The sequence below is a fragment of the Dermacentor variabilis genome, chromosome 6 (assembly GCF_050947875.1).
Source record: "Dermacentor variabilis isolate Ectoservices chromosome 6, ASM5094787v1, whole genome shotgun sequence".
In the NCBI taxonomy this organism is placed as follows: domain Eukaryota; kingdom Metazoa; phylum Arthropoda; class Arachnida; order Ixodida; family Ixodidae; genus Dermacentor; species Dermacentor variabilis.
This window is the reverse complement of record NC_134573.1, coordinates 128,994,760-129,066,580: the sequence shown is the minus strand read 5'-3', so window position 1 is coordinate 129,066,580 and position 71,821 is coordinate 128,994,760. Positions and strand designations below refer to the sequence as shown.

Sequence of the window (71,821 nt, the reverse complement as noted above, 5' to 3'; positions counted from 1 at the left end):
CGTGGGCCGATCCTGAATACAGTGCAATGCGGGGCTGACATATGGTGGAGGTGCAGTTCGCCATTAAGGGGCCCACATACACAGCTTCGCTGGTCATGTTTCTTCACAGAGTGGAAGGGCACTGAGATTTCTTAGTTATCCGCGTTTATCCTGCATGCGTCTGCGATGAAAACAAGAAGCAGGTATGCCTGGAAAATCTAAGGTGGTGGAAGCAGGTGGTAGTAGAGAAGTTAGCATACCCAGCCCCTGCACGTACTTATATCTGCATTGACATGAGTTCGTGGTAGTGATTGCGACCAAAGCTCTACTTTTTCTGCGTACTCTAGTCGTTGTGAAACTAAGGATGTGGTTAGCATGCCCAGCCACTGAATGCAAATTGCAGCAGTTACGAGTGGCAGAATCCCGCTGTGGCTGATTGTGAAGAAAGCTTCCTTTCTCTGTCCACTCTCGCGATGGTGAAGCTAAAAATGAGGAGGAGGCCTGACGGACACAACTTTGATCGTCACCATAACAGAATGCATGGACGACCTGTGGAAAGGACAAGGCACACCAAGTTTTTAGCACTTAACTTGTCCTACAGTAAAGCGCTACAACGGCTAGTATGCCCTCATGGGAATGGTAGACCGAACTGCTTCTCACTGCTAACACTGGACTGATACTAAGAAAATACTCCGTCCGCAGGCACCACGCTACACTGAAATTAGCAAAAGAATGTCAGTTTTTAAACTGATTTTGCCAATTATCTGGTGTCCTTCTTGTGTGTGTGGAGGGCATAAAGGTTCTGGCAATGAAATGATAGTATCTTCGTTTTTGCTGCAGTTGCACACAAACAAAATTCTTTGAAGTGATCGGACAGCGATCTACCAGCGGAGAAGACCAACCCGCTAATTAAAAGTAATTGCTGGTTTCAGATGTTCCAATGTACTTTGCACTTAGCTACTATCTGTAATATTTTTTTTCTTTTTGTGCTCTTATAATGAAGAAAACTCCACATTACTACAATATCAACAACCGTACACAAAATAGACTGGCTTTTAAGCTCTGACCACGCACCGCACTTTTGTACATTTAGCACATGTAGTATTGGGGCAACACGTTTGAGCAAAATGATTAGGTTTTTGGTCAAAGCACTGTGACAGGCGGGAAAAACTCGTTGTCATGCCCGGTCGAAACAATACCATCTGAAATCTTATTTACTTATATTCATTTTTGAAAAATCACTATAACCGTTTATACACTTGCTTCGTATGAGTTCTATACTAGCTTGCCTCGTCAGTCTCAAAAATGTATTCTCCTTTTGGGAGACGGCCTTCGTGAAAAACGACGCAACATGACAGTAAAACATCCAGCAAGGTTCTATCCGATGATGGGCGAAATTGTGCACTCAGAGCATGTCGACTAGCGTGCGTGTGAAAGTTGAATTATGAACGTTGTAAGCTTGAGTTGCCTCTAGCACGAGCGAGTAGTGTTAGCGATGACATTGGTGTGAAAATGGTCAGCTCGGTCTGCGATTTGTTCTTGTGATCTCCACATTGAACGTCGCAGTTGTCACGATGAGAGTACTTCCAGTATACGCACCCCTAAATTTAGGTTGGCCTACCCCCATATCGACCACAAGTTCAGATTGGCCGACCCCGAGATTGCCCCCACATTTAGGTAGGACCAACCCCATATCACCCCCAAATACAGATTGGCCCGCCTCCACAACACCACCAAATTTATATTGGCCCACTCCAATAACACCTGCAAATCGAGGTTGACCCACCCCCATATCAGCCCCAAACTAACGCGGGCCCACCCCTCGATCACCTCAAATTTAGGATGGCCCACCGCAAATCATCCCCCAATATAGGTTAGTCCACCCATCACCCACCCCCAATTCAGCTTGGCCCAGCCAAACATCACTCCCATGGTTAGGTTAGCCCGTCCCCATGTTATCTCCAAATTTAGGATGGCCCACCCCCATATCAGCCCCAAACTTAGCCTGGTCCACCCCTCTATCACCTCAAATTTAGGATGGCACACCGCAAATCACTCCCAAATTTAGGTTAGCCCCCCCCCCCCCCCGATTCAGCTTGGCCCAGCCCCATATCATGCCCATGGTTAGGGTGGCGCACCCCCCATATCATCCCCAAATCCAGGCTGGCCCACCCCCCATATTCCCCCAAACTTAGACTTACCCACCCCTATATCACCTCAAATTTAGGTTGGGCCACCCCCATATCAGCCTCAAGTTCAGGTTGGCTCACTACCATTTCACCCCAAATTTAGGTAGGGCCACTCCCATATCACTACCAAATTCAGCTTGACTCATCTCTGTATCACGCCCAAATTAGTGCTGATGCCACTTCCAATTTTAAGATGGCCACCCCAACCCTTTTTATGAAGACCTATATATTTATATGGGAAATGCGTCAAGCTTTTGGCGTTACAGACACGATTTTGCACGATTTTGCTATTAAACTGCTGGGGAACTCGCCAAAGAATGCTGCGCATTAAAAGCAAATGCACCCAACGAAGGACACCATATGTTGATCCTAAATGCTGAGGGCTAGCCAAGCTAGCTTCTCTGTAGAGCGACAGGGGCAGACACAGCACGGGACTTTTATTCAAATGGTTTTTTTACAGCCACACGTACGGATTGATACCACTTGGCTGTAGGGAACACATTAAGAGTAGCTATTAATCCAGACGCTGCACATCTTCTCCTAGTTGGTGCATTTCTTATTTGGATGAATATTTCGAAATAATTAACGTTCGGGCAGCGACTCAGCCTAGCAGACCCTTTGTTCCACACGAATGTTGCATAGGAATGGCACTGGCCACCGGGTGGCATTGTGGCACAGGTGGACGTGATTCGCTCGGAGTGTGTGCCATTAAGGACAGCCGAAAGTCGAAGAAAACGGACCCTCCAGAAGAACGCAATAAGAATAGCTATTTTGTTCTCCCAGGTTCCACGCTACAAAGCACGAAAGTTTTTTCTTCATAACACAAAGCCATGCGCAAGCTCCTAGTTATGATGTCCAATGAATGAAATCTTCATAAAAGCGATGACTTAACAAATGAACACGATACTGCTACGTTTTATGAAGGAAAAATAGAAAGCATAATATTTCAAGAGCACCACTGGTAAACCAGAACCGAAAGCAAATCTTGAGTTTTGTGATTCTGCCATCTAGTGAGAGACTACAAAACTAGGTCCTATGCGGTTTTAAAAAAAAGTGCGAAGCGGGAATTGAACCGCGGCCACCGTGATGCGGGACTAAAGGTGCTCGCTATTCTACCACTGGGCCATGGTTACCGAGGCTTTGCCAGGCGGTACGCTCATGTTTTTATACATACCACGTGAATTTTCACGACAGTGTTACAAAAATCGCTTTCGGGAACAGTCTTACGCCATATGTGGAGAGTCGAGATAGGCATCAATCGAAAGCTGAGTCTCCGGACTACATACGCTGCACTGGGTATTACGATAGACGGGATAGTTTTATTACAGTCATCGTTCTTGCCTCAAAAGTGGAGCACAAATTTTCGTCGTTTCCATAGGCTTCCATTGCTAAAACTTTAACCACTGTGGGAACAAAATTCTTACGTGCCATAGAGTGATCACTGCATTTGGATCGTGTGGATTGTCTTCCAGAACACGTGTGTCACCTGCCTTTTTCAATAATCGGCCTGCAGCTTTTGTTATTCGCGAAAAACCCGCTCGTTCCATTGAAAACGCGCTAGCTTCGGGCCGGGGCCGCTTGGGGCGCTAGTTGGTACGTGTCCGGAAAAGCTGGATATGATACTCTTTTAAGTCGCGAAATTGTCGAAGCAGTAGGCGTTAGGAATTAATTAATTAATGAGTCAATCAAATAAACAATCGGCTGGAGTATGATAATTTCTAAAGTGACTTATGAAGAGTTGCGTCTGGAAGCAGCACTTAGAAGGCGAGGTGCGTCTTAGTCGAGAGAGCAATACTTGGCTTATCTATACGATGAGTCACGCAGGGCAATCCAAAGAGACTTCAAAGATACTCCGAAGATAATCCAAAGGGACTATATACTCTCTGTACACTCTCGCAACGGTGGAGGCGCCGTAGTGGTTTTCGATAACTTTCAGTGCTCAGCAACAGCCTGAACACGAGAAGATGCTTCGACATACGTGACGTCACGCTGACATACCGGCGCTGGGGTTCCGACGCGAAATTAAAAAATGAAGTGCGACATTAGTTTTTTGTTCTAGCTATCAACCTCTTACACCGAAATGAACGAAAGTATAGTTTTCATGATTATTAGTCTAAACTGATCTAGTGTTCCTATTTAATGTCACTTCAACCGTTTTCTGCTGACCATATATTTGACCTTTGTTGTCCTGTTGCACAAGTTCTTTTGAGGTGCATAGTGGTAGTCAACTCGTGTTAACACGTCGAAGTTTTTGTGTTATATAGTGCACTCATATTAGCTACACCTTTTAGTCTCGTTCCACATATGTTGCTCTATAATCAAGTCAAACGTATTTGCAAAATTGTCTCTGCTAAGTAAAACCTATGTCGGACGAACATTCTTAATTGTAGGTTCTTCCTTCGGCGGAGCTTCTTGCCACTGGCATACGTGCATGTCAATCTGAATATCGTTCCGCACAAGTTTCACTAAAGTGAACGAAACATCATCTTGTTCCACACAGGTTCCATAAACCAAGTTAAACGTAATTGCAAGAATGCTCCACTTGGATGAACTTATGTGGAACGAGTTTAAAGCTACACTTGGCTGGTCGCTTTCGAGCGCCCTCGAGCACTCTCGCGGTGCGGTGTACATTCGGTTTATCGAAATGGAGCACTGGGAACACATCCGCACGGTTCATTAAGAGTGTCACCCTCCATCTCAGAAAGATCTGAGGCGCTCTTGCCTTCGAGCTGGGAGCGCAACCGAGATCCGGCAGAAACTCCGTCACGTGACTACTACTGCGATTGCTATGAGCAGCTAGCCCGTTCGGCTATGCCAGCTTTCTACGGTCAGTATCTTAAAGGGCTCCGCCTCGCTGCAAACCGGCCTGGAGTGTGTTAGAAACCAGTCGAATCATACCATAAGAGGGTGCGATTTGATAGCAGACGTCACGTGGCATGGTGGAGAGAGAGCGAAGCGTACACTTGTTTTCCGTTGCGTTAAACCGCTTCTTGCGAAACACGTATTTCTCCATATAGCGTAGCACCGTTCTCGCATAACTAAACGTTGCTTTCTTTTTCTAATAGATGCTAACATGAAAACTAGAGAAAGAATTCGGTGCCTTATTTTATAAATTATACTTTGCTTTTCATCTCTATCTGTACCTATACACAGAAAAGTAAGTAGAACATTTGGGCTAGCCTTGCTACTTTCTTCTGCGTTTCGCGATTTTTTTTCTGAATCACGCGGCGCTCTATTCACCAGCAAATGCACAAAATATCTATACGGTATTCATTACCTCCAATAACCTCGGAGCAGTTGCTTAAGGGCTATTGTGCACAAGTCACCATCCATCCACACTCCAAGAACTTTCAGCTTGCTACCCGTTTCTCTATTTTCCCTGTCTTCAATGCGCGAATTAGATACCTTAGTTTTCTGAAGTGCGCAAACCACCTGTATAACGCTGTACATGGATGTGCGCCTTTTACCGATGACTGCCGGGTACGGCCCGACAAGTTCCCCTTTTGACTCGATCGGCGCCGACCCACGAATACGATGTATACATTTTAAGGCAAAATCAAGTTCATATTCTTCTTGTTCTTGTTACCATTATTATAAGTTCGCATGTACATCAGCCATAACCTCCTTCCTATTATCACCAAAATTGATCTCGGTGGCCATTATAGCTATACCGGGACAGCAGGGTAAATCTTACGCGGTTCGCAAAGCACACTTATAGCGCTCCGGAGCGCTTGCGTAAGTAAATTACTAGAAAGCCCGTAATTCCACATACTTAAAATTTTGCCTACACATATCTCATAACGTACGCCATGTTTCTACTGAATATAAAAAAATTAAGGCACCTCGTTTACTTCACCGAAGACAACACGGATGCCTGCTATAACGCATGAAAATAGCGAGAGAACGAGTATTCGGTAATTATTTACAAAGTTCATAATTAAGCCAGAAATATTAAAATTTTCGCCACACATTTCCACGATTTCGACGATTTTTAATTAAATTCTGGGGTTTTATGTGCCAAAACCACGATTTATATATAAGGCACGCCGTAGTGGGGATCTCCGGATAAATTTTGACGACCTGGGGATCAACCTGCACCCAATGCGCGGAAAACGGGCGTTTTGAATGCGTTAGCATTCTCAGGGTACTTCACGCACTTTCCGGGGGGTAAGTATGTTTGAATGTATCTAACCGTTTTCCCGCCAATCTGGGCCACATTTGAGTAGACCATAAGTATGTTCGCTTGGCGCAAACAAGGGAGGACGGCGCTCCCTTTGTTCCTTTCCGGCCTTCCTTGTTTGCGCCAAGCGATCATATTTATGGTCTACTCAGCAATATGAACCGACTAGCCCAGCAACATGTACTTCAAGGTCACTGTGTAGTATGGCCATAGAACATCGGGGCTGGCTGTGCTGCGGGAACAGGGTTCGAAACCAACCTTCGGATCAATTCGAGTCACTGAGTATGTGTCAATGTGTACACATGTGCTGCTCTTCAGCAAATCTCTTTCACGCTGACATGGGTTACAGCAGATGCGGGACTGGGTATATTCCGCTCTTCAATGAACCTCTTTGATGCTTCACTGGGTACGTGCCATTTCGTGTGTGCCGCTCTAGAATGACAAAAGAGAAGATCCTTTAAGTTTGTCCAATGCTAAGCGAAATTGAACTCGCGTCGCACGGTTTCCCGAAGCACAGCAACTCGAAGCTTTAGGAGGCGGAGCCAAAGTGCACTGAGCACAGGCCGCTTTTCAGTGAACGCCTTTCACGCCAACGCTTTCGCAAGCTGCGCCATGAATGCACTGGATACGCGCCGCTCTTCAATGAACGTCTCGCAAACTTGTGTCACTGAGTATGTGCCACAGGGTCCACTGCAAGGGAGCGCACAATTTTCAGCGTTTGCACGTGCCAGCGTTCCGCGGTTCTCGTTTCCAAAGCCACGCGCGGACTTCTCAGCCGCGCCACTAGATGGCGCAGCGTGTCCGGAAAGAAGCGCGAGACAGGAGCCCGGCTGCCGCATGGCGCGTTTCTCGGTGTTCGCATCCACCGGCGCGCCGTGCGTCTCGGAGACCGCGCGCAAGCTTCGCGGCGGCGCCGCTAGGTGAGCGTGAAAGAGGAGTCTCGCTGCAGTACACGCCTCACACACAACTCGTTTCGACGGTGACAGCGATACAATGCTAAGCCTATTACCGCCGACAGTCGTCGTGAGCTGGGTTCTGCCGTATTTTTTTTCTCTCCATCAAGTGACGATGTAAAGTTTCTCCGTTCGCAATAATTACGAACGCGAGTCTTGATCTACACATATTGGATTACAGAATTCAGTATTTCACTGCCGCTTGAAACTCTTCAAGCTGCAGTTTACTTAAAGAGGTTACATATTAGGGCAACGCTCGTGTGTGTAAATATTGTGCATGGATAAATATATTCTTATTGCATTATTAATCTTCATTTTATTTTTACATTCGCAGTCAGAAAATTATGTGTACGTGTTCATTATGCCGATAATTTTTTTTCTGTGAAACTGTTCTTTTACCGCGTGGTTTGGTAAGTAGACTGCTTGGACAATGTGGACAGTGCAGTTTCCTTTACTTCGCCTCCATCGAAATGCCACCGCCGCGGCCGGAATTCGATCCCGCGACCTTGTGCTTAGCAGCACAACGACTTATTGCCTTTAAGCCATCACGGCGGGTTCCTTTTTCCTCCGAATGTGAACTGGACGTGAGGTAAAATTCTTCCGGGGCGCTGGTAAACATTGCCGATAACCGCCACATAGCGCTTTTTAACACCTGCTCAAGGCATTTGTTGCAAGTCATTCCCCATGACGTTAACTTTATGGCACGTTTAGCTCTTTCAGGACATTGGGCAAGCTTCATACGCGATTAGTCAAATGTGGTTTTAACGCTGTGGGTAACTTGTGCGAGTGATCTTTTACGAACACTGTGATTAACCTACGCAGTTTATACTTCGATCGTGCGGCACCCACAGCATGCCTTACCGCACACCCTCTCTGTACAAATGAAATATTGATGCCACGTTCAGTTCTTTCTGAACACGGCGAAAACAAGCTGCCCGCTGCGCCTCTAAAGAGCAAGGAAATCAGGTTTAAGTAACTATGTTCAGAGTTACCATTTAGCTTACACACTTCAAATTTTCGGTGCACATCAACGATAAAAATGACCCTAAACGGCTGCAACCTTCGGTCCTAATTGCTAGTGGAATGCCTAGAAATTTTTTAAACCCCCAAATAATCTGTGCAGTTCAAAATTTGCCCGCACATCAACCCTAGCGTGCCCGTGCCCCCCGCACCCTCGCTCCACTCCCTAAAGATATGTACAGTGCTCAGCGATTAAAACGTGATACTGGGACAACATGGCGGCCGGTACTTTCTTGCGCCACCGGTGGGCGCTCGTGACACAGAGATGATGCATTTTTGTGTCACATGAAAGGGAGAATCTTTTTGATGCCTCGTAACTGCATTCGGCCTCTACAGCGATCACCGGACTATCACCGGTGGCGCAAAAAGCGCCGGCCGTCATGCTGTCTGAGTATCGCGGTTCAACCTCTGAGCACTGTATTCGGCGAATCATCCGGAATTTCTACCAGAACACTGTGAAAACACGTATGTAACATTTTATAGCGCACAGTTTCGCTGTAAAAGTATATCGTGTTTGTCAGGGAACCATATGTTGGTTTTGTTTGGGGGTGTAGCAGCAGAAGCGGGGGAGGGGCTGGTTAGCACCAATACGCGGAAAGGTGCGAAAGTGAGCTTTTCCACAAGTCCATTGCTAAGGCGGCGAAGAGAACTGTCAGTGGTACCTCGGAATCTCTTTCAAGGGTAATACATTCCGAAAAAAAAAATGCAAATGGGCCATTTGAACGTTGCAAATCTAGTCAAATAGTGAGCTACAAATGAAAAATAATATTTAGAATGTGCATTTTTTTGTTCAGACTAGTGATGATTGTAAACCGACTAGAAGAGTGAGATGGGTACTAGTTATTGGCAAGAATTCGCGTAAGAGATTCAGCGCTGAAGTAGACAATAAACCTGCCATGTTCTCTTTCTGAAATTTATGTGCTCTGCCGCGCTGAATTTTGACATTATTTACAAAAGATTTTATGGTTCAAATATTCTGCTCGTTTCGCGTTATGTTTGTTCATGTTACGCCACTTAATTTCATTTTTTTAAATAACTGAGTATCTTCTTGTTTTTACGACTTCGTATGATCACCCTGGCCGCGGCACCAACAAAGCAGATGTGTGAGCGTAGAGTCATCACACGGTTTTGTGTCCATACAAGTCGCAATTGTTTTTGAAAGTAAACGTTTACTATAGCTAGTACCATGGCAATAGTATTGTGGCGTTCTAATTAGCATAACTGATCAAGTATGTACTTTGCGCAGGTATAGGTGGCTCTGGTTAACCTTCATAGCATTTGTTCTTCTGATAATTGGCTTTCTTGTGTTGTTCTTCTTCACCAACACCACACCAGGTGAGTCTGTCTTCTGACGAAAAAAAAATAAAGTTTTGCGAAACTTCCGAAAGCATTAGGCACTAAAATTAAGCTTTTTGTATTAAAGGTCGCGACGGCAACACATCCTGCCGGGAAATGTTTTTCGCAAAGCCACTGTGTCAATACGCTACCCAATAACAAGCATTTAAAACCGATAGACACTCTGGCCATAGAGAGAATAGGCGAAAAGAACACGTTAAAGAAAAAAAAAGAACTGTTAGATAACAGTGATAATGATTTTGAAAGACGGCGTCAACTTTTTTAAAGCACTCTGTAATTTTGTTGAGTTGTAGCTTCAGGAGCCAATTTTCCCTCATTCCTCTCACCGCTCACCCCATCACCTATAATTCCTTTACATGGGACCGGTGCTTAATTTATTTATGCCGTCGTCAGCACCCTTTCGGACCAACGGTACATTGATTCAAGGATGGGATCGTCGCCAAGAAACTAAAGCTTAAAAATATTCATTTTGCTCAATGAGTGCCGATTACATCAACTTCTATTAAAAACCAAATTAGTCTTCTCTATCCTTAGCGTTTTCCTTACATGGTTGTCACTTGTTCCTTTATTGAGCCTCTCGGTATACGCGGTTGTTGCATAAAACAGCGACCAAGATTCCTTAAACGGAATGAAATTGGCTCTAATGTGAAAGCACTATTCACAATTATTCCGAACATGCAAGGAAAAGATGCTTCGGCGCATTTTAGTACACTTAAGCTTATAAAGTAAGCAAAATAATAATGTTAATCTGTGGAAGTGTCCCGTCACTTGCCCCAAGTTCTTGCGTATACGAAATATATCTGAGGGACAGAACTATCCGGGTGACTCAGTAATTCTCTATGCTTACACAGTGCTTATTTGTCAGCGGAGGCTTCCTACGCAGCCTGACAAGAGTGTCGCCGATAGGTGACTTGCGAAAAAAATTGTAGATGCGCCTTTATATTTTAATGTGGGCGCACTCCCTGCGAGAAAAGAAAGATCTGAAATCTCTTGCGGTTAGCCGTACCGCTTTATTAACAGCGCAGTGTTAGTGAGAACGCGGCTTCGTGTGGTAACCGAAAGGCTAACTTAATCGTGTATTGAGAACTGGTAGGAATTTTCAGCTTTTCATTTCTTGCTTTAAATGAAGGTCCTCGACCTCGAAGCTTAAAGAACACTGACAGGCTCAAAACGTCCTAACTAGTTTACTAATTCGTTTCCGTTTAGTTTCCCAGGAACTGTATGTATTGTGACGTCATGACGCAGAAGCTGGTCACGTGAGAGCGGAACATGGCGACGATTGGGCACTTGCTCCGGCTTGCTCGGTGCAAAGCGTAGCAGACGACCGAGCGAGCCGGAGCGAGTGCCGGGACGTCGCGTGATGTTCCGCTAGCACGTGACCAGCTTCTGCGTCTTGGCGTCATAACACACACACAGATTCCTGGGAAACAAAGCTTAAATGTATTCTTGGAAAAGCTATCGTGGTAAATCATTTAGGGCACTCTGAGGCCTCCCAGTGTATTTTCTGGAGTTTTGGGGTCGAGGGCTTTCGTGCGAAGCAATAAATGGTCAGTCGAAAGCGTCACGCCAGCACTGCATCACGAAGACATCTTTAACTTCTTGCGAAAGTTAAAAAAAAAATCGTCGTGATGCAGTGCTAGTTTGGTATTGTCGACAACTATATTTCATGTGAAAACTGCCACAACTAATCACGTAGTGCCGGTGTCTTTTTAAATAACTAGCGGGTGGTCGACGTCCATAATTACACTTTGTGAAAGCAGCATCACTCAGCATCTTCAACCATAGGTATGAAAGTTTGTTGTTGCAAACCGGCTCCAATGGCACTCTGTCCGTCCACTTCTCCGTCATGCACATTTCAGTTACCTTAGCAGTTAAGTTAATTTTAATAATTTATTGCACAATAGGAATGCTAATTATTGTAAGCGCAAGGTGCCCATAATGTTTTAGATTATGAACAAGGCGGTATATAAATTTCTACAACTGTAATAATTTTGCAAAATTTTGAGCTGCTGACCACATTAACGCAAGTTTCCAGAAATTATAAGGGGTCTAACAGAGGCAACCTTTTTAGACAAATAAATGACACCGTTGTGGTCTCACTAAAGTAATAAGATGAATGAATATATTCTATGATGTCAGAGCACTGACTGAGAGCAGCTACTGTTGGATCAACGGGAGGACTTGGGGACTCATGTTAGACTGCCTTCTCCCTGACTTGCCGAAGTTTTCATCCGCTTCTACTATATTCATACAAATAAAATAAATCAGCGCTGGAGGATATAGCGCTGCCTAAATTTGTCCCAATTTCTCATATTATGCAGAAAAATACGGTAAGTATGCTGAACACTTATTGGTCTGCATTTCACGTAGTAACATATACAGATGGGCTATGTCGGCTGAGATCTGACGGACAACAAAGTATTTCTTGAAGTATACGCTACAATAAATAAATAAATAAATAAATAAATAAATAAATAAATAAATAAATAAATAAATAAATAAATAAATAAATAAATAAATAAATAAAACACTAGCTTGTACAGTACCTTCCTGAAAATCAAACTGGGCGCGAAATAGTAAAAGCCGATTGTAAGGAATCAGAAATCTATTTGACAGCTCGCTTAAACACTTCACAATTTCGAGACTACGCTTGCTAGCGCTTTCCCCGTTTATCCCTTTCTGGTCCGAATTTTTAGATGAAATGGAAAATGTTATATGACGTGCATCTGAATGACCAAAGCCAGGAAAAAATTAAGCGAAACTTCCCATTGGATATTTCTGACATTAATCGTAGGTTCTTCTCACGAACTGCCAAAAACTCATGGGTTGTGAGCAGCCTGTGATTCTTCAGACTTCTTAATTCACAGCCTTAATATTGGCCACGTATTATTTGAAGACTGCTTTTGTGCCACCCAAGCCAAGTTATATGCAGTAGACATCAGGCTCCAAAAATAAACTTCATGCTGATATGACACATGTACATCTCAGAGAGAGCCATGCTCATCTGTGGCACAAAGTCGATAAATTATGTAATTATCACGTATAACACTCGCATTTATGTAAACGGTTCTGGTTGTTTTTCTCGATGCCAGATATTCAACAAAATTATGATTCCAAGAGGAATCATTGGGCCAGAAAAGTTCAAGAACATGGAGAATGGGTAGGGTACAGCCTTGTAGGGAGCCGAGGAGCAACGTAAGGTTGGCACGTGACTGAAAGCGCATTGAGCCGATACACTGGAGTTTAACATCCAAAAGTAGCACCTGGACAGTGAGGGACATCATATAGTCGAGTGGCGAGCGTTAATTCTTTTCATTTAGGTCTTTTGAAGGTGTATACCAACCTGGATACACGAAAGTATTTGCACTCGACCTACATCATAATAGAACCGTCGCCTCCGCCGGGAGTCAATACTACGATCTCGCGCTTAGCAGCAGAATCTCAAAGCTGGTAATCCTTCCACCGCCACCATAACAGGAATGTATTACCGTGAAAAAAAATTGCGCATTGAAAAATTTTGCAGTGATAGCTGGTATGGATACTTCATCCAGTTTTCATAGTGCTGTCGCAGGAATCGTCACCACGGTAACTGCTATAACGTTTTTTAAAGAAAAAGGAATCGCCGTGAAAGAAAATGCTACTTGTTCCCAGCCATTCCAGAATTATGAATCTTCAACGTGTGAGCTGTCGTGTCGTTGCCACTATTATCGTCACCATCGACATTGACGTCATTGTCACGAGATCAATTTTTCCGGTTAACGGCATTCTATTCCTTTGAGTGGCTCTTTACTGTTTTTTGAAGACAAGGTCTTAGTTGACTTCACAAGGGTTTGGCGTAGCTGGAATCTGGAAATCTTGTAATCACTTTCAGAAAAAAAAAACAGCCGTTTCGCGTCTCCAAAGCGTCGCAGTGAGTCGCAAAATCTATGAAAATGTAGATCTCAGCGAGACAAGAAGCGATAGTCTTGGTATAGCTAAAATTAACGGTACGGGATTAAGTAGCGCCGATGTAGTCGGAAAAGAACCACACTGCACTAATCCCTGTGAAGAGTGTACCGCCGTGCATGTAGACATTTTGAGGCAAAGCCGCCGTACGGCAAACTTTGGGAAATGGAGCGAGTTAGCTTTTATTAAGCAGGGTTCGCAAGAAGCAATGGAGTCTGGAAGGCGGCTTCGGTGACGTCCACAAGAAGTGATAGTCTTAGTGTAGTTAAAATTAACGGTACAGGAGTAAGTAGTGTTCATCCCGTAGCAGTATAATCGAAAAAAAAAGATTGCGCTATATTCCAGCAAAGGGTGCACCGCCGTACATATAGACACCTTGAGGCAAAGCCGCTGTACGGCCACTTTGGGAAATGGAGCGAGTTTGTTTGGACTAAGCAGGGTTCGCAAGAAGAAATGATTTCTGGAAGGCGATTTCGGTGACGTCTACAAGAAGGGATAGTCTTAGTATACTTAAAATAACGGTACGGGAGTAAGCAGCGCGGATATAGTCGAAAAATAACCACATAGCACTATATTCCTGTAAAGGGTGCACCGCCGTAGATATAGACATGGTGTGGCAAAGCCACAGTATGGCAAGCTTTGGGAAATGGAGCGAGTTTGTTTGGACTGAGCACGGTTCGCAAGAAGAAATGATGTCTGGAAGGCGATTTCTGTGACGTCTACAAGAAGGGATAGTCTTAGTATACTTAAAATAACGGTACGGGAGTAAGCAGCGCGGATATAGTCGAAAAATAACCACATAGCACTATATTCCTGTAAAGGGTGCACCGCCGTAGATATAGACATGGTGTGGCAAAGCCACAGTATGGCAAGCTTTGGGAAATGGAGCGAGTTTGTTTGGACTGAGCACGGTTCGCAAGAAGAAATGATGTCTGGAAGGCGATTTCGGTGACGTCTACAAGAAGGGATAGTCTTAGTATACTTAAAATAACGGTACGGGAGTAAGCAGCGCGGATATAGTCGAAAAATAACCACATAGCACTATATTCCTGTAAAGGGTGCACCGCCGTAGATATAGACATGGTGTGGCAAAGCCACAGTATGGCAAGCTTTGGGAAATGGAGCGAGTTTGTTTGGACTAAGCAGGGTTCGCAAGAAGAAATGATGTCTGGAAGGCGATTTCGGTGACGTCTACAAGAAGGGATAGTCTTAGTATACTTAAAATAACGGTACGGGAGTAAGCAGCGCGGATATAGTCGAAAAATAACCACATAGCACTATATTCCTGTAAAGGGTGCACCGCCGTAGATATAGACATGGTGTGGCAAAGCCACAGTATGGCAAGCTTTGGGAAATGGAGCGAGTTTGTTTGGACTGAGCACGGTTCGCAAGAAGAAATGATGTCTGGAAGGCGATTTCGGTGACGTCTACAAGAAGGGATAGTCTTAGTATACTTAAAATAACGGTACGGGAGTAAGCAGCGCGGATATAGTCGAAAAATAACCACATAGCACTATATTCCTGTAAAGGGTGCACCGCCGTAGATATAGACATGGTGTGGCAAAGCCACAGTATGGCAAGCTTTGGGAAATGGAGCGAGTTTGTTTGGACTAAGCAGGGTTCGCAAGAAGAAATGATGTCTGGAAGGCGATTTCGGTGACGTCTACAAGAAGGGATAGTCTTAGTATACTTAAAATAACGGTACGGGAGTAAGCAGCGCGGATATAGTCGAAAAATAACCACATAGCACTATATTCCTGTAAAGGGTGCACCGCCGTAGATATAGACATGGTGTGGCAAAGCCACAGTATGGCAAGCTTTGGGAAATGGAGCGAGTTTGTTTTGACTAAGCAGGGTTCGCAAGAAGCAATGATGTCTAGACGGCGGCTTCAGCGACGTCTACAAGAAGGGATAGTCTTAGTATACTTAAAGTAACCGTGCGGGAGTAAGTAGCGCCCCCCGATATAGTCGAAAAATAACCACATTGAACTATACTCCTGTAAAGGGTGCACTGCCGCACATGTAGACATGTTGAGGCAAAGCCGCCGTACGGCTACTTTGAGAATTGGAGCGAGTTCTCTTTGACTAAGCGGGGTTCGCAAAAGCAATGGTGTCGGGAAGGTGGCTTCGGCGACGTCCACAAAAAGCGATAGTCTTAGTATACGTAAAATTAACGGTACGGGAGTAAGGAGCGCCGACATAGTATGAATGTAACCACATTTCTAAATATCACTGTAAAGGGTGCACCGCCGTAGATAAGGACATGTTGAGGCAAAGCCGCCCTACGGCGAACTTTGGGAAATGGAGCGAGTTCACTTGGACTAAGCAGGGTTCGCAAGAAGCAATGGTGCTTGGAAGGCGGCTTCAGCGACGTCCACAAGAAGCGATAGTCCTAGTATAGGTAAAATTAACGGTATGTGACTAGGTAGAGCCGATATAGTCGGAAAATAACCGCATTGCACTATATGCCTTTAAAAGGTGCACCACCGTAGATAAAGACATGTTGACGTAAAGTCTCCGTGCTCTGCGCACGATTAAGCTGGTGCGCAGAGTACGCTAGCGGAACTCGAAGTGTGTAGGGTTTAGGAGAGCGAGCTACGGTACAAAACCGGGGCTAAATCGATTGCTTTCCTGACGAAGACCTTCCTTGAAACGTTGGCTCTTGCGACGCTATTTATTTACCGCTGTTTTATGTATAAAATTAACCGCCGAGGAATTTTTGAGCTTAGTTCAAAACCGATCACTTGAACTTGTTTCCTGAAACGGTTGTAGAAAGGGCAAGCTCGTGAGAAATAAGGACGTACAACTTTTAGATTACCTCGTATCAGTTGTCGACACGTGATCCTTGCGCTAACTACGCTGTTTTCGCAGTTCCCACCGCCGCCGTCATTTCATCTGCTTCATAGAGGGCGCTTCTCTCTAACAAATTCTCGTCTGCCGCAACCTCCCATCTCTTCTTGCGCAGAGGTTTACCGCGAACAAATCATCGTCAACGCGTCGAAGCCGCAGGCGCCAGCGCCACAGATTCCCGTAGGACCGACGGTGCGGCCGGACGACAATAAAAGCAGCGAAACCGCCGAAACCGCCGTAACCGCCGAAACAATAACTGAGGAGTACCCGTCTACTGACGGTGAGAGAACCGGATCGTAGCCTTTTCGCTGCTAATCTTAGTAAGTGATTGATCGATTGTGTTTAAAGTTACAGTAATGGTAAAAATATATTTGAGCAATAGTAGTTAATTACCCTACTACAATGCCCAATAAGCCGCTCTTACCGCGCTGTGAGGTAAGCCAGAAAAGGCACAAACGCGAAAAACGTGTGTGGTGACGCTGCCTTGAAGTTCCCGCACTAGCTCACCGTGACGTCACGGCCTTTGACGGCGTCTGCTCCGGCCTAGTTAATTTATTATCGGTAAAGCGGAACTACGTTGCATTCTAAAATAGCCAGATACTAATTATGTAGTTCTGGTAATTTTTGATGCGTCATACAGCGGCCCAAGTACAAAAAAAGGTAATTTGAAATCACTTGAAGTTCCCGCACTAGCTCACCGTGAGGTCAGGGCCTTTGATGGCGTCTGCTCCGGCCTAGTTAATTTATTATCGGTAAAGCGGAACTACGTTGCATTCTAAAATAGCCAGGTACTAATTATGTAGTTCTGGTAATTTTTGATGCGTCATACAGCGACCCAAGTACAAAAAAAAGTAATTTGAAATCCACGATGCCACACGGGACTAATCGGCACTGGTGTTATCGCGCGAAATTCCGGTAATCGCGAACTTTGATCTTCATTTTGTCTTCCAATAATCAACCTATGCAATATCATTTTGAAAGACCACGTCATTCATCTAAACTGATTTCGTGTTTCATTTTGGTGTCCCTTTGACGGTGCCACTGAAGCTCGTAACTTATGAAAGACGCTGTAGGCGAGAGCTCCGCGTGTTAATTTTCACCTTAATACGAGAAGATATGAAGCTGAGTCGGATTATTAATCTAGAAGTATGTCATAGTTTTCTGTGTGTCAGTATATGCCTTTGTTGCGTTTTATGCGAATATGCGCATCTGTTGTAGGGTGCACAGGCCCAGCCAAGCCATTTATATTATTGCTTTTTGTCCGTGCTCTTGACATTGTACACACGATGTCGAATGAAGATTTGATTTGATTTGAAAATTGCCGCCGAAGGTGCCGCTGCTGCTCCTCTATTAATTACCCGCTCCAAACCGCTTCGACGCGACTTCCCCCTATGCCGCCATGGAGTTACAGAATAAACAAGGAGAGAGCATTACGTAAATGCAGACAGCCTTGGCAAGCGACACCTCCGTGAACCCATTCTCCTTGCTTTTCACCTCGCAGTATAGGCCCAACGTGTGTGCTGTTAGACCCGGCGTATTGGTAGAGAACACTTAGTTTTCGGTAGCTTTTAATCGATGCGCACTTGTTCGGCAACACTGCCGTAGTTCTGCTAGCCACCCTAGCTCTGCCTACAGAGCGGGAGCACTAAATCTTGCCGCGCGCTCCGACGTGACGATCACGTATTGGGACGACACGTTTTGGCTTCAATCGTGTTGCGCAACGTCATCTCCTAGTTCTTTCCGTCCTCCATGTATGCCGCTTTCTGTGAATAAGCCATTGATGACGTCACACGAGAGGTATGCATAGTCCACAACAGGGGATGCGACTCCAATTCTTGAACTTTCTAATTTTCTCGCTTAAAGGAAATCTCTGTTCTCGCTACGAATTACGATTTACTCATTACAGAAGACTAATCTTTCAATCTAGCTCGACTTGATGTCTTCCTTTAGCGCCCTTGGTGAGAGACGCCAGAGTGGGGAGCTCCTGGTTGATTTTTATCTCATCTGGGATTTTTCAACGCGCACTTGGGTCAGAGCATGGTGCACAAAGGTTTGTGCATTCTGCGCACATAGAAATCCGCCGCCGCAGTCGCAAATCGAACCCGCGATCTTGTACTCACAAGCAGAGCGCCATAATGACTAGGTTTTTATCTTCTATTTTGGTGCAGCACAGGCCCAACGACTGGGCACAATGAAAGGTACACAAGACAACACTAGCGCTTTGTGTTGTATTATGTGCCTTCTGTGCGTCCGGTCGTTCTGCATGTGCTACAGAAAAGTGGAAGGTCATACCAACAAGCCCATATAGCCACCCTCACCGGATTTACATATTGAAGTCGCCTGTTCATGACAGCTTACAATCGAAATTCAATGTGAAATGCATTGCGAACAATTACGCCTACTTAGACTCCTACGATTTCGCCTATTGTGGTCACTGTCGGAAGGATAGTGAAGTATATTCCTGTTTGATGTAAAGTATATATATTCCCTGTTGCTTTTACTGGAATATGTCGCGTATTCTGCTATTGCTTTTGTGGGATATTTTTAGTGTCTTACAACCGCAGGATGAAGAATAGACTTATGTACGTTGAGATACATAACGTGGGATCCTAGCATAACCGATCAACTTGACGGGAGAACATGGTATGCACAGTGCGTCATTAAGTTACTTTACGTGTGTTGGGCTTTGTACAAAATTTACCGTCCTCCCTTCCTCTTTGATATTTGCGACGGAATGTGCAATTTTAGTAGAAATGAACTTGACGCTTGGGTAGACCGACCGGCGGAGGTTAGGTTAGGTTAGGTTGAGGTGGGGTTGGATAAGGTTAGGTTATGTTTAGGTGGGGTTGGATTGGGTTAGGTTAGGTTTGGTTGCGAGTTCTTTGCCATTTCTTTGCAAATTTTTTTACACGTGTACCAGCAATGTCAAATAAAGATTTGTGTGATTGGTCAGTGTGCCGTTCCGCGCACTATTCTAACCTGGAGATAAATTAAACGAAAAAAAAAACGAGGAGCTTGGGTTCAAATAATTTTCTTAATCAAATTTTCTCCTTGGTCATTGGTACGAACACCACCTTGCCGCGTTTATCGCTGGAATCGCTTACTATTCTCGACGGATGACAAGAAAACCGCCACGGTTGCAAAGGGGCTCTCGAGTTCCTAGCGGGTAGCGTTGGCCCAGCGGTCAGGAGTTCAGGGTCAGACAGCGGTAGATGGGGCCCCGTGCACAGACTAGCTGGGGTAACGAATAATAAAATGTTTTAATTACATCGCTGCGTAAGTGCGGCCGGCCAGCTCGACGTGCTAATCGATGAAGAGCGAGCTAAGGCCTAATGCTAAACATAGAATGGAGGTAAAAGTATCGTTACACTGCTAGAATTTCACGATGCCGACGCTGCGCCATGCAGTCACCACACCTGGAAGGTCAACGGGGGCCAGGAGGCGCACGAGCGCGTCATCGTCGGCGGCTGTGACAACCACAACGGAGGCGGCTGTCATTGATGGGGAACATTCGTCGACTGCCCCTGATTTGGGTCGTCACAATGAGCGTACGACTATACGTTACATGCCGACTTTTGTACACTTTATATGCAGAGAAGTTTGCTTTCGTGTGAGAGATGCGAATATTGGGGGAGCAAGTGATAAAAATAGAGCGCCTGTCTTCGCGCCATACCTAAAAGACTTTATAGGTGGCGCCAGTGGGCGTTATGCAACTATACGCGCATACAACGCCATATACTCGCCTCCAGGCAATAACGACGCACAGTTCGTGACGCATGGTGTGAAGTGGGCAAGAAAGCGCCCGGCTTTTCGTTCTTCTAGGCTCGCTCTCGCACACCTTATACACGCGTGGAATATTCGAGACTAGCCAAATATTTCGCAACAACCAAACATTAACGTCCGGTTACATTCCTCATTCATCTAAACGAAGTCTTGCAAATAATCGGAAGTGAGCGAATTGCAAAAGTTTTAGCAGCACTGCAGAAACAAAATGGGTAAAGCAAGCTTTTGCTTTCGGTTTCGCGACCTACATGACAAACTGTGATAGTTGCTTTGCAGTCGCTCATTTAGTGTTTCTGACAGTCTATTCATTTAGCATTCTTATTGTTTAAGTTAGGACTTGTGATGTTTTGTTTGCAACGAGCTCTTTAACATGTGCCTACGGCACAGAAGTCTTTCTGTAGTGTTTTTTTTTCTTTTTCCACAATTTCTTATGTTCTTTCGGCAACCATTTATTTAACGTTTTTGGGAAGCTAGTCATATAGCAGCCCCGGAGCAGTCTTGGAGAACTTGTTTGCCACCAGGCTCGAAAGTTGTTGAAAGACTGTTCGTGTTGATTTTTTAAAGACAAATTAATTATCTTCTGTTAAAAACTGACAATTTTTGCTTCATACAGCTTTCCTTTTTGCTTTAGTTGCTACAGGTGCGCTGCCTATAATTATGCCAAGATATACCCGGTGTCACATCGAATACTTTAAAAAAAATTTAGAAATTGCCTGTGGCAAATAGCGCAATTCTAGTCCATGAGCTGTTATACTCGAAGAGGCGGATATTACTTACACAAAAAATTAAAATTCATAATCGACTAATTAACAAAAGTTCACCAAATATGTTTTTGATAATTACCTTATGGCACGTATTGCAATTTACAACTTCTAGCCGGGGAGTTCGCAAGGTGGATCCACTTGGAACGAATTCACAGGATGACATCGGTTTCGAGATCTAGATATTAATTCCCGAACTTTTCCGAGAAATGTATTGGCGTTCCAATTACTTTTGTGCTTCAATGCATAGATGAACGTTTTGCTGAGAAATTAAGCGGAACGACAGTGTATTTTACCGCAAGTTTGACGGTGCATATCTAGTAAATGGTGTCATCCACACAATTTTTTTTTCAAGAGGATATGCCTTGCAGTGTCGCCTGCTAGAATGCGTAAATGTAAATATGTGCCATACGGCAATTAGTTAGAAACACAATTAGTTAATTGTGCCTTTTAATTTTTTTTTGTGCCAGTAATGTTCACCTTTTCGAGTAGACCAGCGGGGAGGGGGCATTCTTGAAGTGTCCACCTAGTGGACATGTCCATTTCGTCTGCTGCTGAAGTTCTGATTGGCTGGGTTGGGGTACATGTCAGAAGGAGACAGGCGCTCCCAGCCAGTCAGCACTTCAGCAGCTGACGAAATGGACATGTCCACAAAGTCGACACTTACGGAATACCCCTGTAGCTCATGGACTAGAATTGTGCTATCTGCCAGAGGTAATCTAAAAATAAATAAATAAATAAATTGAAAGTGTTTGGTGAAGCACACTGTATTCCCCCTGTAAACATATGTGTCCGCATTCGATTATTTGTTATTCGATTCGATATTTGTTACATACCATGCTTATTCGATGCATATCCGAAAAAGTTGTTATTCGCCCAACTCTATATTAGCAAAAGTAAATCGCAAGGTTTGATATCGGTGAGGCAGAACCCGGTATCCAAAAGACGTCGTGGTAAAGGGCTGTGTAATTAATTTTGTAACATGCCCCTTTCCCGCTGGACGTTTATCCTCATGGAATACTCCTATATTCGACATAAATGCCCAGTTGTTAGGGCATTTTGACTGCAGATTTAGCCTTTATTACTGTGATATTGCTAACGAGGTTAGGTTCGAACTGAAATTTTTATACCCGATGTCTTAAGGTACGTTCTAAGTATGACAATTTGAATAAATAGGCTTGCCTCGGATAACGGTGGCCTTCAACTATAATATATTTTGCGAAATATGTACTTATAAGCCCAGTGAACGAATTTCTGGTAACTTATTAGGTCGTTGCAATATTAGCGCGCCTAAACACCCCGGTTGTACCCTTCTGGCCAAATAATACATATGCATTAGTAGGTACAGTTTGTATGCCTACTGTTGCTTTTCATGAACATATTGAGAGTGTGCAAACTACACACGTACACCGACTCTTGCTCTGTTCCATTTCACTGATAGGCCTACTCTGCGTTTTCTCGGGTGGACGGAAGACTAGGCTTGTTCTTCCCGCCGACGGCGTCTGCAAGTACGTCGCCTTTCACAGCGTCGTGCCAGCGAAACAGTCAAAAGACTTCACGTCTCCGAACAACGGTAGGTGTGCGTGCACCGCTCATGTTGCTTCGAGCTTGCCGAAAAGCCACCTCCTCGACAGCCGTGCGCTAGCCGAGGAGTTCATCACCAGGCAAAAGGCACGGGAGGACGACGGCACAGAAGCGACATTGCCGCTATCACTGAAAGCTGGGCGAGTTGGTTACGAGCATTATATGGTTCATAATCATTTGTTGCAGTGCTAGAAAAGACGAAACGCAAATTTACGTCAAATGCAAAGGGCGAGCGCTGGAAAATACGGGACGCAGTATTTTGGTGCTTACACTTGAATACGCGAAACGGATACGCCGAAGTTACCATATCAGCGCTCATAAGGCTTCGTACTAAAATTTTATTGCCATACTACTTAAACGACGCTCAAGCCGAATTTCTGCCGTCGCGGTCATGGTCGTCGTCGTCGTCGTCGGCTTCGCCGTAATGTTCCGCATAAAGTCCCAAATGCGATAACATGGCGTCCGCGCGCCGTATGCTGTAGGTGCGATCGAAAGCTTGCGACGGTGAGCCAAGAAGGATGGTGGCTCGATCCGGCGGTGGTGTTTTCTCGCACTCCCAAGGGAGGTAGGCGGGAGAGGGGGCGTAGGGTTAGTGCGCATCTCCTCTTCTGCTCCAGATGCGCCGCCTGAGCGCGGCCGCGCGCGTCCTATTTAGGAGGCAATCTCCGCTGGCTTCGAAGGCTAGCCGACTGGATATAGCTGATGGCTTCGCGTGCACTGTGCTCGCGCGCGCCTGTCGTTCGCATTGAAGCGAGAGGCTGCACGAAGGTGATTTCGATCGCCGCTGCTGCCGCTCTTCATCACGCCAGCGTTGGGACAGCCAGTTGCCGCGGTGATCGAGTGAGATGTGTACGTGTTTGCCTTTTCTCGTGTGACAACGTGCTTGTTAATTTAGTTAGCGAGCTATTATCTGCGGCAGTTTATGCAGCTGATAAAACGAATAACCTTACTTCGTATAGGTGTCTCATGATTTGCTATCGCAATCAATGCGTCGCCCGTCGGGCGAAGCTGTGACCTTTTTTACTTGTATATCGCAATGGAGAATCATAATTTTTCATTAACTTCGGATGGCGTAGTTGAGAAATCACACTAATGTATTTCTTTCTAAACAGTTGAATGCGGTTAAGTTGTGGCGGAACAGTTTTCGTTAATTGGGGTTCCAAACAGTCGAATGCAGCTAAATGCGGCTAATGCCTAAAACTTGGAAGGCTGACACGAAAAACCAGAAGGACTAAACTAAAACAAATATGCGTGCCGTCAGAAGCAAAAAACCTTGTGAACCTAGGTCTAGAACAGAAATGTTCTATCCCTGCCAAGGCCCACGTACACAGGTAGTGATCAGTTCACTCCATTTCTTGCACGTCTGTAGCTTCGGGTTTAGTTTTGAACTTAAGTTTCTTTTTTTCTCTTTTTGTCATTTCTTTCTTTCTCCAATGAGGGCCTACATATTTCTTTCCCCCTACTCTACTGCTCACCGTTCAGTTGATGGCTTCTCCACAATACTAGCTGCACACGAGGGCATTACCGCCTCAACTATTTTTAGCGATGTTAGTTTGGTGGTTTGCGAAGGTGCCCAATTGAACGGCACTGGACGCTTGGATTTCTCGCGCGCACAGGGGAAGCTTTCGATGCGTTCATGGTCGAGGCAGGGAAGTTCAAGTGCACCGTGCCGTTGCTCTCCATCGCCAAACACGCATGGGACGAGATGGCTTCCAAGGGGGAACGCGTCGCCAACGCCACCTGGGCGCTGGAAGTGTACGCAGACCGGGGCATCCGTGGGTTCGGTTGCTCCCTCTACTACCACACGCCACGCTACGCGTCCGACAGCAGGACTCACCTGGCTCTACTCAGTGAGGTGCGCCCCGATAAGTATTGATAAAGTGAGTGACTGACAACTTGACTGATTGACTGTGAGTGGTCGCGTTGCGTTGATGAACACACACACAGGGGTAGACACGTATGCACGAAACGGACAGAGACCTTGCTCTTCACGACATTTTACACACCTCGTGCTTGCGTGCCACTGTCTCTTTGTGGGCCACTACCGAGTAGCGCAAATTACACCATAAAGTCAAGCCGTACCAACCAGAGCCTGTCGAAGCACTCCTAAGCGATTCATTAGGTTCAACGCACCAAACTAACACTTGCGCCTGCAGGGACAGCGTGGTGCATTGATGGCTGCAGATTAGTTTTTATTAGCCTACAATCCCTTACCGCTTACCTAAATCTAAGTAAACGAATGCTTTTGCATTGTTTGAATCGCACCGCTGGTACGAGTTGGTGTGGTCGTACCCGCTGGTACGATTTGTCGGGAACTCGGCGCTGACGCCCGTGGTTGTACCTGGGTCGCAAGCCCCAAGGGTAGCGTTGGCCTGGCGGCCTGGGGTACAACTGGAAGCATCCGAAGGTCCCGGCAAAGCATGAGTCGACTGGTAACAACAAAACAACTTGTTTATTTTAACATCGCAAAGAGTTGGCGGTCAGGTTGACCGAAGTAGAGAGACGGAAGAGCACTTTACTCAACAGAAGAAATCGGAGCCCTCCTTTTTGGCGTCCGGGGGCAGCTGTTTTTATACTCTCGCAGTTGAGGGCAAGAAGGAACCCCTCAATAGACGAGCACGTGATTGTACAATGGGCTAAGGTGACGCACACTGTCGTAGCGCCGCCGGTCGGGCACAAAGACTGGGAGGAGAAGGTAACTTCGGCTCTCGTAGCGCCTCTGGTCGGGCACAATGACTGGAAGGAGAAGGTAACCTCGGCTCTCGTAGCGCCTCTGGTCAGGCACAATGACTGGAAGGAGAAGGTAACTTCTGCTCTCGTAGCGCCTCTGGTCGGGCACAATGACACATACACTCACACACGCACATGAAGACACGTGGCATCGGAACATGCCTGGAAACGCCTGGAAACGCCTGGAAACGCCTGGCGGGGAGCGTAGCGGCGACGCCGAACGGGCCAAAATGTCTGCCGCTTTGTTGCAATCGCGCCGGCTAAACCGCGCGTCGTAGGTGAAACGTAACAGACCGCCCCGCCGGGGGAAGGAGATCCCGATGGACAGGGGACTGCATCCGCTGTCCGGAGGGATGTCGCTCGATGATGCTCATAACCGAAGTCGGGCGTCCCTCGACGTTTCTTGAGCGCAGCGCACAGAGAAGGCCTCGTTCTCTCGTTCAGGTTCGCACAGGACACTGCAAAGTGACTTCGGGAGAGTTCACATTTTTGTTCTCGTTCCCGGCAAGCGTTAGAACTACGCTGAAACTCAACCGCTCAGTCAGCAAGCACGGCACAACCCTCACTAAGCCCTGCCAGGCTCTTTCCCCTTTTATACCACTGCCTAGTTCCTTACAGTAGTCTAGCATCACTCAGAACGCGTCCACAAATTGGAAAATTGCACTAGAAAGCATATCATCACTTTGAAACACTAAACAAAAGCAATATGTTAAAAAAAATCCTGCCTCAGGAAGAAAAACATCAGTAACAAACAATTTTGAGGCTGATTCCTACGTTAGGGGCTTCGACTTAAGCCATCGGCGTTACCGTTGAGACTCCCCTTTTTGTAACGCACCTCAAAGGAATATTGTTGCAAAGCGAGGCTCCAGCGCAGGAGGCGGCCATTTTTGGGAGAGATGGTCTGCAGCCATTGGAGAGGGCAGTGATCCGCCTCAATGATAAACCTCGAGCCGGCTAGATAGCATGACAATTTCTGAACGGCCCACACGAGACATGCACACTCTTTCTCGGTGGCGCTATACGCCGGCTCACGACTGGTCAGCTTACGACTAGCATACAGGACGGGGTGTTCTACTTCTCCATTTTCCCGTTGGCACAGTACAACGCCCATGCCTCGCTCACTAGCATCGCACTGAACAACGAACCCTTTTGTATAGTCTGGCGATCGTAGCACAGGCTGGCTTGTTAGGGCACTCTTTAGGGCGCTAAAAGCTCTTTCCTTTGTCTCGTCCCAGACGACTGTTTGAGGCTCTGTCTTTCTTAGAGCATCCGTCAGGGGAGCCGCGATATCAGAGTACCTGGGGATGTACCTCTGATAGTAGCCGGCGACACCTAAGAACGACCGAATATCGGTCTTCGTGCGCGGTTGCGGAAAGTCTCGCACAGCGGCCACTTTTATTTCAGAGGGGCGGCGACGACCCTGACCAATCACGTGACCGAGGTAGACAACCTCGGCCTGTGCTAACTGGCACTTAGGAGCCTTGACTGTCAAGCCCGCTTCGCGCAGGCGGGTTAGCACTGCCCGCAAGTGTGCCATATGCTCAGACCAGGATGCGGAGAATATCGCTACGTCGTCTAGATACGGTAAAGCGAATTCTTGCTGTCCCCGCAACACTTTATCCATGAGGCTTGAAAAGCAGTATGGCGCGTTCTTCAAACCAAAACTCAACACTTTAGGACGGAATGTTCCCATTGGTGAAATGAACGCCGCATACCTACTAGCCTCTTCTGTAAGTGGAACCTGCCAATAACCCCTGACAAGATCTAGGGTGGAAATAAACTGAGCGCTACTAACTTTCTCAAGGCGCTCCTCGATGTTAGGGATCGGATAAATTTGATCCTTAGTGATGGAATTAAGCCTGCGGTAGTCGACGCAAGGACGAGGTTCCTTGCCCGGTACCTCAACTAAAATCAAAGGGGAGGTATAATCACTCTCACCTGCCTCAATAACACCGAGCTGTAGCATTTTCTTTACCTCAGCCTCCATAATATCGTTCTGGCGGGGTGACACCCGATACGCCTTGGATCGTACTGGCTCTGGGGAGGTAAGTTCTATATCATGAGTAAGTACAGAAGTCCTACCAGGCCTCTCAGAGAACAGACCTTGAAACTCTTGTAAAAGCTGGTGTAATTCGGTTTTCTGCTCAGGCGACAGCGATGCTCCACTGACTAAGTTACTAATGACTTGACCGGTGTCTTCCCTGTTCGTCACTGAGCCTAGTCCCGGAAGCTCGACCGGAAGCTCTTCAGGAACGTTTACCATCATGCACACCACTGCTTCCCTTTGTCTATAAGGTTTGAGCAGATTACAGTGGTAAACTTGCTGTGCTTTCCGCTTTCCTGGCAGACTTACCACGTAGTTAACGTCCGACAGTTTCTGAACAATTCGTGCTGGGCCCTCCCACTGCACGTCTAGTTTGTTGTTTAGCGATGTGCGCAATATCATGACCTCATCGCCCACCTCAAAACGACGGGCCCTGGCTGTCCGATCATAATAAACCTTGGCCCTCTGCTGGGCCTTTGTCATTGCTTCACCTGGCAACTCCTGTGCCCTTCTTAAGCGTTCGAGGAGCTTAAGCACGTACTCCACCACGACTGGGTCGTCGCCCCTGCCTTCCCACGATTCTCGAAGCATGCGAAGCGGAGACCGAAGCGAGCGACCGTACACCAACTCAGCTGGCGAAAACCCCGTAGCTGCATGCGGCGCGGTCCTTAATGCAAACATCACCCCAGGCAGACACAGCTCCCAGTCAGTTCGATGTTCAAAACACAATGCTCTCAACACGCGCTTCATGACGGAGTGGAGCTTCTCAACGGAATTCGACTGTGGGTGGTACACTGAGCTGTGTAGCAGCTTTACCCCACACCTTTCGAGAAAAGTTGTCGTCAAAGCGCTAGTAAACACTGTGCCCTGATCTGATTGGATTTCCGCAGGAAAACCAACTCGCGCAAATATGGACAGTAGTGCATTAACTATCTCAACTGAGCTGAGTTCTTTAAGCGGCACTGCTTCAGGGAACTTTGTCGCTGGGCAGATCACAGTCAAAATGTGTCTGTACCCCGTGGCTGTTACCGGCAGAGGTCCCACTGTATCAATAACGAGCCGTCTAAAAGGCTCCGTAATGATAGGTACCAATTTCAACGGCGCCCTCGATTTGTCCCCTGGTTTGCCCCCCCGCTGACAGGTGTCACATGACCTTACGAAATGGTCTGCGTCCCGAAAACACCCTGGCCAATAGTACTCTTGCAAGAGACGGTCCTTAGTTTTCTTAACTCCTAGGTGTCCGGACCACGAACCCCCGTGTGACAAGCGCAACAGATCCTGACGATAGCATTGAGGAACGATCAGCTGATCGAACTCCACTCCTCTGCGGTCTAGATACTTCCGGTACAGGACTCCACCTCTTTCCACAAAACGCGCATTTTTCCTGGCGATACCTTCCTTGACATTGCAGCGTATGTTTTCTAGGCTACCATCCTTCTTTTGCTCGGCTATCAAAGCCGACCGGCTGACTTTTAGCAACCTATCAAGTCCGTCTGACGTAGGCGCGATGAGCAAATCTGTAGATAGCTCTTCTAACTTTCCCGTGTCGGGCATTTCCTCTCCAGTATCTGGCGCCTTCAACGTTACAGACTCAATTTTATTCAGTTCGGGCGTGCTCTGAATATCGGCTTGCTGCGCCTCTGACCCTTTCTCATTGTTCGCCAATGTCGGCCCCGCAACTACCGCCTTTGCAGCGAGCTCCCGAACCTTCGACCTGGTTAAGGCCTGAACACTAGCTTCACCAAACAAAAGCCCCTTCTCGCGCAGGAGGTGATCGGACCTGTTTGAAAATAGGTACGGGTACTGAGGTGGCAGCATAGATGACACTGCGGCCTCCGTCTCAAGCGCTCCGAAAGGTCCTTCAATAAGCACTTTTGCTACCGGCAGACACACGCTATGAGCTTCCACGGCTTGCTTGATCCATGCGCACTCGCCCGTGAACATATGGGGTTCTACATAAGACGGGTGAACTACATCCATTGTAGCTGCGGAATCGCGAAGCACTCGGCACTCTTTCCCGTTCACGAGGAGGTCTCGCATGTAAGGCTCGAGAAGCTTCATGTTCTCGTCAGTGCTGCCTATTGAAAAAAACACAACTTTTGGTGTTGTTTCCGGACACTGCGCCGAAAAGTGACCCGGCTTCTGGCACGTATAACAAACGCGCGCTTGCCTCATCTCGAACCGCTTTCTGCGTTCGGCTTCGGCTGCCGCCGTCTCCTTAGGTTCGGTCGCACTGCTTCCACTCGCATCCGCACTACGCGTGTTCCCCTTTGCTCTCATGGGTGTGAACTTCGGCCTCTCAAACTTCGAGCCAAATTCACCCTTTTGACCGTCCTTAGCTCCGCGAGCCCGACGCGTCACAAACTCCTCGGCTAGCTCAGCGGCTTTAGCCACCGTACAAACGTCTGGCCTATCCAAGACCCAGTACCGCACGTTCTCCGGTAACCGACTATAAAACTGTTCTAGCCCGAAACACTGCAGAACTTTCTCGTGGTCACCAAACGCTTTCTCTTCTTTGAGCCACTCCTGCATGTTTGACATAAGCCTGTACGCAAACTCCGTATATGACTCACTTCTGCCTTTCTCATTTTCCCGAAACTTCCGACGGAACGCCTCCGCAGACAGCCGGTACTTTTTTAGCAGACTCGATTTCACTTTGTCGAAATCCTCTGCCTCCTCTCTATCCAAGCGAGCGACTACGTCGGCCGCCTCGCCGGGTAACAAAGTGAGCAAGCGCTGTGGCCACGTTTCCCGAGAGAACCCCTGCTTCTCGCATGTTCGCTCAAAGTTAACCAGGAACAAACCAATGTCCTCTCCAAGCTTAAACGGCCGCATCAGGTCAGTCATTTTGAACAATACGCGTTCTCCTGCACCGTGTGCCTGACTTCCATTACGAGCGCGTTCCATCTCTACCTCAAGACGCTTCATTTCCAAAGCGTGTTGACGGTCACGCTCTTGTTGCTCTCGCTCTTTCTGTTCTTTACGTTTACGCTCTTCTTTTTCTTTTTGCTCTTTAAGTTCGCGCTCCTGTCTTTTTGCAGTCTCCCTCTCTTCAATGGTCTCAAGGCATTCCGACAGCTCGTCATCCTCAGCCTCTAACTCCAGAATAGCCTTTAGCAGTTCAGGTTTTCTTAGTTTGTCTGAGACATCCAGACCCAACTCTCTTGCAAGCTCCAACAATTTCGGTTTGCGCAACGACTTCAAATCCATGGCTGCTCTGAATGCTGCTTTCTCTACTGCTTACTATTGTCTTGCCGCAAACTAACCCGGCAGCAACGACAACCACAATTACCAGCTCTGTTTCTGACACTAACAAAAGCCTGGCAAAGCTCAGAAGAAGAAAGTCCCGCACTCACCAAACCTCGCAGCCAAGAGTTCAGCGCAGTCGTTCCGCTGCAGGCAACCAGTCATCACACAGGGCTCGTTGCACTGCTCCCGGATCGTCGTTGAGCTGCTCAGCATACAGTCAACTGCATCTCTTCGCTGCTGGCCTCCGTTGTCGCGATCCCACCGCTGCCACCAGTTGTTTGAATCGCACCGCTGGTACGAGTTGGTGTGGTCGTACCCGCTGGTACGATTTGTTGGGAACTCGGCGCTGACGCCCGTGGTTGTACCTGGGTCGCAAGCCCCAAGGGTAGCGTTGGCCTGGCGGCCTGGGGTACAACTGGAAGCATCCGAAGGTCCCGGCAAAGCATGAGTCGACTGGTAACAACAAAACAACTTGTTTATTTTAACATCGCAAAGAGTTGGCGGTCAGGTTGACCGAAGTAGAGAGACGGAAGAGCACTTTACTCAACAGAAGAAATCGGAGCCCTCCTTTTTGGCGTCCGGGGGCAGCTGTTTTTATACTCTCGCAGTTGAGGGCAAGAAGGAACCCCTCAATAGACGAGCACGTGATTGTACAATGGGCTAAGGTGACGCACACTGTCGTAGCGCCGCCGGTCGGGCACAAAGACTGGGAGGAGAAGGTAACTTCGGCTCTCGTAGCGCCTCTGGTCGGGCACAATGACTGGAAGGAGAAGGTAACCTCGGCTCTCGTAGCGCCTCTGGTCAGGCACAATGACTGGAAGGAGAAGGTAACTTCTGCTCTCGTAGCGCCTCTGGTCGGGCACAATGACACATACACTCACACACGCACATGAAGACACGTGGCATCGGAACATGCCTGGAAACGCCTGGAAACGCCTGGAAACGCCTGGCGGGGAGCGTAGCGGCGACGCCGAACGGGCCAAAATGTCTGCCGCTTTGTTGCAATCGCGCCGGCTAAACCGCGCGTCGTAGGTGAAACGTAACAGCATTCCGACCTCATCAGATCGCATCACACGAGGCCGTGACGACGTGCCTACCAGCAGAACTCTCACAACCTCTGAGCCCCGGCCGTAGCTCATGGAGCCATAGAGTATCCAATGTGCTATATACCACTGCTCTCGTGTGCGAATACGCCTATAATTCAATCTCGATCTTTGAGCTCTCAACATTGCCAATAAATATTCAGTAATATTGACTTGACTTTTTAAAAAGCTACAGGGCTAGCGACATAAAAGATTTCAGCTTTCGCGTAATTTCTCTTTAGGATGGCAAAAATTGTCACGGTCACTTGCAAGGGACAGCGTGGGACAGCAATCCCTGAGCCCCTTCTGGAATGTCTTGTTTATTTTCAAGCTTTTCTTATGCTCCACAGTTTTTCTGTCCAGGCAACATGCGTTAAGTGTGACGTCGCAAGCCAGTAGTGGCACGTGTTGAGTCGCCTTCGAACTACCATTACTGCGTAGGCCCAGGCACGTACCCAGGTTTTTTTTTCGGGGGGGGGGGGGGGCAACCCAAGGTAACTTTTCTATGCAAATGAGGGGGGGTACCTTTACTAGTACAAATGTGAATAACGCCCACCATTCGCCATAAAAACGCGTAAACCCACAAAAAAGAAATGAAATAAGGTGTATTTTACAGGTACGCCTGTGCGATACGCCTCTCCTTTACTTGGCAAACAAAGAACCACGCCAAATGGACTTGCGCAGGAAAGAAGCGCAGGAACAATACTGCCAAGAACAAGTAAAGAAGAGAAACTGTAAAATAAAGATTACTTTAGAAGAATAGAACTTTAAAAACAGTAGTTGGAAACAAAGGCACACGGACCGCGCGGAGCTGTGTTACTCCGCCAGCCAATGACAGAAGCAAAAAAGTCGTCGTCATGCGGCCTTTTCAACATGACGTCGTACTTGATACCTCCGGAGCGTCTGCTGTTCTTCAAAAATCTTTTCATCGGCGGAAACAATGAGGTGTGCAACAGACATGGACAAAATGTATCGACTCTGAGCATTTCACTATTCAAAAATCTGCTGTGCAGTTCATGTCACTGCTGAACCCGTTTTACTCATGAAACTTCACTGCCAACTGAAGTGAAACTTCACAACAAATAGTTGTAGCGAAGCAAGCATGTTATTTCAGTTCAATAATGAATTAGGCATTCGCCATTCAACTATAATAGGCGAGGAGAAAGGTATAAAATTACACGCTAATAATTTTATTTTTGTAGTTACCGCTTTATTTGGGTAACAGAAGAGGTTTGAAGCACGAATTATTTGCAGCCTCGCGGAGGAACTGTGGCTGGCGGCTATGAGGGCGCGGGCAGGGCCGGTATTTTGTAGCGATGCCTTTTCCGATTCTATGCTTTTTCAGGGTTTTCGCGCTTGGCCAGTGGTCAGTGCGACGGTCTACCCACATTATCAACGGGATCAGGCGGCCGTGTGTGGTAAATGATAAGAATAGCATAGAACAAGGCATAAGGCATCCCTACAAAATAGCGGCCCAGAGCTTCATTGCAGACTTAAGAGGAAGCTTTAGCTTGGGTGCTCCTATCTAAATACATGTAAAAGGAGAATTCGTTTTTCTCAGCAACAACTGCACCAAATGTGACGAGGTTTGTTGCATTTAAAAGAAAAACTTAAACTCTAGTGACTGTTGGTTTCGAATTTCCGCTTTATTGTCAATTTTCATAAAAAATTATCAAAATCGAAAATTTTTAGAAAACGAGGCTATCAAGTTTACAACTCTGTCTTTCGGCAACGAAAAAGGATATTGCAATTCTGTGAATTGCATCTAGTGGTACATTTAAAGCGGACAAAAGTGATATGTTACATATGAATCTCAAAAAATTTAGCAATATGGAAATACACCTTTTGCAGAACCCTTGTAAACAACGTAACAAATTCACATAATATGTAAAACGATATATCGAATTTGTCCGCTTTGAATGGTCCAATCGATGCTGTTTACAGAACCGCGACATCTGTTCTTGACGCAGAGCTATGGATTTGTAAACTTCGTGCTTCTATTTTTTTCAAACTGTCGAATATTTGAAAATCTTTTTTTAACAATATTCAGGCACTAATTCGAAATTCCTTTTCAAGCAGTCACTTGAATTTAACTGTGTCTCTCAAATGCAACAAATTTCATTAAAATCGGTCCAGGGGTTATCTCAGAAAAACGTTTTTCCGTTTTACGTGTATTTGAATAGGCCGCCTCAGAGTTGGGCCCGAGCTAAAGCTTCCTCTTAAATTGTACCCCACCATAGCAGCGTTTTATGAATTATCTCTGGAAGCAATATACAAAAATATATATTTGCAGAACAGTCAGTTCTTTTCGATCCCTCGTTTACTGCTCTGATAAGTTAAGAGCCACAACCGACTCTTATGGTTATTTGGGAAGTTACGTAACGATGCGTGGCCGCCAGTCGCGTACAACCGCGTATGGCACAGGGAGCTGCGACTCTGCACGTACTGCGCCCACCGCCGAAGGTTGGAAAAGCAAGCGCAGCAGAGAAGTGGCAACGTTAAGCGGCTCGAATGATAACTGTAGAAGCATCATTCAAAACACACGGAATTGTCATCCACTTCCGGCGGTGTTTTCTCTACTCCCTTTTTACATAAAAAGATGCTGATCCATGAATATTTTCATAAAGAACGGTTGCATTTGTTAATTTTCGCTTCTCCTTCCTGTTTGGCTGTTGCTTGGCTATCTCCCTTAGTACATAACTTAATTTCTCAAGTCCTTGCGACTCTTGTTTCCAGTTGGCAATTTTGCACGAAAAGAGCTGTAGAACTAGGGAAAAACCAGACGAGTTAACAGGTGACAGTCATATTAATTTGCCCATAAGTTTCAAGATTATTACAGGGCTTGATGATGAATGCTATCCCGCATTATTTTATTTTCCACCTTATCTAACCCATATCACGGGTATATGGTTCCGAGAATCTGTCAGCGTCGCGGCGAGCCGTCACTCGAGGAAATATTGAAACAAAAAGAAAAGTTAAACGCAATTGGCGTTTTCTCTGGCCGCAACTCGTTCCACGTGCATACAGACCAGCTGACCACGAACTGAATCCCTTTCCTAGTCCTTGGATCAGTCTACACGAAGAAGGTTGAACTTACGAAGCAACAACGATGGGCGTGACCGTTGAATAGACGGTAACAACTGAATGCATCTCGAGTTAATCGCGCAGGCACCGAATTGATGAGGAAACTGGCCATCACATCCCAGGAGACGCCGATAACTACCGCCATCCAAAAGGAGCGAAAAAGGCAGCAAAATGTTGACCGCCGAATAACTGTCAAGTCGCAACATTGATTTGGCGGCGCCTTAGGAATGTGTGTGAGAAATGGTGGCGTGAGCGGGGAGTGGGGAGGGGGGGGGGTATGCGTCTGAATTTCGGGGGGGGGGCCCCCCGGGGCCCCCCCTTGGGTACGTGCCTGCGTAGGCCACAGGCTGAGCTACATTACATAGTTTAGAATGGATTCTGTATGGTTAGCGCGTGTTATGGTTAACGCGTCTCTGTCCGGCTGCTTCCTGCCAGCTCCTTACCAACAAAGCTATTTATTGCAACAAATCAAACTGCTGCAGCAACCGTCACATATAACAATACCACGATTGGTGGTGTGTTCTCCCACAATGCCGACTAAATAACGAGCACTGTCTGCGCCATAATAAGTTTAATGCAATAGCATTATACAGTACCTTCACCGGTCTTCGTTGTTGGTTTCGACGCAAAATGAAGCTTGCTGATCATGGAGGAAGTGTAATCGAAGGCATTGGTGGATTGGTCCTAATTCACAGGCACAGCTGTGCAAAGGCGTCACGGGAAGGCAAGTTAGACAATATTGTACGAAGAAGTATAAGTATCAGTATGTCCCATGCGCTTCTTATGTCGTGTACAGAATTCCTTTAGGCTGCGATCGGGTTTAGTTGGGACAAGCGGGCCGTGCAGTGCCTGAACGACAGGCTGTGAGAGCACTTTAGGAGTTTGACATCAAAAGAAGGCTTGAATCTTGCTTCCCATTGCATAAGTTGCGGTCGCTATCCAAGGTTGAAAAATGTGGACGTTGTCAGCCGTGGAAAAAACGAAATTAGAACGGGAGCTTTTGGGAGAGGCGTCAATTAAAAATTCTGGATCCGAGATATGTGTTTATGTGGCTTCGGTTGCGCATTTAAACAAAAAAAGTACGATTCCTGGGTAGTTACAGTTTTTATGCCTTTTGCACCATTTGTGGCGCTGCATACGGGGCACAAATGCATCCCGATTATCACGTTTCGTGACGAGATTGTGCGTGCGGTGTATGCACGTTTTGTCGTCTGCTCTTTTTTTTTTGTTACTGGTTTCAGAGTGTCTTGGGCGCATGCGCGCATTGCCCTGCTGTAGCAACAAAAAAAGTTTCCAATAAACATTCACAGTTGCTAGTAGCACTTGTCCTGTCTGTCCGACCTACCTTTGGTCCCGTCTATTGCGCCTCACCGTAGTCAAGTACGCATCAGCCCCCCACTGGCCGAAAATTCCACTCTTCTAAAGTTGACGGGCCGATCACGGAGGCTGTGCTGTAAACGATGTGGGACAATACTAGTAATGCTATCGCGTTGTATACTCCTGGTGTTAACAACGCAAAACGTAGACGGGACAGGAGACGAGAAGACGACATCAGAGCGCTTGTTGTGTCCTTTTCTCGTCTCGTGTCCCTTCTTCGTTTTGCGCGTTAACGCCACGGGATGGAAAACCAACAGGCCCAAGCTGCTATTGTATAGTCGCTCAGGTGTAGCGTGAGGACTTTGTGTTTACAAGTATCTTTATTTCTGCGTCGTGCTGCACACGCACGAAGCACCCACATTGTGTTGTTAATTGCCATTTATATATTTTACAGTAATTCCCTGTGCTGTAGCTGCGTTTGTAGCTACCAGCAAAGGGAGCTGTGCGCGAACAATCACTAAAGTGCAAATCGTTATAGAAGCCTTTAGGAAAGCCTGGAGGAACTACTGTTTTTATGTTCTCCGGTAACTTGATGTAGCCAAGACGTTTAGGTGGAGAGACCGCGAATAGACGAAGATAAGTAGTACGGTTATTTATTTCATATCAGTAGACGGTATACATACTTTATATTTACAAAACGACAAGTCTGTGCGAACATGAGCCTACCTATGAGGATTCCCTCACATAATGCCTATTACCTTTCTTTAGCTTTTTCTTTATCACTTAGTTTTACCCACTTTCTATTAACTTTATTGACGTGCTATTTACATTTACAGTCTAGCAATGCTTCTTCCTACAATGTCTCAGGAAATCCTACGTTACTTTTCTAAAGATAAATAACTTCTAAATAAGTTATTTAGAAGTTGGAGTTACTCTTTCCAAGGACACTGTTCAATATAGTTTCTTTAGAAAATGATAATGCTTTTTAAATTTTTATACAGACAGTTCTCAGTATATCTTTAGAGATGAAGTTACAAGACAACTTTCATTACAATTTATTTTTAAAATTAACAACTGACTTTTTTTTTCACTGAAGGCAATTTGTGGTACGAAGTAAATAATATATGTTTTCTAGAAACGTTTTTCAATAAAATGAGATTAGACACTGTAGTACTTTTTCTCTAATCAAAAGATTTAATTCAGCGCAGTTAGACAAACATTCCTTTCTTAAGGTTGCTTCTATAAAAAAAAACGAGTGCCAATTAGGTAATGTAATACATTTATAAATACGAGTAGACGCATTGTCGCAAGGAGTTATTAACTCAATCGCTCAGTCACTTATACTAATCCGCTACGCAGGACTTCCGCAAGATGCTGCGATCGCCGCTACTCTTCTTTCTGGGCCTGGTCGTGGTGGGCTCGGGTCACGGCCTGGGAACCCGGGACGCGGCGGTTGAACTGGCTCGCAGCGTTGTCGAGTGAGCGAGGGGATGCGCGTCGTCTCGAAGCAAGTTTGATGCGGCCGTACAGTGGTTGAATATGACCCGAAGTGCAGGCTATGCCATACCTGGTTTGTTAATAAATAGTGCTCGCTGTTTTTAGCTTTTGTGACAGTTCGGCGCACTTCATCGGTGTTTATCGGAAGTGAGAATTTTTCACTTTCTTACCGTGAACACAAGCAATCTGGGGTAACGTCTATCCCACATAGATTAAAGCGCGCACGCACGCAGGTACACGCGGGCGCTGAAGCTATTCCTTCTGCTTGTAGACTTCGTGTATGTGGCTTTGCCTTTATAATATATATATATATATATATATATATATATATATATATATATATATATATATATATATATATATATATATATATATATATATATATATATATAGTACACAACCTTCGCATTTCGCGTGCGATGCTCTACCAATTGAGCTACCGCCGCGCCAGTTCCCCATCAACTTTCTTGGGTATTTATGTTTCCTAGTAGAACTCTGAGAGTGTTAGCCAGCGCCGCCACTCACAGACCTTGGCGGCGGACGGGAAACGTCCTTCCTGCCGCAGGCGTCACGAGAACGTGATCTTTTTGGGTGAAGGCGACTGGTCAATGAACCCACTTTGTTTTTTCATCCACTTGCATTTCCATTAAAATTATCGCTTGTTTATTTAATTCATTAAGCACAAGTAATTTCCCCTGCGTTGTCCTTGATGTCAGTATTCGTTGGCTTATGATATGACTGATAAGAAATCGGGCCCCTCGGTTAATCCCCTTCCTTATCGTTTATATATATATATATATATATATATATATATATATATATATATATATATATATATATATATATATATATATATATATATTTGTGTGTGTGTGCTCTGTTGCCCATAAGAAATCCATACGTTGTCTACAGATTTCTCATGTACGGCTTTGTTTTTCTATAGATATGTTCTTGCGTCCATAAAAAATTTGTGGACTGCCTATAGCCTAAAGTCCTTAAGTGTCTTGTTTATTTTCAGTCGATTCCCTGTATATAGGCAATTTGGTGACAGCATTTTTTTAGGTTGTCTGTTTTAGTCTATCCCTTGTCTATAAATAGTCTATTGAGAAGAGTCACTGGCCCTGGTAACAGTAAATTCTCACGGGTTCTCCCCATCTGTTCAGGCACGTGGACCTACTGGTTGTGGTGAGCCACGTTCCAGCCGACCGGGACTTGCTGCGGGAGACCGAGGGCCTCCGCCATTGCCTGGTCACCGCCGCGTCTGGTTGGCTCCACGACCGCCTTGGAAACAGGAACCTCCTGTCCACAGTGAGTGGCCCACCTCTTTTCGCACTACACGTACCAGCGCTTCTCATCCAATTTTAATGCGAGAGCTTTCTTTAGTTACCCTACGCAACTTTGTTCTATCTCGCCTCGTTACGATGACCGCGCAAAAAAATTTAGGAAATTTTATCCTCCTGCATGGAATCGAACCTTGGCCTACGGTATGGTAAGCGAGTAAGCAGAATGGTAAACGCCAACAACTGAGAAGGGGCGCGGAATACGTGCGACAGTAGAGACCTCCAACGGAAGGCCTCGACACGAGCAGTCGTCGCGGTCCTTCTTACGAGTCACACCGCGACGCACAGATGGCCAGATGGCGCTCGCATAGCGCGGTGGTTGACGTCGATCGCATGGCGTGACGCCGTTGAAAGCGCTTACATACGACTCGTAGTGCAGCACGAATCGTCCCCTCATCGCTGTCGTGGGCACAACTAATAAATGAGCGCCGCCGCCGCCGCCGTGTTGTCAGAATATCGACGTGCATGAGCTGCTCGCGTTTGTAGTGTGACGCCAGAGAGACGCAGTGTGTCGGGCTACGAGAGCGACTAAGCCATACGGATGTACCGTCACGCTTCGCTCAATAGGCTGTAATAAAATTTTAATAAAGCATGTCGGCTGTGTGAATACTCTCGCATGACTTAGAAAGTCATCTTAGATGAGTTCCGCTGAAACTTATTATGGCATTGAACCGGAGGGTCACCGAGGATGACTTAAAGGGACATATGAGGAAAATATTAAGTCGAGTTAGATTGAAATATTAGGTTTCTGTAATAAATAATCGGTCATTCGTACCAAGGAGAAACCTTCTGTGAGCCAGAAAGTGACGTAAATGAAAAATCGAAGAGGCACCACCTATTTCGCTGTGTGGGACCTCTCAGCTGAAATCAGCACTGATTCATTCACTAGAAATTGGCAGTTTCGCTCGAAGGGTGAAGCAGTGGTAGCAAGGCGTTGCGCTTAGACTTCTCGGACGCTGCTCTAATATACGCGGGTGCGCCGAAATAGCTGTCACGCTTAAAATCTTTAACGCGCCTCGTAGGGACTGTTATGGCATCGCACAGGCGCCACTACACTGCCCGTAAAGACCGGCGCCAGAAAATTACACCACTTTCAGGTATTGAGCGCAGGTATTGTATCGTACATTTATGTTTATTAGTCGGAGAAGTTAAAGAGCATGCGCTATGAATGCTGTGTTTATGCCATTTGTTTGCTAGTTACCATTCTCGTAAATTCTGAGAAATAGTTTAGTCAAGAACGTAAGACCTGGTTTGAGCAACTTTTGGCGGTTGAAAAAAGAAAATGAAATTATTGGGTTTTACGTGCCAAAACAACAATATGATTATGAGGCACGCCGTAGTGGGAGACTCCGGAAGTTGGTACCAGCTGCGATTCTTTAACGTGCACCTAAATCTGAGTACACGGGTGTTTTCGCATATCGCCCCCATCGAAATGCGGCCGCCGTGACCGGGATTCGATCCCGCGACATTACCATAGCCACTAAGCAACTACGGCGGGTGGTTTTGGCGTTTGAATATCATAGCATCTGCCTTGCAGGACTCCGATTTGGGCAACTTAGTCCATCGTTCACTCATCAAAAAAACTTTTAGCTGTAAGTCAGCGCTCGTCCACTGTGTTGGGCGCGAGGCCCACCACTGGAGGTGCGGGCGCTGCAATCGTGCTTGTGCTTATGATCGTGCAATCGTGCAACATTGTGCTTCAGTCGTTCTAGGCACTCACGCGCAAACACAGAGAAAACACTTCCGGTGAACCTGTAGCTTGACTGGATGTCGTTACGTCTCAGAGAATCTGTCTTGCGATTGAGAAGCTGCTGTCTCTTGCAGGCCTTGTTTTAGGTTGTATCAATATGAACGCAAGGGTTCCATACAGGCTGCCCGATTTCCGTTTCATACGTCTCCCGAAACAAAGAACTTGCTGACGAAATTATGTCTACTGCTACAGGTAGACATACTTTTTTAACCTCGTCGATCGTTGCTTGAATGGGCACAACAGGATACCGGACAAGCGTGAGACAGCTATAGCTGGTTTGACGCCGACCGATCGTATCGCGATAAGTACCTCGTGTAGATTGCGCGCGCATTCCCGCTTAACCTTTCACTGGACTTTCCCTTGCATTTAATGAAGTGTGCCGGCTTGACTAAACGTTTTCGATCCTCCCGTTCATCGCCCGCGTATATTCAGTCCTACTTGCTCCCTCTTTCTTTTGCGCCTGTCCCTTACCCACGTGCCCTTACCCTCAGTGTAGGGTGGCAAACCAGACGCCTTTCTGGTTGACCTTCCTGCCTTTTCTCTTCTTGCTTTCTTCTCTCTTCCTCACTCTCCAGCAACACGCCGTTGACGTTGTCCTGGCTCTCAAGGACTTCAAGGCCCGCTTGTTCGTGTCGGCAACAATGGGTGTCTGGAAGTACGTGGTGGCGGCGCGGAGCATCCAGAACATGCCCACCCTTAGCAACATGACCTGCGATTCCCGAGAGCTTGTGCCGTTCGCAGAGGTCAGCGGAAAGCAGTTATTCGACTATACCTCGACTGTGGGTGTTAGCTTCCATTGCGCATGCATTACTTCACCAACGCGTGCTCGGAATTGTCATGCAATTTCGTACGCAACCACAAAATGAATTCTCAAGTAAATGCTGAAACTTAAGCGTTATCTTAAGAGGCCCGTAAGCTTCCTCAAATAATAATAATAATAATAATAATAATAATAATAATAATAATAATAATAATAGCAAGCCTTTTCTATCCAGTCGCACGCCGGCTGTGATACTATGAGGGAGCTGTGACACTAAACAAACGCTTTACAGGGAGTATCGACAGTGACGTCGAAGGCGCCATGCTGTCCTATTCACAGCTTCCAGAGTGCTGCCGTATATAAGCAGATCGAAATAAAATGTAGGTCTCAGTATGCCAGTTGTGAACAGTACGGGTGCTTGCGTTGACGTGCAGTTGCTCGCGTACTTCATATTATGGCACGTGCGAAAGTACTGGGTGTCAAAAACGTGATTCTATAGTGAGAAAATAACACATTGCGATGATTGTGAATGACATCGCAGTTTCACGTACGATAGCGTAAGGCCCGTGGTTGGCTTTATAACGTCTGTTAGGTTGACTCGAATGAGAGGTGTACAAGAATAATCTTCGCACACTGCAGGAGCTACAGACAGCCATTAATTAGCGCGTTGCACAGATTACAGTAACCCTCCACCGAGTGCAACGATATACAGCGTCATGTGCTGACGTGTCTTCAAGCCGATAGTGGGCATTTTCAGCATCTCCTGCAGTGATCACGGCACCGCCGTATGTAAAACATGAAGCTTAAGGCCACAGTTTCTACTGCAGTTACTTTTCTGACACCCAGTACATGCCTAATCCCTTAGATGACAGCTTACATGTGTCATTTAGGTTTACCCGTCGTGGTGGCTTAGCGGTTATGGTGTTGTGCTGCTATGCGCGAGGCTGCGTGATTGAATCCCGGCCGCGGCGGCATTTCGATGAGGACGAGAGGCAAAAAAAAAAGAAAAAAGAACCCCGCCCGTATCGCAAGAGGGCTACCTCGCGGTTACATTCGGATATCGCCGGCGCCCAAAGAGGAAGTGCGGAAACATGCACGCTTGGAGTCTCGGAGGAACGCGCATGCGTGCAGGTGTCGGTCTCGACACCAGGGGTTCACCGCTGGAAGGGGAGGAGGGTTGCTTTGCCACGCGCTCGCGCATCCCGCAATTTTTTCGCTGTTGACTGTACACGCTGTTGTATTTATGGCCTGCATATTTTTCGAATGCACAAATTAGTTCACGCCATTGAACCATGCAGAAAGCGACAGTACGGACTGCTGTCGTTATGGGCCTCGTCTCAAGCCTAGTTGTTTTTCAGTACCTTTCACACACACGAAAATAAGCCAAATGGCCTATTTAGTGACCGTACTGAGCTGTTCTCTTGAAGAAGTGGTATAGGAACCGCAAAGTAATAATTCGAAAGATGTTTGTTACGAAGGAAACTGTTTATCGCTCCTAGTTGTCACTGAGGACAACTAAGGACAACTAAGGCGACAAATGAGATCGTAGAACAAAATATTGGGCAAATATTCATTTTATTAAAATTTAATTTATGCAGCCAATTACATAGCGCGAAAAGAAAAGCCATCCGCGAAACCATCCCTTCCTTCCATTCCGAGCTCCCAATATTTCTTTGCGAATACGCACTTCTGATGGAAAGTCAGCCGCGCCTAGACTATCGGCAGAACTGCTCTTTGGTTCTCCTCTCCCCAAAGCAATAAACTGCGGCGTACGAAGACGCATGACCTCAAGATATACACTGCAAAAGACACGCCACAAAGAACGCTACTTGTCCATTCGCTAAACGGTCGCTACGAGAGTAAACACACTTCGAAGTGCCTGAAGTGACGACTTCGAGCAAGCGACGAGCGCCGGGCTTAGATGTACTCCAGTTGTTCTAGGACTCCAGTGTAGTCTTCCTCGTTTAAAAAGAACACAGACTGGGACACGAAGAGCCTTTTCTCAACGTTGTTGTACCTCCAGAAGTGGATGGCGTGGCCGCTCTTAGCTCCGGCATAGTTGCCCGTCCCGTCAGCCAAGAAGAACTGGCCGCTCTCGAAGCTTAGTTGGTCCACGCTGAGCGCGTTGATCATCATGTCGTTCGTCAGCGGCTTGTACAAGCTGCGGCCGCGTGGCTTCCACTCTTCCGTCTGGAACACGGACTTGCTGTGTCGAATGGCCAGAAAGCCACGGCCGAACCGGGGGCATCGCTGTTGGCGGTCCGCCGAACCCGGGACGCAACTGGTTCCCTTGCCGGCCTGCTGCAATATGGCGGGTCCCAGGAAGCCTGCCATATGCTGGAACACGTCCGCAGCTTGGGGCAGCGTCAGAACGGGCACGAGCTCTTCGACAGGCTTGCCCTTGTGCTCGGGCTGTTGGCGGTGCTTGCTGACGCCGCAGCCATCAGGGGCCTTGGCGCCGGGCTCACCGACCTTCGTCGCGGCCGCTTGGCGTCCTTGCCCTATCTGGACCGTGGTGCAGCGCGCCTTGCGGGTCTCCTTGTCGACGCTCAAGAGGACGGCGTCGGACATGGGCGAGTGGTCTTCGATGGCCCTGGGTTTTCGAGCGCCGGTCGCAGCGCTGCCGACCCCCGCGCGGGACGACTTCTGGCGCCTGAGAAAATACCGCTCGAGCGGGAACCTGGCGGCCAGGAACGACAGGAAGACGACGCCCAGCGCGTCCAGAGGGTTCTTCACCGAGCCCCGGTACGACGCTGTCACGAGCAGGCGCTTGCATTGTTCCAAGAACGCCGAGAAGCCTTGGTCACCGGTCCGCCTTCTTGCCGAGCCGCCGCTGAGCGGTCTGTCCACGACCACTCTCGAAGAATTGCCGATGTTGGTTCCAGCTGGCCTTCGCGCCACTGGATGGTGTACTTGGCGTGGCCTAACAGACGCACTTTGTTTCTTCTTCTTGGAGTCTTCTCTTGCGACCCTGTTGCCGAGCAGGCGACGTCTGTCGATTTCCTTTAGATTGGGCGTTGGTTCCTCCGCAGGGCATGCTTTCTTGTGGACCGGTGCTCCAGCATCGCGTAACGCAGTTGCACGCACTTCAGCCATTGGTGTTTCGCTTGCGAAAAGCAGCTGTTCAATCGTACTCAGGAAGTGGATGTCGACAAAGGTTAATCACGCTCAGCGGCAAGTTGGCTGTAGTCTTTCTGCTGAGGGTAACTCGATGCGAAGTTCGTCTTCGTTTTCAGGTAACCCACATACGCTTCTCGGGACCAAGTGTCACGTTATTATGCTTTCTGCACCCTAGGAAACGAGCTGCAGCGCCACAAAATACCTTTTTCAAGGACAGTTTTAACTTTTTCACTTCTCACCCCGCCGTCGGTGAGAGCTTGATAAGCAGATACTGGTCTGATCACGACAAGACACAGCTCTGTTGACATGCGCCGCGTTTCATTTCTGCCCTGGTTTAGGATAACCACTTCATTCAAGATACGCGAGAACCCATAGAATTTGGAGACTAAAAGCAGATAGAACGTAAAAGTTCCATCGCGCTGCAGCCCAATCTTTTCGTGTTATCGGCAAACTGCGATGCATCTGACAGCGCGAAGTGTGCGCGCGATGTCGTATCCTGACATAGCGGCTGTAGATGCGTCAACTTTGACTGTCACTTGTTTTCGGGCATTGTGCTGTTTGTAGCAAATAGAACTTTACTATAATTGTTCGCACTTTTTGTTAGCGCAGCTGGTTGGGTTCAGATGGGGCGAGAAATGAGGGGATGCGACCGAAGGAACTTGGGGAGTGGGGCAGCGTGCGGGCCCTGCAAGGATCGCGTTATGTTACCGCACACCTTTTAAATCAATTTGGCACGTTCGCTCCGCGTAACGCCCCGCTATTGAAGAATGCGCGCTCACAGATGACATGCCCTTTTGGTGCGCGGGCTTGAATTGAATACGATTGAATTATAGGTGAACTTTGCCTGCTTTAGAGCTATCTAACAGAAAATATGGGTCGATCCCGAAGGCATTGTAATTGGTATCTCTCAGAATACGGGGAGATCTCGAAGGCAGTGTAGTCTAACACAGCGTCTCAAAGCTCTAGCTCTCACAAGGGAAGAAAGCGAGAAATTGTCACGTGACGCACGCGCCAGACGTTTCAGAGAGCGACTTTGGCACGAGAGACGTGTGAGCGTGGCCTAGTGGTTATCCCACAATCGGTCCAGATATTCTTTATAGCATTATATGGGGTGATCATTTTTAAGTTTTTTTAAAAATTTTTAGAATTTTTTAAAAATTGCCTGTTGCGGATAACGTAATTCAAGTCCTCGAGCTGGGTTATTCAGAGAGCCGGACATTACTTGCACGAGAAATCGAAACACATATTCAATTAATGAAAAAAAAATCAGTAATAACTTCTTAATTACGCACAAGTTTGCGATTTACGAATTGCAGCTGGTGTGTTTGCAAGGCGTCCCGACTTGGAACTAATTTCCAGAATGGCACGACTTTGGAGGTATTCGCCGTCGAACTCCCCGTGAGAAATGCACTGTGGTTCCACTTCTTTCTCAAAAAAAAAAAACGATGTTTTATGCATTGAAGCACATAGGAACTGGAACGCCCATGTATACTTTGTCCCACACTTTGGGCTTGAAACTGGTGTCATCCTGGAGATTCACTTCAAGTTGATACGTCTCGCAAGCTCGCCGCGGCTACAATTCCTAATTTGAAATATGCGCCGTAAAGTAATTAGTTCATAAATTAATTAGTGATAATTTGCTAATTAGTTGAATGTGTGTTACGATTTCATGTGCTAGCAATGTCCGCCTCTTCGAAGAAGCCGGCTCAAGGACAAGACTCTTGCCATCTGTCATAGGCGATCTTTAATATTGCCGGGAAATTTAAAAATGATCACCCCGTACATAAGCGGACCTGACCCTCTTTGGAGGTATCTAACAGAAAACTGGACGCGTTTCTAGCGTACGCGAGCGCGTCACAGCGTGTGCGGAACCGCAAGTTTACAAGAAATAAAGAGTTATGACGCCGCTTTGACAAACGAGAGTGTGCAAGGTCGCCCGCGACGCACGCTTGATCAGTTGTTGAGACGTCGCAATAAACACAATTTAAGTTTACTTATGGTAACCTCGGATGGTCGCTGTGATCCTCCGAATGCGAGCAGGTTCCGTAGGCACTCTGAATCCAAGTAGGCGACGCGTTGCGCCAACCGAACGGCCGGAGCAGTGAGAGGGAAGAAAGTGAAAGCTGAGGGGAGCTTTCAGTAACAGAGCCGGGGCTGCGGCCGATGCCGCGAATGGTGCTAGGGCCAGCGAGACATTCGCCAGCGCAACCACGGAAAGGGGCAGGGTCACGTGACCTAAGAGCGACCAGATTTCTCGGCTGCTAGGACAGCAAAACTGGGTGCGCCTCTCAGCGCTCTGATCTTGAGTCAGGCGATCAGGAAAAGCGATCCGAATGCAGCTCAAGCGCTCTTATTTCACCATGCGAACAATGTTGGCATTTTGGGAGCGTCTTGGAGTGCTAGAAAGCGACTGCCCGGAGATGCCATTAAATAGTTAGTAGTACTAAGTTTAGGCCTAGTTTTTTTTTCTTTTTTCTTTCTTATCGTGCTGACCGAACCTTCTTGCAAAACATCAGTTCAAGGTGGAATCACAAATTAAATTCTGCGGCATTACGTGCAAAAACCACTATATGATTATGAGGCGCGTTGAAGTGGGGGACTCTGGAGTAATTCAGACAACCTGGGGATTTTATTTAGCGTGCAGCCAATGCACTGTGCGCGCGTATTTTTGCATTTCGCCCCCATTGAAATGCGGCCGCCGCGGCAGGAATTTGATCCTGCGCCCTCGGGCTTAGCGACGCAGCACTAATGCCACCACGGCGAGTATTAGTTCACGATTAATTCACTTGCATACGCGTACACGTATGCCAGATGTCTACCGAAGCATAGCGTGCTTGCTTGGTTGACCGCGCAGCAGTTGAAGCTACACAGTATAATGTTGTTCCGAGAACGGACCATATCCTTCACTAAGGCTTGTAGCGTGATCCTTTGTAGGAGGCCCATTGTCACAGGCTAAATGAGGACATTTAGCCTGCGACTAACGTGAAAATTACACTTCAAGTGTCGTTTCAGCGCACGAGCTCTATATAGTTTATTTTATCATAACGTTGTTATTGTAACACGACTTATCTATCAGTTCGCGGCGCCAATTCGACTTACAATTATACCTACTGTATTCATAGTTACCAGCTTAGCCAGGTTTAATCCTTTCCGCGTTGTAATATATTGACACGTGTACGTGCTTGCCTTCATCGGGCGACATGTTTCACCGCCTAACAAATGTCATCGCACAGCGCAGGACGCGCCTGCGTGTATCGGAAGTTTCTGGAATGTTATAGATGTTTCCATCCGGTGTCTGTGACCGAACCTTGTGTAATCTGATTGCATGTGTGCGCGACGCGAATAATGTAGAACTTTGTGGAAGGCACGCGGGTCCCAGCGATTACTCTGGAACATTCGACCACTTATGTATAAAAGCCGAGGCCCTTGACCTCGCTGATCAGCTTTTCGACGATCGCCGACTGTATTTTCCGCTATCGTTGCGCTATAAGTGTAGCCTGTTTTGTGGGCACAGGTTCGCCCAATAAAAGTTAGTTTTGTCTTTCACAGTATTGCTACTGTGTTCTTCAACGTCACCACCACGTGACAATATGGTATTATGTGTCCGTCACATGACCGGAAAGGAGTTCTGTTGTACAAGTAGACATAAAACGAGATTGTTAGACACTGCCCATGCAGTTGTCGCTTTTGCTGCATCTTCATGCTGAACCTACATGCTTGAGCTATCGGAAAAAGTATTGATGGCATCTCTTTCAACTTTTTTTTTACAGGTCTGCAAGACAAACTTCACAATCGGCAAAGGCGGCGAAGCTGGGATTGCCTACGACTACGACTTGGATACATCCACGTGGCGCTCGTATGAGACGCCGGAATCCATTTCTTTCAAAGTGAGTGGTGTGTTGAATTGTTGAATTAGTGTTTATTCCCGGCGTGGTACCACAGCAACGTTAATATAACGTTTCTTCCCCTTCCCTATTGCAGGGTAGCAAACTGTAAATCTATCTTCTGGTTAACCTTCCTGCCTTTCTAATTTCTTCTATCCCTCTCTTTATCCATCTATAACTTTCCTATGCTGACCACAAGGTTCGGAATGCGTTACACTTCTTCTGGCAGAAAAGGGAACAATGGAAACAGCATTGCCCGCCTTACCTATATAAATACCTATACAGATATACCGAAACGGATAAGCCGTGCTTATCTGTTTTGATATCACAGTTGTTGATGTTTGTTACTATGTGTGAGTGAGCTGGCGCCTGTTGAGTACTCCGGTTTGTCGTGCTTTAATCTGGAGTAATGTCCCTGGATCCTTTGTAGCCCTGCATAAAAAATAGTCAGTGGTTAAAAAAACTACTTTGCTTAGAGCGCGCGAATACTGTTTTAAATCGCGATAACTGGCGATTCGCCTTTGTCGTCTTGCATCCGTGCATGCTAGTACAGCGTGCTGAATCGACGCCAAGTAATTTTATCTGCGTCGCTTGTGAAGATGCACATGTTTCTAATACAACGCCTAGCCAAACATTTATCTCGGAACTAATTTTTGGACAGCGCTGTAAGTCGACAGTGAGTAAGGCGCCGGTTATTGGACGTTATAGAAAACAGGCGAGGTTGATCCTGTGCCTCTTACGTCTGTGTAACGCTTAAACTTATTTGTTTTCGGACTGCGCGGTACGCACGAAGGGGGCCCAGTTCTTATTTTGTGCGGCACACGGCTTTTCGCGCAAGTGTTTGCGTAAAATGAAAGGGTTAGATATCAATGTATTAACAAAGATTGCAGAAATATTTTGGATCCATTTCTGGCTGATTAGTGCACATTGGAATTCTTTAGCAATGAACACTTTTCTTGACCGAATCCCTCACCGATTTTTTCAGGTTCAGCGTGTGTTTCGACACCTGAAAGACGCTCAAGCTGCGGGCAGGGGCGGCTTCTGGGCGCTATACGATGTCGAAATGGACGACTGGGACGGTGAATGCCACAATGGCACTCCGAGGAAGCCCGTTAGACTCTACAAATTTGCGGACCTCACGGAACCTGCCTCATTGCAAAGAATTACGTACAGCTAGCACTCAATGTGCGTTAGCTGCTCGCGAAATAAACTTACGCGGTATACATGTCGCCCACACAGCACCGGCCCTCAGCGACGATTCCCGCAGTGTAACTGAAATTAATCTCGAAGGCCATGCTTCTGCGAGCTGAAAATCCCGGACATGTCGTAATATCCGCCATGTTTTAAACATTGCCTGCCCCCCAAAAAGAAAAAGCATCTTTTAATTGTCGTTCTAACTGTACTCTAAATGAGATCAGTGTATTTATGCTTGTACACTTGCGCGCTTTAGTTCTGGGTACATTTCTGACCTTATAAAAACAAATTTCGACAGCCCATCTTTAGAGATCATACAGGTTACGCTTGATAATTTTGGTCTGTTTAAAAAAATAAATCGTGCCAGGACCACGATCTGGTTATGAGGCACGCCGTAGAGGAAATTTGGAACACCTGGAGTTCCATATGCTCAGGTAAGTACGTACTATTTTACTGGCCAGAAGTGGTTTCATTTCAGTTTTACCGCTCTCATTCTCCTTCTCAGCGTCGCTTTCTTTGTACGAGGTAGCTACAGTTGTTTGATTTCAACGTTTCGTTCGTGGCCGTGTATTTTAACTGTTTCATTTAACTTCCCAGAATTTTGCCGTTCTTCGTTGGCTTGCATGACGGCTCGCCACTGCTGTGGCTGCCAGCTCGTCGCCACCCGGTGCGACCCATGTTGAGAAAAGAATTCTGGAAAATGAAATGGAGCGTTACAGGATACCGGCCTTGATCTCATGCCGTGGAGGCTGATTGCACGCTTAGAGCAGCCAATTATCAAGACAATGTAGCGATAGGTTGAGTACGATCGTTCTTTGAGTGGCCGTCTTATTTAATGGTGTTTTGTTGACTTTTGGTGCGACCGGGATGCAAGCTCGAAACGTTTGTTTCTCATCACGCTCTTAACGGGCGCTTTCATTACGCCGCATACTGCGAGGAAATGAGAGAATACGAGGAAAATATATTTATTAACAACAAATATATTTAGTAATGACCGGTAGGTTACTTCACGCCGAATTTGTTGCTGATTCACTCGTGTATACAACTGTAGGCATCATGTGTACATCTGTGATGTCTGTTTCACAATTGTCTTTCTTTCTTTTTTAGTCCAAAGCTTTGCAAACTGTTACTTTCCATTTTCACCATGTTTTCTGATGGGAATGATTAGTATTTTACTTTTACCTTCAACCTGTTTATGTCTAGTATCTTGACGCCATGTATTTTTTCTTACCTCTTTCTCTACTATTAGGCGCCTCTCATAACCCACTGTACCGTTGTGGGGCGTTAAGCCCCTTAAGTTTTAGCTTGAAGTTGTGCTCTATGTAAATGGGGAAAGATGGGTTCGAGTTATGGGCGCGGTGCTTTACGCCAGTGCCCTAGGTAACTCGGTGTCTGGTTGTCTGAACAAAGATGCAATGGAATCTTTATACTGCGTGCCGCACCAACGTGGAACAGTGTCCACCATTGCGTAGCACGCTTATCATGGCCTCTAGATCGTTTGAGATTGTAGGTACATATGCATGCTGTCGCACTTGTGCCTAGAGAATGCCGGGATTGCGCAACCCATATAGCACTGTGCACCCGCCTTTATATGTTTGACTCTGACTCTACAAACGGAACCCGCGGAGGTCTTCTGCAAACGTAAGTCGTACCTTATGTGTCATCTTTTGTGTGCGCCGTATATTTGTCATCTTGTGTACCTTGTTAGTCAGAGAATATGAAACAGCGCTTAATACTTCCCGAAGGCCATAGTTTGTGTTGCCGGCACTATAGTGAAGCCGGAGATTGGCGCTCGGCACCGAGCTTGGCATCCTGCCTACTGTTGTTCAGCTTGGGATAGTTGCTGGGAAACGCTGACGTGGCCAGATCGTAAGCCGGTCTTGCGGATATGTTACTTTAGCGGCGACATTTGACTCTCGTTTGACGTCGTTATTACTTTCTCGTGGTGCTCCGACGTCTTGACGCCGCGGATCTTGACAGGACATGCATGGGCTGTCGCGTTCAATACGAGCTGCAACACGGTGTCGGTGGGTGAAGGGGTTAACAAGGGGTTAAAAAACTAGTTTACTAATTAGCAGTAATTGGAACGTTGTTTAGTTTTCCCATTTTACGTATGTCGGCGCGGCCGTGCTCTCTTGGCAGGTTCTTAAACCACAGTCGCTGCGTTGCAGCTCGTGTTGAACGTGATTGTACAGTCAACAGCAAAAGTTTGCGGGATATGCGCGAGCGCGTGGCAAAGCGACCCTGCTCCCCTTCAAGCGGTGAACCCCTGGTGTCGAGACCGACGTCTGCACGCATGCGCGTCCCTCCGAGACTGCAAGCGTGCATGTTTCCGCGCTTCCTCCTTGCGCACCCGGCGATATCCGAATGTAGCCGCGAGGTAGCCATCTTGCGTAATGCGCTGTGGCGGCTTCGACAGGCGAAACTGTGTGAAACGTGTTTAGAAGCGTGAACTTGCGGGCGCCACTGCGGCCGCTTTTTGTCGAGTCACGAGCGCTGACGCATAGGTCTGGCCCGGTGGCGGACGCAACAAGTCATTTTTTTTTCTGGGCCGCACCTTCTCGTGGCCAATCTTCGTTGTTTCTTTCTTTTTACGACCGGTGCGTTCTACCACAGAAGATCGTGGCAGAAGACGCGCTCTATACAAGGAGACCGGCAAGACGAAAATGGACAATTGATTTCCGTTGTATAAACGAAGTTCTGCCTGTCGAAGCAGCCACGGCGCATATCGCAAGAGGGCTATCTCGCGGCTACATTCGGATATCGCCGGGCGCGCAAATAGGAGGCGCGGAAACATGCACGCTTGCAATCTCAGAGGGACGCGCATGCGTGCAGGCGTCGGTCTCGACACCAGGGGTTCACCGCTAGAAGGGGAGGAGGGTCGCTTTGCCACGCGCTCGCGCATCCCGCAAACTTTTGCTGTTGACTGTACGTAGAAGTTTTGATAACATGTCTGTGTACAAGGCACGCACCGACATTGCACTTAAATGCCTTTTCTTCTAATCTTCATCCGCTTGTCTTCTCCCTTAGCAATAATCGCCATAGATCTTGAGTAGTCTTCCTTCTCAGGGGGCGTATTCTGCGACGGTCATTTTCGGCAATAATATCGCTTCGGCCGTCAGGCGCGCGCTGATTGACTGGTTGAACAAAATTCGATAAGCTGATTGGCTGGAAGCGCTCTACTTCACGCGAAGGCGAGAATATTGCCGAAGTGATCGCCGTAGAATACATCCCCTGCATGCTGTTCGTGAACTGAAAAAAGGGGGAGTACTGTGGTATGAATGTTACAGAATTGATAATTCTGGAGTTTTATGTGCCGAAACCATGATCTGATTATGAGATAGAGATAAAACTGTATTGTGTCCTTGATGGCGCCGAGACGTGGCGAGGGTTGGGAGACTGTGGGGAGCGCTCCAGGCCGCGCGGTTCTACGTATGCAACAACCTCGTTGATGGCTTGCTGCAGCGTGTCTTGGATGTCCCCGTCGCTGCCCCCAGTGACCCACGGGGTGATGTCGTCTGCGTGGAGGCTATACTTGAGGTTTCGGATGCTAGCTAATACAGGTGGTAGTTCGAGCAAGGCTACTTTAAACAGAAAAGGGGACCGAACGGATCCTTGCAGCGTACATTTGCTGCCGAAGTGAATAATTGGCAACTGCAACCCTCCGATGGTTATGGTGGCCGTGCGGCCTGTAAGGGAATTCTTGAAGTAGTTGTATGTTCGGTGTCCAACCTGGAGTTGTGCCAATTGGGTCAATATTGCCTCATGCATGACGTTATCGAAGGCCTTGGTTAGGTGTAGCTCCAAGAAGGCTCTGGTGTCCAGCCTGGAGCTTTTATCGCCATCTATAATTTGGTGCATGGGCGTGTCTAGGTGGTCGTTAGCGGTGCCAGTGTATGATGGAGTGAATGTAGTAGATTGAGGTCCTATGTAGTGGTCTATCAGCTCTTGATGAACTTGTGCGTCCGTGCCCGGATGTGTGTGAATAACCTTTTGCAAGTTGTGCTATTGTGTGTTCTTGCTGTTGACCGGATCCAGGAAGCAACGGAGGATATTCCACGTGCTCGGCAGGTTTGGTTGCCGCTCCATGCTGTCGCATGTGCGGTGCCAGTTTTGACGAATAAGTTGTGCATAGTCTTCGATGTGAAGTGCGAGAGTGCTAATACGTTTCCTGAGCGTTCGGTTGAGCTTGTTGTGTTTGTATCTGCGAGGAACGCCGTAGGGGGGGACGCAGAATTGATTTTGACCACATGGAGATCTTTAACGCTCGCTTATTGCAAGAAAGGGTACTATCCAGTTAAAAAAAATCATGCTGACACGGACAGCAGGGAAGAGAACACGGGGCATACCGCTGGAGTATCAGCTGATCGTTTAATATTAGTTTTGGCACTTAATATAGCACGGAACAACTAATTCCGTCTCATTTTTTCTTGTAGGGCAGATAGCCCGTTCGTAGGCTGGTCGGTTGGTTTTGCGCAGGTAGCCTTTTTATTTTTGTGTTGGTAGAATTGGCGATACACAAATCAATGATTGCCAGCTTCCGTCTATACGGCTTCTAAGATGTCGGGCTTCAGCACGTCTTTACTTTCTTGATGCGAACGCTTCAGATGGCCCATTGAGCGAAAAAGCCGGCATCTGTCGTCTGGACTAGCGAAAAACGGCACCTAAATTCCCATTGGCTGCGACGCCATGCCACGAGCGCGCCTCAATGTAGCAGCGCGGGCGCAAGAAACACGTTGTGCAATAGCGCGCCAGGTATTGCGTTATGGGAGAGGGCATCGCCGCGACGCCACGTCACCCTCGCCCTCGCTCTCAGAAGCCTGTGTTAACCGTGCGTTCCTTGTCCGCGCAAGCTCTCGCCTGCACCTAACTGCGCCGCGGTAAGGCTAATTCAAAACGCGCCACGCCAACGCCTGCTATATGACGTCATATGACCTTGCCTTATGACATGCTAATTTGACCGAAATTTCTATAGCCAAGCCCGGCGTGACGAAAGTGGTGACGCCAAAACCACCGCGACTTACTCGTGAGCGTCCCCATCAGATTATATGGCAGCAGGGCAAGGTAGCATGACGTCAAGGATCGAAGTGCAGGAGGCGTTGTTCAAGCGTCTCAACGAGCTCGTTTGCCCGCGAGGACTTCATAACTCTAACCTACGAATTCATAAAGGCTTCTTAACTTGAAGCGCATCCTTGACTTGATTTATGTGACGCCTGGCACGAACGTGCTCAAGACGCTCATTGCGTTTTCTTCGGCGCGATCACGACAGAAGTCATTTCGATCAAATCAAGCAAATGCTTCAGGTTAAGGCGCATTTATGAATACGGGGGTAAGGACCGCTCAGCGGCGTTCAATTGGGCATTAATGCTCTCGCATTCGCCACTCATAAGAAGAACTTGGATGCACTCGGATTTTTCATTTAAAGCCTGAATGTCGTGAAATGGTATGGTTGAAATCGTGATTGCGTTGTTAAAAAAAGCGAGATGCTTGGTGGTTGTGGTTTCTAAAGATGCTGCATGTTCTCTGGTACTATCGTTTTGACACCCGCCTGGTTCTCCTACGTATTGTCACCGGCATAATGAAGCTATATTGTAGATCAGCTCTTTCTTGCAGACAGTGGTGTATAGGATTTTTTTCGTTGGTTTTTTGGGCATGTCTTACGCTTCTGAGTATTAGTGACCCGTACAATCACCCAATAAGATTTATAAACATTGCTTGAATACGCCTCGTTCCTTACCAACCTCATTGTCACAGCACCACTGCCGCTGGATCAAACAGCACCGATCGAACGGACATGACAGTACACGACCCCAAGGTATCGCACAACATCCAGCATCCCTAAATAATAAATTATAATGTGTAAAACTCGAGAAAGGCTTTAACCCCTAGCATAATTCTTTTTCACATTTTCTTCCAAAATTTCTTGATGCCCTTGAATACTTATTGGCAGAATAGCTTGTCGGCGGTCCCAAGAAAAGAGGAAAGAATCTCTGCCTCTGTGATCCTCACCACTGACCATCACCTTTGTTTAGGCCACTGAGTCGTCTTGTATCGTTATATTCAACTCTCTCTCTCTCTCTCTCATGATAAAATGTTTATTTATTTCGTACTTTGAAACAAGTGTTGAGCGAAAAGGACGAAGATAATCACTGCACGTGAGCCTCTGAACGCTCTTTTTGTTTTTCTAGATTGTTATTCGCACAAAGAGAAACGATAGGAGAGGAAGAAGACTAAGAAATTTCGGTCTCCTTGTACCCTGAAATCTGGCGAGACCAGGATGGACGTCCACACTTCCGCCGCACCCAGAGGTGTGCAAGCGCCCGACAACCTTCTGTACGTTTTCGTCATAAGCCGGCACGGCCAGCGGACGCCCATCATGTGTTGCAAGAACCTACCAAAGAACGTCCCCGAAGGTCACGGCCAACTCACCAAGGCAGGCCACGAGCAGGCCTTCAAACTGGGCCAGCTCTTGCGGGCCCGATACGAGGGATTCTTGAAGGCCGACGAGCCCGATCAACTGCTAGCGACCCATATACGCTTACAACGGTGTCGCGAGAGCCTGGACGAGACCCTAGCGGGCCTTGCCGTTCCCACAGCGACGCCGCCCCAGGTCGATCCGACGCGCTATGACCTACTGTTTCAGGCGAGCGTGATTGAGAACATCGACGCGGTGCTGCAAGCGCCAGGTCAAGGCGACTTCCTGTCCATGGGACAGCTCCTCGCTTTCATCGCGGAGAAGACGGGGGCGCCTACGCGCCAGAAGAGGGAGAAGTTTCTGGTCATGGACAGCCTGATGACGTACGTCTCCATCGGGAACCCGATCCCCGCCTGGGCAGAGCCCATTTGGAACGACCTGATCGCTGCGGATCGCAAGATGTTCGGCTTGGTGCTTTCGGGCAACGAGCTCTGGTACGCCGCCAACGTGCTTAGCCGAGTCGAGGAGACGCTCTCGCAGAAGTTTGAGAAGGGAGTCCAGCGTCCCGACAGGATGCACGTCTTCTCCATGTCGGACTCGAGCGTCTACTCGACGCTCAAGCTGCTCAACGACTCTTACGACAACCACCCTCGTTTCTGCGCCAGCGTCGTTTTCGAGGTGTTCGAGGACAGTTCGAAAATGAAGCGCGTGCAGGTTCTTTCCACGGGGCCTGAGGAGGACCCGCAGTTGGTGGCGATGGATAAATTGAAGAACCCGTGCGAGTTGAAACAGTTCCTCGACTTCCTTCGCGCCGTCCTGAAGACTTAAGCGGGTAAGGTGTCAAGCCGACACAAATTGAATTGTGTACACTTCGTGCCAGGCGTGCTGCTTACGCTGTGCCTCCTGCAATAATGCCTCCATTACACTGCAGGTAATTGTGAATAAACATTACAGGCACTTTCATATTCAACGGTGCTACATGCATTGCTCTCTTACAAAGCGTACAAGACAAAGAAGGGACCGGACAGAGTGCTGACTTTCGATTAACAGTATTATTAAGGGCGGATCGGCAATTTATGCCAAGCACCCATAAATATAAGAAAATAATCGAGCACGAAAAGAAAGTAAATGCACGTCACCGCATGCGCGAATGCACACACGTGAATGCGCGCACGCGCAAGCAGTCGCACGCGACAGTTAACGTACTGCAACGTGCGCACGGACGTGGCGGTTATGACTAAACATTCTTTGTATTTCTCAAACTTCTGTCCACGTGCAGTGTGCGTAGCTCCTTGGAGACGCATTATTAAAAAGAGGATCCTTCGCAGTGAGTGTCCTTTTGCGAAGAAGTACGCTTCTATAGTCCTCTTTGCGGGCTTATATACTTGAAGCATATTTCCGAGTCATTAAGCGGAGAGTAATATTTCGACGCCGACGGGCGCTTTTCTAACTAACTAACTAACTAACTAACTAACTAACTAACTAACTAACTAACTAACTAACTAACTAACTAACTAACTAACTAACTAACTAACTAACTAACTAACTAACTAACTAACTAACTAACTTAACCTAATATGCGTCCTGCTTGCCGGCGCCGGCTTAGTGTCGCGCGCACATGCTGTAAAGCACGTGATTGACGATGCAATGCGTTGACTAAAGCAAAAAATATTGCCGATATCGATATGCAATGGGAAGTAAGTGGTTCTGTACGGAAACAAAGTGCAAGTTCTAACGTGAAGTAACATTGTTGCGGTGTCTGCGTAAAGTCACTCTTTCCAGCGCACTCGATAGTTTGTCTTACTGCACTCTAAACACAATTTCGTGATTTCAATCGATACTTCTTTTGGGGTCTTTGCACTCTCTATAGCAATTCATTCTTCCGCGACTACTGCCGCATCGTTTTTCAGCCCCTGCGTTCGCAAAAAAAAAAAAAAATGATTTTTTGTTTAACGTGAGTGGAAAGCCATATAATTCATCTGCTGCAAGCGTTTGTCATGCGAAGAAGGCGTAAACGGCGAGCCGAAAGGAAGAGGCCTCCTTTCCGCTCGCAATGCCTCTCTTTCTTTTTCTCGGGAACTCTTCCGACTGATTTGCATATTCCGCCGCTCGCAGGCTGTCGTTTTTTTCTCGGAGGGACAGAGTTTGCGTCATTGGCATCTATCAAAAGTCGGATGCGGGGTGCACAATGGGAAATCTTCAAGCTTTCGCAGAATGCGGCGTGCCACCGGAAGTACTTGTTAAGCTCGCGTATGCGGCCCAAAGTCTGCTGCAGTGCCCGATTATTGCGGCAGCTGCATAAGGAATGCAACAACGCGCCTTCGACGTTGCGGAAGTACGAGCCGAGAAAGGCGTTCCAGACTGCAGTGATGCGGATGAATGACTGTGGACGGCGCGGTTGCCGCATTTTCGGGAGCGCAAGGATATATACTATAAAGTGCCTCAGCTGTCGTTAGCCAAGCTCTTCAACGAAAAAAAAAAGAACAAAAAGAGGAAAAGAAATAGAAAAGTCCGATGCAAGATACGATCTCAAAACATACTGTGTTCGGTCTTCAAACCTCTTGACAACCGAAGACAGTAGGTCTTATAATTGTATCTTGCACCGTGTCTTTCAAAAGCTTTAATTTATTTTCGTTTAACAGCTTGGCTAACGTTAACTACGACCCACGATAGAGGCGCTTGCGGATCTGGCGAGGCCCTTTGTATGATGCTTTACGGTCCTTAAAGCGAAGATTCTCAAACCCTCCCGGTATTGGCTGACCATGGTCGCTGCGCGCTGCTGCAGCTGCCATGTCGAAAGGCTTATGCACGAGCAGGACTGCACACAAATAATGAATCGGCTAGTAGGTAAACTATAAACCCATTTACACTCTTACGGGCCCCTAAGCGTGTAAATAGGTCTATAACTCAACCTTTACACGCAGGGAGGGTGTAAAGGCGTGAGTTATAACCAACAAATACTCTTAAGGGTGCAAATCAATTTACAGTGCTATAGCTTCATTTGGACTACACTTGAAGATGTGCCGGTGGGCGGCTTTCTTCTATACCGACTTACGCAGTGAAACGACAAACGGTACCTAAATGTCACCGCTGCAACAAATACGCGCCTTTAATTAAGCGCATAAATTCTTTATTAAAGCTAAGCTTCCTATCCATGCTTTACCGGCATGTGGCAGTTTTGCTCAGCCAGCTTCCTTCTTTCCGAGTAGAGTTCGCCCGTCTCGGAAACCGCGTAATCCGCGGTCACGTGGGCCGCGTAGGGGTCTCTGCGTCTCGCTGGGCAGGCACGTAGTCGTTATAATGCAAAACGCTGTGCAGAAGATGAAAACTTTCAAAGCCTTTAATAATTCGCTTCGCTTCACATGGATTCCGACACGTGCGTTCGATCTGCATAGTTTTTAAATGTGCGAACATCGCCGGGTTTCGTGACCGCGTATGCTGCGGCCTGGCTGTTCTCTTGCCGAAGTGGTCAACCAATCACAGCGCAGTACACGCGCCGCGCGCGTCGCTGGGTTCCTTGCACCACCGCCAGATGGCGCTGGTCTCCTCGCATCCGCTACACTCTTAGGCAAAGTTACACCTTTTTGCTTGCCCCTTCTCCCACACAACAATAATCGTTATCTGCCTTGATGCGTTTCCTTTCTTTAATGCTGTGAGCCCGGTACTTTCCAGTAACGAACTGCACGCGCATTATCAGCATGGAACAGTTTACACCCTTTGGAGTGCCCCTTCTGATAACGCGCGTGCCGTTCGTTACTGGAAAGTTCCGGGCTCGCAGAGTTAAAGAAAGGAAACGCATCAAGGCAGATAACGATTATTGTTGTGTGCCAGAAGGGGCAAGCCAAAGGGTGTAACTTTGCCTAAGAGTGTAGCTAGGGAAACTATGGAGCATGTTTTATTAGAATGTGGAGACGTCTACCCAGCGGTCGATTTAGGCACCACTGGCCTCCTTGAAGCCCTTGGGTTCAGCGAGAGCAGGGGGAAAGTAAACGTGTCCGCAATAGGCATTAGTAAGAGGCGATTGGAGGATTGGTGGAAGAAAAGTAGGGAAACGACAAAAGACAGAGACGTACAAAAGCACAGTTTGGACTAGGGGATGAGAAAATTTGGGTGTGGTAGTTCATAGTGGTTTTTTTTCTTTTTTATTGTTTAACCGAGGTAGGACACTAGGCAGTATAATAGCAAGAGCTTGGTGGCGCAACCCACCGCCCCGTTCCAAAGGGGACGCTCATAACATCCATCAATCCATCCGCGGCACTGGCCGTGCGGGGGAAAGAAAAAAAAGAAGAACCAGAAAGCTCGGCTTCTCGCATCCGCGGTTGCACGGTAACGAGGAAGTAAACGCCTCTTGCGGATAGAATGGATTCGAATTGCGCTACGTACGCACGCGCACGCTGCCTCTGAAACCATGATACGTTCAAGGCGTCCGTCGTACTCTGTAAAAATCTGCAACTCCGCTTAACAAAGGGCTCGTTATATGTTGTGTGCGGCCGCGCCTGCGCTTGTGTGCATGCGCGCGTACACGTATTCGTGTTTCGACTTTTTATGCACTCGCGCAAAGCTTCGCTGTATGCGGATTCCAACTCGTTGGTTCTGCTGCATTTCTTTTCTTCTCTGTAATCACTCCAGTGCTATGTTTTGAGCACTGAACGTCGACTTACCTGCAAGAGAAAAGGCAAATTCGGATAACCAGACTTCAAAAGGCACTGAAGGTCAGCGGTTAAGTGAGACTGACACATTTCTAAAGTTACTAGTAGGTTCGTCTTACCGTTGAGCGGATGTTAGGTTTTCAAGAACGAATAAGAAAACTAAACAACAGAATGGGCGGGAAGCCGCACCGTATTGAAGATCATTACCTCACCTGTCCGTGACGTTTTAGATTTTGACGCAATTCGACCGATGGTAGTCAGCTGTATATTAGTTAGGGATCGCATCGCAGTCGAAAATAAACGAATACCGAAACCGGCTGCTCTTGTGTGCTAGTTTTATTTTGTCGAAAGAAAACGAAATCATCAAAACTGCGAAGCCGGTGCCGTCGTTACGACCATGTGTGCATGGTGGCATTTGCGAAATATTTTAAAATAAACAAGCTTGAGCTTCTTTTCTCATTCTGAAAGGCCTTCTCCTTCCGCCGAAGAAATGCAGAGATTTATGAAATGGCAATCTGCCAGTTTAGACTGATTTGATATATTGTTATTTAGTGCCCCTTAAGTGAGTGAAACTGCAGGACACTACCAAGGCCATAACAGCTATCACTCTAAACGATGTGCTGCCACAGCCGAGCTAAGACGAGTTTGAACAGCTGAGCCGAAACACGTGACAAAAGGGTGAAAGACAACGACATCGCGAAAAAAAAAAAAAACTATCCGCCCCTTCATCCCGAGTTTCACTTGAGCTGTCCGAACTCGTCTTAGCCAAGCACCGACTAATCCGGTTGAGCACGGTTCTGATAGCCGAGCGTTTTGCATTACGACTACGGTCACCGACTGAAACTGAAATGACGCGACGAGCGCAAGCTCGGAGTTTTAAGTGCTTCCCGCACCGTGTCCGTGACGGGATATAACCCCTTCGTCTTCGTGTTTTCACCGGCAGTGCTCCTCATTACCTTGTACAGTGTCCGTTGCCGCCCCGACTAAGCCGCGCAATTTGGAAGGCCCTTTAATCCCTTCCCCGGCTCTACAGTAGCACGCCAGCGTCTCAACCACTGGACGTCGTTATCGGAGCCCGTGCGATGTGCTCCGCAGACGCGTCGGAGCTCTCGCGGGCAACGCGAGGTGCCCGTTGACCAGCCGCTTCGACGGCCGGTTCAAGTTCCCGCGATGGGGGCTCTCTTCGAAGATGCCCCGCGCAGGGCGGCAGCGTGGCTCTCCTCCCTTCGAAAGCGGTTGTGCGCAGGCCAGTAACGCCGGCCTCCCTAATCTAATTATACGACGCCGGCGAGCGGGGATCACGGGACTCGATAGATAGGATTGCATGTATTCCGGAGCACGCTTCGACCGCCCTCCCCCCCTCCTCCTTGGATATAGTTGCGTGGGTGGGTAGTGGATTGAGCGAAGTATGAGAGAGAGAGAGAGAGATAGTAATGGGGATGGCAGCGCGTCTGGGTCGCGACCGCGTGGCCGCCGCTGCCAGAAGTTTTGAGGCGAGTTGGGTCGAGGACGTTGTTTTCCCCGAAGGAACTCGCTGCGATGCCGAAGGGAGAACGAGGGGAAGCGCTGTATGGGCGGCATATAGTGCGCGGGAAGAATGAGAGTTCGATGGGCGAGCACGGGCGTTTCAGGAGGTTGCGAGCCATCGTTGGCAGGCGGCGAGACGCCACGGTTTCCTAACGCGGCTTTTGTGGCCCATGCGCTACAGGGAGGCCTTTGGTTTCCCGAGTGTATGAGGCGGCTGAAACGCGTCCCTCTGGGCTTTCTCGTCTCAGTTTCTCCTCTTGCTTCATTGAATGCAAGTGCCGCCAACAGCCCGCCCTCCTTGAGTTCTCTCTATCTCTGTTCTCTTTCTTTTTCGCGCTGGTGATAGAAGCATCTATGTTGAGAAAGATTGAGCCACGTGAATTAGGGCTGTCTTGAGCTTACTGTGCAGAGATCGCGCCCACCTTCTCTCCTATGTCGCATATATCGCGTTTGTATTCTTTTTCTTCAAGACGTTTAAGTGCCTTAAGGTTGGCTAAAGCGAAAACATGTCTCGTGTTCGTACGCCACTAGAACTCTTCAGGGAGGTGAAAGGAAGTTCGACCTGACGCGTTAACTTCGAGGACCAAAACATACATTGCCGCTCTTTGTGCCCGGTGTAAGGAAATATTATGATACGTACGCCAGCGAAGATACCATAAAATATAGACACTCTGCGTTGTTGCCAGGTTTATTTGCGAAGAGAGAGAGAGAGAGAAAGAACACAGGAAAAGGCAAGGAGGTTAACCAGGAGCACGTCCGCTTTGCTACCCTAAAGAAAGGCATTCCTCCTTGGCTGCCCTCTTGACTACGCTGCACTGGGAAATGGGATATAAGAACGAGAAGAGAGAAAGAAAGGAAGAGAGAGAGAGAGACTTAGTGGCCCGCGCCTGTGTTTAAACTGACGAGTTACGACAACTTACACCATCGCTCTTGAAAACTGAGCTCGCGCAGAGCGAATAAATAGGACATTTAGGAACATGGATGACCTACACATGTGCTGACTTCCAGCTGTTTTATTTGGAACCGACACCGAAATTTTGTAAACGTCCACTGTCCGCCTTGCCAACCCAACGCCGTGAAACACATCGGCTAGATCTGCTTACTGAACGATCTGTGTTGATGAAAGCGCACGCAGCTACCATGCAGTGCTCTGGCCACTTAGCAGAATAATTTGTAAAGTATTCAAGTCCTTCCGGCGATAGCCTTCAGAGTTACACGGTCCTTCGCGAAAGAGTGTTCACAACGAGGCATGTATTCTGTCCCAATTTCAACTGCTGAATCCTGAATAAAAAACGAGGAAAAAGAAAGGCGCGAAAACATGCAATGATAACAGTAGTACAGTGAGCACTTTATGCGAGAACAGGCACCGACATAAAACTAGCGTTTCCACTGTGTCGGTCTAAAGGTAACTGATAAGCGCAATATGAGGGAAGAGTTCTTCATCGAAGGCGCTCTCTTTCGTCAAGAGGGTTCCGTTCGCGGGTATTGTAATTAGCTGGGGAATAATTCGAGGGTCTTCTCCTAATGACTAATCCAATTAGTCAGGCCAGCTCCTCTCTGATAGAGTCGAAGGCCCCTTGCTCGTAGCGCATGCCATCATGACCTGAGCCAAATTTGAGACGTTCTCGAAAAACCTTATGCGGGCACTTAAGTGTTTGATGTGGTTGACGACCGCAAGTAGAGAGAGAGAAAGAGAGAGAGAGATAAAAACTTTGTGTCGTCTCCTATTCACGAGCAAGTTTGGTTATAATAGATTTGTCTGGCGTCCTGAAACTTATACTTCTGTCGTTTTTATTTGTATTTTGCTTGAGCCAGTTCACTAATTTGAGGCAGGGCTGGGTTCTCGTGGGGATACGGTTATATGGTATACAAGATAGAGACACTCGATACAGCGCTACGATGTAACGTGCAATGCGAGCTATGCAGATGAGGGTGGGGTGACCCTGCCTTGAGGCTGAAATACGCATCAGCAAAACATAACTCATAATCACTTGAATCGTTTGCAGAGCTCTTCATGGGACCGAAATGAAGTTCCTCATTAGACCTGAAACTATTTTTGTGAGTCGAGGAGCAGGTTAGTCTAGGATTCATGCGGTCGAAATTAGAGGGAGCGGTGAAATGAAAATAAGACAAAATAATGAAAAATAAAAGAAAGTAACTAAAGATGGTTAATGACCTTGAGTTTTTTCGTACTCTGCTAAATGGTGGCGGCATTGAGAATACACGAACCATAAGCTGAGCGGCTGGTGCTACGACAACTGCCTAACAAACATTATACGCACATATCTGTGTGCCCGCGATGTGTAACACGGTCTGCAACGGTCTACAACGGTCTACAACACGGTAACAACACTACGTCGTAAAATTAACAACTCCCTGACGTAATCAAATAGTTGTGAAGTGTGTAACTCATTTGTATTTTTGCAGTACATTGCTTTTCATTCTTTCTAGTTATAAGTTACATTGATTTATTTTATATTCGATTTAATATTTGACGAGTGCATATCTTATTTTGTTCAAGGTTGTTTGCCCTGTCCATATTGGCAATGTAGAAAAAAAAAGAAACATTTTTATGGACCCAAACAGCGTAGGGCTTTTGGTCACTTCAGTATGTGCAAGCTCTATATTAGAAAAAATAAAGAAAAAATCAATCAATCAATCAATCAATCAATCAATCAATCAATCAATCAATCAATCAATCAATCAAAATTAGACACAGAGTTCCTTAGCAGACACGTTTTGGCAACGGGAATATTTTTGACCATGTAGGTCTCTCTTTAACGTGCACCTAAATTTCAATAGGCGGGAGCGCTTGCGCCTAGTCACCGTGTCAGGAAACCGAATCCGTCACAAGTGGGCCTCAGTGGTGCGTCAGCACCGCTAACGGCCCTTCACTAAAATGGCGATGACTCTGTGAGGTGAACAAAGTCTAAGAGCAACTGCGAATTTCGAGTGGCGAGAAGGAACAGGAGGGCGTCCGGCGACCGCTACGACGGCACATGCCGAAGTCAGTACTACTCGCCACATAAACGCAGCGTTGTATGGTACCGGTTAAACCAGTACGACACAGACACGCAACCTCGAAACTTTCAGTACGCTCCCAATGCTATACGTGTGGCGTATATAGGAGAAACCTTGAAACTCGTGCTATGGGACTGCCAGTGGTACAAATATAAGATACTATCGCCCTTCGGAAAGCTTTAGGGCAAGCGGGTGGCGCGCCTTTTACAAGAGAACATCTCATAGGGCCGTGGTCTCGTGCGCCTGCGTTTGGCAAAGCCCGCAAAAGCTCGGTTGGGTACCTTGAGATGCGCCAGCCTATATTGCCGCTTGCGATGAACGCTTCACTGCGTGTGTGTCAGCGCATGATGTGAACATATCTCCTAGCTCTGCGTAGCCAACCGAGCTCAGCCTAGTTGACCTCTCTACTGTTCCTTTACAGCTTCTCTCTATCTCTCTTTGTAGTATTATCTGAGACTTATCCGCGCATATGGTAAGGTTACGTTCGTTAAACTTGCGTTCTGGGTTAATCTTACAGCGCCGCTCATTAGCGCAGCTGGATACCCTCGATAAGTTTTGTCTTCGTGACGAACGCCACGGCCGTTTCACTATACCGAGAAAAACAACAACAAGGAATAAGCGTGTTTGCTTTTTGTTCCTCTCCCTTAAACACTCTACCTTGTCGTTAGCGGCAATTACCACGCGCATAATGAACGTCCGATAAGAACAACGCACCGCGGCGCAGCCTGTGCTGTGTTTCGATAATGGAAACGCTCTTTCTTTTTTTCTCTGTTTCTTTCTCACTGGAAAACGAACGTCCAGCAAAGCCAGACGTGCTTGCCGAGCACACAAGTGGCCTCGCGGAAAGCCGTCGCAAATAATAAGCGCCCCGTCCCCTTTGGAAATGCCGAACGCCGCCGGACTTTTCGTAGCTCGTCTTGGGGTGGAAATTACTTTTCGAGACGGGTTTTTCACGCTCCTGGCGTTCAAAGAAAAAAAAAAAACTTTCGAAAGTGTAGGACGTGCGTTCATTTGAGCGCTGGCTGCAGTTGAACGTGTGGTGACGCGAACGTGCCCCGGGGCCGCCTTTCAACCGCGGTTCTTCTCGGACCGCTCAGGAAGAAAGTTCCGTCCGGCGCAGTCCTTCTGTTACGCGTCCGTTCAAAAGGACGTGCTATATAGTTGAGGATAAAAAAATACTCGGGAGTAACTTAAAGTGACGCATAAAAAAAAACCGAACAAACAAACCATAACGATAAACGCGACAATGGTTTAGACCTCATGACGGGTTCTTTCGAAGTTTCTTTATCGGCAAATATGTGAGTATTAACGGAGTGGGGGGGGGGGGGAGGTGAAGGTTGTATATAGTGACACGTGGACTTTTTTATCCTGTACGGGAGAGCGCTTTTCACCGTCTAACGAATGTTATCGCTCTGCGCCGGACGCGCTCCCGCGTATCGGAAGTTTCGCGAATGTTGTCGGTGGTTCTGTCGTCACAATCTCATTGCATGTGCGACGCGAATTGTGTTGTAGAACTATCGGGAAGGCACGTGGGCACCACCGCTTACTCTGGAACCTTCGATGGCTCGCGTATAAAAGCCGACGCGCTTGACAGGACAGATAAGATTTTCGCCGATCGCCGACTGTGTTCTCCGCTGTCGCCGTTCTTTGAGTGTGGCCTGCTTTTTGAGGGCACAAGCTCGCCCAATAAAACGCTAGTTTCGTCATTCCCAGTTTTGCTGCTTTCGTCGCCGTCACTACTACGTGTCAATATCTCGGCCCATGCACAGTTTTGCAAAGAACATCGGCCGTTAACTGCCGCGTCACTCATGGCAGCTCAGCTACTGAACACCGCCGCCGCACTGCGGAAACCGCTAACGTCTCTCGCCTGAAACCTCACATTCGCCGTACCTAATCATTCTAGCTCGCGGTCTTGTGACAATAGCGAGGGTTTTTAAACAGTGAAATGAAATTTTCGAATCGAATACGATATTCGTTAAAAAGGACTTTCGAATATCAAATACTTTCTTATTACTAAACAAAGAGAAATGTGAAGTTTGTGTGTAATTCGGTTTGTGAAAAAAAATGGGGCTTGTTTACATTGTTATATGCATGCAGGAAATGCCGTTGACAGCAGCCCGTTCGTTTAACTGAGGAGCTTGTAAATTAGGAACAACTGCTTTCTTTTCTCTTTTATCGGCTCTGCTGCAGAAGAATCATTCGGAACAGTCCCCACCTGCAACGACCTCTCTCCCTCGATGCTCTCCGCATATGGGAAGAGAAACAAATGTACGAGACCTCCGAATACCAATGACCACGGGCAATGACCTGTGGGATTCCCATTCGAAATTTCGAATGCGAATAACAGAGACTTCGCCTGCGGTAGTAGGTGGGACAAACTGGCTATGCCATTATTACGCTAAAAAATGAAAACGAAAATTAATGAAACACACATGGATAGGACGGTCCTCAACTAACAGCGCATTTTTTTTCCTGTAAGGAGACGAACATAGAGCAATCATAATCAGTACTGCATGCACACTAACATCAACATGTTAATCGAGGTGGGCACCGACATGTGCCAGTAAACCTCCGCTGCCTTCACTTTATTAAGAAGTGTTGTTTTGCGGCGTAAGCTGTTATGGGCTCTTTCCAATAGCAGTTTCGGTTAACGATATTGCCCCCCAGCTATCGGAGGGGATGAGAGAAGAACATACCCAGTTCCCTCTGGGATCGAACCCGGGCCCGCTGTGCGGGTGTCAGCTGCGCTCCCATTCAGCCACGCCCACGCTTGCAAGGTTGCAGCGGAAACATTTCCTATACAGACGTCCTAGAGCGCGAGGAGATGCGCGATGGGAGATGTGCGCCGCGTAGCGCCAATTAGAGCACTGCACGGACCTGATCTTCCGGCCTGGGTCCGGCCAGAGCCTGCTTTTTTGAAGCCCGAGCCCAGGCCGGGCCCGGGGTATACATGAGCGAACCCGCCCCTGGCCTGTGTTACTAAGCACCGGCCCGGGCGTTTATTTAGATCCTAAGCTTTGCCAGTGCTCGCACGCTCAGCCTGTGTTAGCTATATATATATATATATATATATATATATATATATATATATATATATATATATATATATATATAAGGACGCCTGTCATTTTATCGCTCGTGCGCCTGCATTTACCTTGACCGTACGATTTGGTTCAATGAAGTCACTTAGCATGCGAATATATATATCACAAAAGCGATAACAGGGGAGTGGTTTTCAGAGCGGCCTTTTGTGTGATTTATTTTTCCTTGCGCGGAAACAATGTTCGTTTTTGTGGAAAAGAAAGAAATTGTTACTTCATCCGTTTTTCTATGTTCCTTGCTAAGGTACCCTGAGAGCCAGCTCTTTGCACGTGTCATTTCAGCTTGCCACAGAATGCCATGGACCATGCAATGCTTGCGTGTGCTCGAGGGCAGGCCCTTTATTGAGCTGGCTCAAGTCCGGCCCGGGGCCGTAACTTTAAGCCCGAGCCTGACCCGGGCCCGCCGAAAAGCGCTTCAGACGGCCCGGCCCGTACTTCGGGTCCGGAGCTTCCGTGTCGGGCCGAGCCCGTGCAGTGCTCCAGCGTCGATACGTGTGCACTTTGCGTTGAAGTTGCGTAATATTACACCAAGTGGCTCGCCACGTAGCAGTTGCATAGGTAGCGGTACAAGGTAGATAGAGAAGGGCTGAGGAAAAAAAAAGACTAAAGGGATGAATACAAAAATCCTAGAATGAAAAACCTATGTAGTATACATGATTAAATCAAGCAGGCTAATTGACTATTTGTCACCGGCCCGTTTAAAAGGGGATGCCAATAAATCATCATCATCATCATCATTGTCACCAGCAGCATCGTATCGTGCCACGGGTCAAGGGATGTGACATGTGCGCCGCGTAGTCCCGATACCTTTGTTTGCTCCTTGGTACACGTTATGCAGCCTCCTCGCAAGGGACGTACCGCTGCTGAAGAAGCGAATCGTAAAGCTATGGGCGCGCCTGCAACCAGGCAACGCCGGGCTCAGCTGACCACTGTGCAGAAATCAGCACAAGCGGCAGCTCGCCGTAGACGTCAGGCGGACAGTGAAGCTCGTTCTGGTGAAAACGACGCAAAGAGACTTCGCCGCGAACGATGAAAACATTTTTTTATTGACAGGCAATGGGAAATTGGGAAGGGGCCCCTAGTACGGGGCTTCTGTGACGTCTTCGGCGATGGCCCGTGCCCGTCGGATCAGTGCCTGGTGGACCTCGCAAGTGCCGTCGGAAGGACGCCTTCCCACTGCCCTGTAGTGCGGGTTGCGAGAAGGATACGGCGAAGGCATGGTTCGCCGCGAAGGCTCTCTAGTGCGCGCTGCCGAAAATGGAGCTCTCATGGAGCCACTCCTCCTGCTTACGCTGTAGCTGTGCTGTGTGTTCCGCGCAGGCCTGTGCCATTTTCGGTAAGGCGTTCGCCCGCGTTATAACGCATGCATTGCCGAGAGCTGTATCTTTTCTTTCGCGGCAGGTAGTTAGTTCGAATGTTGTAATAGGTAGGCTTAAGAGGAAGCTTTAGCTCGGGTGCTCCTATCTAAATACATGTAAAAGGAGAATTCGTTTTTCTCGGCAACCACTGCACCAAGTTTGACGAGGTTTGTTGCATTTAAAAGAAAAATTTAAGATCTAGCTGGTTTGAAATTTTTGAGTTGGGTCGTCAATTTTTTATTAAAAATTGGCAAAAATCGGAAATTTTCAAAAACAAAACGATCAAGTTTTTAACTCTGTAACTCAGCATCGAAAAATGATAATACAATTCTGTGAATTGCATGTAATAGTACATCTAAAGCGGACAAAATTGATATGTTACGCATGAATATAAAAAAATGTAATAATAGGAAAATAAAACTTTTGCAAAGCCCATGTAACCAACGTAACCAATTCACGTAACATATAAAATGACATATTGAATGTGTCCGCTTTGGATGATCTAATCGATGCCGTTTACAGAACTGCGATATCAGTTCTTGATGCAGAGCTATGAATTTGTAAACTTCGCGCTTCTGTTTTTTTCAAATGGTCAAATATTTGAAAATCGTTTTAAGAAAATTCAAGCACTAAATCGAAATTCCGCTTCCAACAGTCACTAGAATTAACTTTCTCTTTCAAATGCGACAAGTTTCATTAAAATTGGTCCAGGGGTCATCTCATAAAAACGTTTTTGCGTTTTACATGTATTTGAATAGGCTGCGTCGGAGTTGGGCCCGAGCTAAAGCTTCCTCTTAACTGCGGACTGAGTGGAGCGGTTGGAAGCAGTATGCCCCCAGCTACTTTCATTTACTTCCCTTGTCATCATCGCCCGTCCCAGTACTTTCAATCCCATTCCCTCTTCTCCAGTACAGAGTAGCAGACTATAGAGCGCAGTAGTTCAGGTGGACCTCTCTATCTTTCCTGTCAATAAATTATATCTTACTTCAGTGCAAAAATGATAAGAATAAACTTGTTTTAGTATAAATGAATAAACATGGTAATAACATTTTATAACGCGCAAACACTCACACATACGAATGTGGAAGAAAAAATACGGACGAACGATAACAATGAAGGCAAGTCGCAGCGCAAAATTGTCCCTAGTATTTTGAGCACGCGTCCGTCCTTATAAACAAGTATCTCACTCCCCTAAAAGCTGTTCTCTCAAGGCCACTAGCAGGCCATATTGTAATGTATCTGTTGTTTCGCTTTTGCTGTTATTGATAATGATTGTGGTGTAAATGTTCGTCTCCTTCCAGGAGTGAAATTAGTTCGTAGTTGGCGTTCGTCTGTCGAGGCGTGATTCGCTGTCCGCCTTTTCTCGTGCCATAATAATTATACCTAATGTACAGACATTTCTTTCTTCGAATTTCGGGTTCAAGTCACGGTGCCGATGACGCCTGTGCGATGGTACAGTTTTCTCTGTTTTCTGAACCAAATGGCCCAGGTACAGAAACGCCTTGAAATTTGTGACGCCACACTGATGTCATCGGTGCTGAGGTTATGGCTCCACATAAAAAAAACAAAAAAAATTGACCGTCATTTTCTCCCGTAATAATCGACATTTATCTACCAAATGGAGCAGAAAATATTTTGAAAAAGGGCTTTAACTTAAGTGATTTAGTGCTGAGTTTTAATGGTCCCTTAAATTTAGTGGTCCTCGCTATTACGTGAAATCCCAAGCTGTGGAAGCTGTCCATTCGTTTTCGCGAATTACTTAAGGTTTTATGTAACATTTAGTCGCGCGATGGTGTAAACTCAGGTTTTATTTCTTTCATTTTCAAATTTTACTCTCGCTGACCGGTTGTTTACTGAGATGCTGGTATCGACGTTTTTTTTCGCTAGTCTACTTTCCCAAGCTTTCCTCGCGTAATAATAAACAACAAATTATTGTAAGGCGGTGCCTTTTCTTTTTTCTGCCTATGCTGATGCGACAAAACATGTAAGCAGAAGCAGAATTTGGATGAGGTGGGAAAATAATTGCCGTTCAACGGCATGGTAAACCAGAAAAGCAAAATGAGCAAAAAAAAAATGCTGTGTGTAGCGCGGGCGCACAA

The 71,821-nt window shown here is 47.1% G+C and overlaps 3 protein-coding genes across 3 annotated transcripts; 2 read left to right on the top strand and 1 right to left on the bottom strand.

Annotated features, from left to right (window-relative positions):
* Positions 1 to 22,458: 22,458 nt before the first annotated feature.
* LOC142584362 (uncharacterized) lies at positions 22,459 to 50,321 on the top strand. The gene is made up of 7 exons (XM_075694517.1): positions 22,459 to 22,589; positions 24,217 to 24,455; positions 37,466 to 37,584; positions 38,767 to 38,911; positions 41,269 to 41,436; positions 48,344 to 48,460; positions 49,443 to 50,321. Exons 2-7 carry the CDS (start codon positions 24,237 to 24,239, stop codon positions 49,632 to 49,634), a joined length of 960 nt encoding a protein of 319 aa, XP_075550632.1. The 5' UTR covers positions 22,459 to 22,589; positions 24,217 to 24,236; the 3' UTR covers positions 49,635 to 50,321.
* On the bottom strand, positions 43,014 to 44,857 carry LOC142584361 (uncharacterized). Its single transcript, XM_075694516.1, has one exon. The coding sequence runs from the start codon at positions 44,547 to 44,549 to the stop codon at positions 43,371 to 43,373; it is 1,179 nt and encodes a 392-aa protein (XP_075550631.1). The 5' UTR covers positions 44,550 to 44,857; the 3' UTR covers positions 43,014 to 43,370.
* Positions 50,322 to 55,882: 5,561 nt separating the features above from the next.
* LOC142584360 (testicular acid phosphatase homolog) lies at positions 55,883 to 57,123 on the top strand. The gene has a single exon (XM_075694515.1). It carries the CDS (start codon positions 55,929 to 55,931, stop codon positions 56,892 to 56,894), a length of 966 nt encoding a protein of 321 aa, XP_075550630.1. The 5' UTR covers positions 55,883 to 55,928; the 3' UTR covers positions 56,895 to 57,123.
* Positions 57,124 to 71,821: the final 14,698 nt, after the last annotated feature.

Bases quoted from the DNA above. Each gene is read 5' to 3' on its own strand.
- LOC142584362 (XM_075694517.1), top strand. From the start codon at position 24,237: ATGGTCGAGGCAGGGAAGTTCAAGTGCACCGTGCCGTTGCTCTCCATC. The intron at 24,456-37,465 runs GTGCGCCCCGAT...TCCGCTACGCAG, and splicing joins ACCTGGCTCTACTCAGTGAG to GACTTCCGCAAGATGCTGCG. The intron at 38,912-41,268 runs GTGAGTGGCCCA...CTCACTCTCCAG, and splicing joins ACAGGAACCTCCTGTCCACA to CAACACGCCGTTGACGTTGT.
- LOC142584361 (XM_075694516.1), bottom strand. From the start codon at position 44,549: ATGGCTGAAGTGCGTGCAACTGCGTTACGCGATGCTGGAGCACCGGTC.
- LOC142584360 (XM_075694515.1), top strand. From the start codon at position 55,929: ATGGACGTCCACACTTCCGCCGCACCCAGAGGTGTGCAAGCGCCCGAC.